The sequence below is a fragment of the Diceros bicornis genome, chromosome 3 (assembly GCF_020826845.1).
Source record: "Diceros bicornis minor isolate mBicDic1 chromosome 3, mDicBic1.mat.cur, whole genome shotgun sequence".
NCBI classification, from domain to species: Eukaryota; Metazoa; Chordata; class Mammalia; order Perissodactyla; family Rhinocerotidae; genus Diceros; species Diceros bicornis.
In genome coordinates, this window is record NC_080742.1 from 24,075,298 (window position 1) to 24,147,386 (window position 72,089).

The window sequence follows — 72,089 nt, forward strand, 5'->3', positions numbered from 1 at the left end:
TTGGAGCTTATTAAAAAGTATATGAATATTTATGAAAAATACTAAACGTATTCATAATTTTTGATGTGGAAAAAGAATAATGTTCTAATACATTTGGTATGTGAGTTGATTGGTTGGCATATATATTCACGAAAATTATCCTTGGTTAATTCATTATAAATACTGGGTGAAATAAAGCCAATGAAGACCTTCCTAGTTGGACTGATATCAATTGGTCTGTAATTTATTTAGATGAAATCATTTAGCGCTTGTAGAAGGGTCTATTGATTACGTTTAAGAAATTATTGTTCTAATATCATTGCAGTGGGGGCTAAGTTTTGTTAAGTACCCAGTGACAAATTGAAACCAATAAAATGTAGTAAAGAAATGAACACTACCTATTATATTAATATGGAAAATAACTGTTAAATTTGATTATAGGCAGAACATGTGAGTAAACTGATCAAGTTCACTATTGAAAATTATGTTTGGCTTATTTTTAAATTAACATAGGAAAGCTACCACATGTGGTCAATAAAAATAATTTTTCCATATATTTTAAATATATCTGTAATAACAGTCTTGTAATTAAAATTTCAAAAAGACAGATGTACACAGTACATTGATTTATTTTATTTTTTAATATTTAATATATAGCAATGTGTATATGCATGGTATAAAAAAATAGTAATGAAGGAATCATAATTGAAAGCCAGAGTCCCATCCTAGTCCAGTACCACTTCCCACAGATCTTCTGATTGTTACCTCCATATCACTAAATAACATGTTCTGTCTTTCTTTATGTGTCATCATTAGAAATTATCTCCTGACTAATTGTTATGATGGCTAAGACATTAGATCAAATTCACCATCCCTTCATTACTACTAATTTTAATTTTCTTTATTATTCAAACACACTAAAACCTCTATTTCTTGTCCTATCTCGTTTACATAGTACCTCTTAACTTGCCTCTCATAGATGAAGATAATTTCTCCCTCCACCATTCCTTCTTCCCACCAATCATTTTCTGGCAGTTATACCATTGCATTTATGTTGTCTAGGTCAGTAAAATTTATATTGTTGAATATTGAAGTCTTCAACCAAGGTGAAAACCAGTAAATGCTACAATTTTGTGACTTTTAACCATGCTACTTGCATAGCTAGTAGTATACTGATGACCAACTTCCTTCCCTGAGGCATGTGTCAGCTCTGAGCTACTCAAGAATGCAACTCACATCTTGTTGAAATGGATTGTATTTTCTTACACTTCACCAAGGGCTCAAGAGTATGGTTTGTTATGGTTATTTTATATTTGAACGAGGTTTGTCTTGTCTTATGTTTTTTTCCAGAAGTTCTAATCATCTTTATGTTATCCTCATTGAGTGAAGTAATGTGAGCTTTCTTCAGCATAGACTGTGTATTCCATATATTCCTCTGTATCTAATCAGTTCCTTCAATATTTATTTTTAGATGTCACTCAACTTGTGTTCTAATTTGAATGTTTTTTTTTCAAGGTCTGCTTTGCTCACATACCAAGTTGCCATCCATTCATTTCCAGATGAATTTCACTATTACTGGTATAGCCTTTCTTTGTTTTTACTTTTAACCCGTATTTTCCTTTTTTATGTGTTCAAACAACATCCTCAAAAAGAAATGAAGATAAGGAGGGTGGGAGGGAGAAAGGAAGATACAGGGAGTGTGGAAGAGAGAAGCGGAGAGAAAACATTTGGGAAGTAAAATTTCTGAGTCTGGTGGTCCTGGTAGATATAGAATTTTAGGTTCCAAATCTTATTTTGTAGTTGAAATGTTGAAGATATTGGACAATTTTATTTGTAGATTCCACTATGATTGATGAAAATCTGATGTAATTGACCTGTACTTTCTCTCTAGAAATTTACTGCTCTTCAATTTCAAAGTCATGTATCAAGGCAAAGATTTATTTATTTATATTTTCCCACCTATTCTCAAGGGCACTTAGCAGGCCTTTTCTTTTGTGAGATTTGTGATTTTTTCCCCAACTTTTATAAATCACTTCTCTTTCTATGGTGGTTATTCATTTTCTCTGCTTTTTTTCCTAGTCACTCCTTTTCACATTCATGTCATTCATATATTGACACTAGTGGAATGCTGCATTATGCCTCTTTTCTCTCAAAATCGATTTCTCCTAGTCTTTAAACTCTAAATAAGGAGATTTCCTTACTTTATTTTCTAATCTTTTAAATTTATTCTTTGCCTAATAAATGATTAGTTTTAAATCTCTCTTATCCACTCCAGCCCACTTTTCTTGTTGTTCATTTTACATAACATTATGTTCTGGCTTTATGTAACCAACACATTCTTGAGTCATTCTAAAGATATAAATTTAAGATGTTTAAATTTTCTGTTGAAGCCTGCAGTTCTAATTGTCTTCATTCTTTTTATTGTGGTTGTTCCTCTTTGTCTTTCGTTGCTCTGCTGCTGATTTTCATCATATATATAGCAATAAGAATAGAAATTCACAGAGCCGGTCTTCCTCAACAAAAAGAGGAAGATTAGCATGGATGTTAGCTCAGGGCTGATCTTCCTCACAAAAAAAAAAAAAAAGAATAGAAATTCATATTTAAACATGTGGACAGGGAAATTTCTAGGTAACTATTAATATGAACAGATGAAAATTCTGAATTTAGCCTAAGGGTCCCTCAAAGTTCAGATGGGAGGATATTTTAAACTCTGGAACCAGCGTCCACCCCAGGATCTCTAATTCTTTCAGGAATTTTGGTGAATTTCTGATGAGTCCTATAAATTCTCCACTGCTTCATCTCTGCCTTCAGTGTGATCTAAAATGTCCAGATATAGGACAAGGAGTGTGAGTAGAGGGGAGTCAATAGTTCCAGTTGTTCTGTATATGGACATTCTATTAACCTCCCCCACTCCTACAGTTTTCTGCCCTGTCTTACTCTCCTGCAAGCCTGGATTCAGGAGCCTTTCTGGTCTTGTGCTGGTCAGACAGCCCCATTACCTGCCTGGATCTCCTGAATATTTTCTTTCACACTTCCTCCTCTGCTCCATCAGTAAAAAAGGGTCAACCATCTCTTATTCTTCCATTAATGGGTTTAAATGTGTTAGCCAACCTGTGTCCCCCATCCCCCACCCATTCGTACATCCCCAGATTTCTTGGCTATGACAAGTACACTTGTTTACTCTCATTTTTAAATGAGTCTCAAGAAGGATATGAGACAGCCTATGTGCTCAGACCTCTCTTCACCTGTTATCTTTGTTCCTATTTTATCCACTCCTCTTTGGAAGTTACATTTTCTATTTATTTCCTTTTAAGTCATTCTTAAAATCAGCAAAAATGCAGGTTCCTACCTTCTACCAAAAAAGTATTTAATTCCATTTGGTTTTGATAACCATTATTTTAAAGTCATTGTTTATTTAGAAACAGCACGGTAATTTTCACTCTTTTTCGAAATTTAGCATTTGTTCTGTCATCATTTCTTCTTAAATCTCTTTCCCTTCATTCTGAGTTTAGTTTTTGTCTTAATATAAACTGTGTATAATTCTTTCTACCAGTAGTAAACTTTTCTCTTTCATTCTTTTGTCTGGAAATGTTCTTTTTATCCTTAGTCTTCAATGGTACCTTAGTGCCATATGAATGTCTAAGTGTTAGTTATTTTCACTGAGCAAATGGAAAATGTTGGCCTCTGTTGTAAATAGGAATCCTGCCATTGGTCTAAATTTTTATGTCATTTTTATAATGCCTGCCTTTTCTCTCTGTTTTAAGATTCCTCTTTGTGTTGATTTCTGCAGTTTTAATATAATGTGTACCTATGTGGAGATATATATATGTGTGTATATACATATACACACAGATAGAGAGAGATACATACAGATATGTCTATCTATAGCTAGCTAGCTAGCTATATATAGAGAGACAGAATAACTTATACTTATTATGCTTCCTTAATGTAAGGATTCATATCATTCAATAATTCTGGAAAATTATTAGTTATCATCTCTTTTAATATTGCCTCTCTCAGGCTTCTTATTGTTTAATTTCTATTATATTTGTATTATACCTTTTCATTCTATTTTTGGTATCTCTTAACCTGTTTTTTTCTTATTTTCTATTTCTCTTAGAAATGGTAATTATGTGACATGATGGAGGTGTTAGGTAACGCTTCAGTGGTAATTATATTGCAATATATAAGTGCATCAAATCAACATGTGTATACCTTAAACTTACACATTATATGTCATTTATATTTCGATAAAGCTGGGGGAAAAATCTCTACAGGCTGTGTTCAGGTCAATTTATTCAGAGCTATTAATTTAGTTACTTTTCAGAGTTCGTGAAGATTCTCTTCAGTTTTGCCTTTTGTTTTAACTTTCTGCTGAATTTTTAACTTACAGTAGCTGTAATTTTACTTATGGAAATTCTAATGGTTACATTACAAAGCTACTTGCCAATTTCCTTGGTGGCTACCTTTTTACATTTTATTTTTTTCTTTTATAGCTTTATAAACTTACTTATTTTATAGTTTTTTTCAGATTTTTCTATTTCTTAAGTCCCTTAGATGCTCTTCCTCCTTTATGCGTGTATGTTCTGACTCTGTCTCATTGTGAATTTTTTAAAATTTATTTTGTGATGTGAACTAATCTTCAGTGGAGACTGCTTAATTTGTGGAAATCAGTTGAGGTCTGGATTTTGGAAACACCTCTCTGTGTAGCAGGTTGATTTAATCACATTAATATGTTGGCTTGGCAGTACAAGTTCAGACTCTGAATTTTTGGTAGCATAGGTTAGAGGTCTGATGTCTTTCTAGGTGACAATTTGTTTTGTTTTTGTCTTCTACGTCCGCTCCTAGAGAACCTTGGCCCTGAGTGGAGATTAGCATCCCCGGGGCTCCTTGTCCAGTGGGTGGAAAAGTTCTAGTCTCCTGTCACTTAGGGGCAGCCTCATGGGAATCTGTGAAAGAGTCTCACTTGCAGATCCATGACATGTGCAGAGGCAAAGCCTTATTTTATAATTTCCTTATATTTTATCCAACACTTTAGGATCTTGTAGCAGAAAATGGTCTAATTAATTCAGCTCACCATGTTGTCAGATCATTCTCTAGGGTGGCTTACAAATTATTAAATTCTCTAAATCTGTTTTCCAAAACTTAAAGAATCCTTTTGTCCTAGAGTTGTCTAACATTTTCCTTAAATGGCTAGATAGCAAATATTTTAGGCTTTGTGGGTCATACAATCTCTGTTGTAACTACTCAACTCTGCCGTTATAGCGTGAAAGAAACCATAAATAATACATAACTAACTGACTAAGGCTATGTTTCAATAAAACTTCGTTTATAAAAACAGCCTGTAAGCTGTATTTTGCCCATGGGCCGTATTTTACTGACCTCTTATAGAATCACAGATTCTTATTCTGATTCCACAGACAGAATTCAGGAATGCCTATGGATCTCTCTGAAAATGTCTATAAAAATATGTAAATATGCAAGAGTTTTTGTAAATAGGTGAAGTCTGAATATATGCAAATATGTGTGAGTGTGTGTGTGTGTTTCACGTGTGAGTATACGGATGTTTGATGTGTTTGATGTGGAAGTATGTGCATGCACCTATAATCTATAATTTTTTTCTGTGTGGAAAATCTACATCTTTCTTCAAATGTTTGAAAGATCGAAGGCTCTAAAAACATTAATGAAATCATGGAAATATTCCTGAATTCTAAAATGCTAGAATTCACTGATAAGCTTTTCTCTTAACACATTCCCTTTCCAGCATAAAAATAATTCACTGCATTTTAAATAACTTTAACATAATATTCTGGGCCCGTTTTCACCTTATGGTGAGCATGGGCATGGAAGGGAAAGCAGGTAGGAGATAGATAAGAGGGAAGTTGATAACGCATGATGCTAACATTCTTTTTGGATAATTCTAAAACCATGCCATGACATTTAAAGAATTTAAGGTCAACGTATTGAACAAAATACTTCCTCTCTCACAAATTTCAGCTGCTAATTTTACCCTCCTGTCAGCAAAAGTACATACTTAATGTTTAACTCCTGATGCAGAACCAAACCACCCATCTGGACTCCATTATTTCTATCATTAATTGTTGGCTCCAAAAGTATAAAAATAGTGCAACCATAGCTTTACCTTCTGAATGGAATGTAAGCTTTTCTTTTTTCTGTCTTTATTTTTTGATCACCTGGGCTAAGATAGATCTACTAGTGAATGCAGGTGTTTATTTCTGGCTTTCAGCCAAAGTTTCTATTTAAGGTGGTTGAACAGGAGTAGGTCATCAGTGGCAGACGTGCTTTGCATACACCATCTTACAGAATGCAGGAATATTAATAGTGTTCTAATAATTGCTTTCCAAGCCTCTGGAATGATTTAATTCTCTTTTCTATGTATTCTTAATCATTAAAAATCATAAGCAGTACCTTATGATTGTGTCTATCTGTGAAACTAGTTGGAGATATTAAACTAAAATTTGAGAGCAATATAACAATAAGTATTGATGAGGTTTAAAAGTCCACCTTGGTGAACAGTCTGACAGTCAAAAGTGAGTTACATATCATAATTTGAATATTATCTTTTTGAAAAAATAATGAATTAAGGTATTTTTAGAATAATAGATTTTCAGGATAATATTTTAGAGTTTTCTAACAACCAAAGCATATTGTTTATACATAAAAGGCCATAAAAATATTCCTTCTCACAAATTAAAAAAAAATAGAATAGATCTGGAATTCTGGCTCATCTGGTTTTACCCAATGGTACTTCTAGAGTAATTTCAGCTGTGTTATTAGTATACTATTTTATTTTGTTTTATTCTTTTTCTTCATTAAAATACCTATACAAATTACTAAATTCAACCAAAGAGTGTGGAGAGATTATAAACAATTCTCACCTGGAGATGATGATGTAGTCTTATTTTCAGGGGAAAAAAATCCCCATGCAACTTGGCTCTGATTGAATCTGCGTTCCGTAAGTTAGTAAAATGTGTGCATTAGTCTAAGGTTTGAATGTACAGATTTTCACACAGTACTATTAAGTTTGCGACACAGAGTACAGTAGGAAATAAAATATGACAACTTTAAAGTCCCGACTGCATTGACAACTGTTATTTATAACATTTTATGGAAAGACAAGTCCCACTCAGTTGTTGAGCTGAGGGCATTATTAGACACAGGGCAGACCATAACTAAAAAGGAAAGACTCTTATAAAAACTGTATAATAACTATTTTAGATCATTTTATTGTAAAAAATGAAGAGGATCATGAATTGTAACTATGTTTTCTATAGAGAAAAAAAATGTAAGTCTTTAAATTAAGCATCTGCTGAGACTTCTATTCTGAAGATAGAACATTTTCCAAAACTGTTAAGCCCTGTAAATGTCTTGCATTTCAGCCAGGTATCAAATATATTTCTTCTTTCTATGTGTTGATATCACACAGCAAAGACGATCTGATCACTAGCTTTACATTTATAGGTCCAAGGCGAAGCATACTACATTTATATTTTCCCCTTTTGGCTGCGTGTATTTTTGTAGGTTTTGGAAAGTGAGGAAGGTGGTAGCCAAGTGGGGTTACACAGGGAGATGGAAGTGCCTGTTGCTATTTAGATACCTTTGAAAACATGTCTTATTAGTTAACCCTTCAGGAATTCAGATTAAAGATATCCATTTAGAGGAAGTAGGTCTTGCACAGAAGGCAGAAAGGAATTGAAGGCGTTGAAATAAAGTGTTTAACTTAGCCACAACCCTCCATTCTTGTTCATTCATTCATCTACTAATTAATGCATTTTGACTAATGTTTGTTTATTACTTATGCAATGATATACTCTATTCCAGATGTGAAAATTAATAAGTGAATAGAACAAAAATCTCTACTATTTTGGAGCTTACATTCTAGTGGAAAAAGTCAAACAAATAAAGAGGTAATACACGCATAGTATTCCAGATGGTCATGAGTGTTCTGGGGAAAAATATAAAGCAGAGAAGGAGGAAAAATAGTACGTGCAGGGAGGGCCAGGGAAAGACAAGAGAGGAGCTATAGGGGTATTAGAGCAAAGACTGAGGAGAATGGTATGGGAATTCAGGTTTCTTTGTAATGACCTACAGAACTAGGGATAAGGAGCATAATAGTAGACCTAGTGCTATCAAGGCTAAGAATAATTTTCAAGACACAAGGAATACCTTTGGTGAACATTTGTTTCTCTTTTTAGTTTCTCAACTTTTTCCAGTGACTTGTGAGAGCTATTTTTTTTTTCTTCCGTTCAACTCTGCTTTGGTGGAGTTTTCATGTCAATTCTTGGACAACACAGGCCCCATTGCACTACTTATTGGGTGTGATACTTTCAGTTTCTGACCTTTGGTATATGATATACTACTGTAAAAACTGTAGAAAGGTTTGAGATTTCACCCTACTTTCAAGCTAACAATTTAGCCTGCCACAATTTTACAGATAACTAGCAAAATACACAAGACTCCCGGGCCAGAGACAAAGGACTTGATTACTCATGGCACAGCCGGCAACAGTATGTGGTTAGCATGGGTTAGGAAACTACCAATTTTATAAGGAGGCTGCTGACAAACCTGCCTTACCTTTTCCCCAGAAAGAGGCATTATCTTTAATAACCTGGCAAGGAAACTTATCTGCCTTCTGCCCTGGAAGGAGACACTCTCTCTCTCCCAAGGCTGTTTGCTATACAAAAATCCTTGAAAAGATAGTCCAGAACAAAAATTGTCAATGGCTCTTTACAAGATGTGTAGAATCACAGAAGACCCATGGAGAATTGTCTTGCAACAGCTTCATAATTGCTCATTCTCCAACATTAGAGGTGCCAAGACTTTCATGTTATCATTGAGATTTGCAATCCTGACTCACTTCTCTCTTGGCCAGAGTGTCTTTTTTTTTTCTTTTTTTAAATTTTATTGAGGTCACAGTGTGACCTCAATAGGTTATAACATTGTGTGATTTCAGGTGTACATTATTATATATCAGTTTCTGTATAGACTGCATCGTGCTCACCACCAATAGCCTAGTTTTTATCCATCACCATACATATTTGCTCCTTTATTCCTTTTGCCTACCCCCCAATCCCTTCCCTTCTGGTAACCACTAAGGTGTTCTCTTTATCCATGTGTTTATCTTCTGTGTATGAGTGAAATCATATGGTGTTTGTTTTTCTCTGTCTGGCTTATTTCACTTAACATAATACCTTCAAGGTCCATTCATGTTGTTTCAAATAGGATCATTTTGTCTTTTTTATAGCTGAGTAGTATTCCACTGTGTGTGTGTGTGTGTGTGTGTGTGTGTGTGTGTGTGTGTGTATACCATATCTTTTTTATCTGTCCATCAATTGATGGGCACTTGGGTTGCTTCCATGCCTTGGCTATTGTGAATAATGCTGCAAAGAACTTAGGGGTTCATAAATCTCTCTGTATTGTTGATTTCATGTTCTTCGGATAAATATCCAGCAGTGGGATAGCTGGATCATATGCTATTTCTATTTTTAATTTTTTGAGAAATCTCCATACTGTTTTCCATACTGGCTGTACCAGCTTACATTCACACCACTAGTGCCTAAATATTCTTTTCTCCACATCCTCTCCAATACTTGGTATTTCTTGTCTTGTTAATTATAGCCCTTCTGACGGGTGTGAGGTGATATCTCATTGTAGGTTTGATTTCCATTTCACTAATAATTAGTTATGTTGAATATCTTTTCATGTGCCTGTTGGCCATCTGTATATCTTCTTCGGAAAAATGTCGAGTTGTTTGTTTTCTTGTTGTTGAGTTGTATGAGTTCTTTATGTATTTTGGAAATTAACCCCTTGTTGGATATATGATTTGCAAATATTTTCTCCCAGTTGGTGGGTTGTCTTTTTGTTTTCTTCCTTTGCCTTGCAGAAGCTTTTTAGTCTGATGTAGTCCCATTTGTTTATTTTTTCTTTTGTTTCCGTTGCCTAAGTAGACATGGTGTTCAAAAAGATGCTGCTAAGACCAATGTCAAAGACAGTACTGCCTATATTTTCTTCTAGGAGTTTTATGGTTTAAGATCTTACATTCAAGTCTTTAATTCATTTTGAGTTAATTTTTGTGTATGGTGTAACGTAAGGGTCTGCTTTCATTCTTTTGCATGTGGCTATCCAGCTTTCCCAACACCATTTATTGAAGAGACTTGCCTTTCTTCATCATGTGTTCTTAGCTCCTTTGTTGAAGATTAGCTGTCCATAGATGTGTGGCTTTATTTCTGGGCTTTCAATTTGTTCCATTGATCTGTGTGTCTGTTTTTCTGCCGGTACAATGCTGTTTTGATTCCTATAGCTTTGTAGTATATTTTGAAGTCAGGGTTTGTGATGTGATGCCTCAGGCTTTGTTCTTTTTTCCTCAGGATTCCTTTGGCTATTCAGGGTATTTGTTGTTTCATATACATTTTAGGATTCTTTGTTCTATTTCTGTGAAGAATGTCATAGGGATTCTGATTGGGATTGCATGGAATATGCTTTAGGTAACATGGACATTTTAACTATGTTTATTCTTCCAATTCATGAGCATGGAATATCTTTCCATTTCTTTATGTCATCACTGATTTCTTTCAATAATATCACATAGTTGTCAGCATATAGGTCTTTCACCTCCTTGGTTAAATTTTTTCCTAGATATTTTATTCTTTTTCTTGCAATTGTAAATGGGATTGTATTCTTGACTTCTCTTATTGCTAGTGTGGGAGATGAAGATTTGGCCACCCTGAAATATATCTCTTTACCTTGATTGTTTTCTCTGAAGGACATTTGACCTCCCCCACTAACTGCCTAAAGAATTTGACATGGTGGCTCCTTCCTGGAACAGATCTTCTATCATGATGGCTGTAAAGATAATGTAGGATAGAGGTTACAATAGGAAAGGCACCAAGCCCCTTTTATCAAAAACTCTGTCTCTCCCTGGCCACATTATCTATAGATGACCCTGAAAAGAATTGTCTTCCTGCCCTCTGAAGTCCCAGGCCACTACCCACCCCCAACACGCTCCTCGCCTTTAGCTGCAATACTTAAGCAAGCAGCTTAGACAGTGGGACGAGTTGCTCATTTCTGAGTTTCTCCCATGTATACATGTTATTAAACTTGGTATTATTTTCTCCTGCTAACCTGTCTTGTTAATTATTTTGCCAGCCATAAGAACCTTAAGGAAAAGGGCAGAGGGAGATTCTTCCTCTTCCCCCGACACTAGTTTGTTATTAGTGTATAGAAATGCAACTGATTTTTATGGTTGATTTTGTACCCTGCATCTTTGCTGTAGTTGCTAATTATTTCTAATAGTTTTCTGGTGGATTCTTCAGGTTTTCTATATATAGAATCATGTCATCCACAAACAATGAGAGTTTTACTTCTTCCTCTCCAATATGGCTACCTTTTATTTCGTTTTCTTACATAATTGCTCTGACCAACCCTCTAGTACTATATTGAATAAGAATGGCGAGAATGGGGATCCTTGTCTTGTTCCTGTTCTCATAGGGATGGCTCTCAGTTTTTCACCATTAAGTATGATGTTAGCTATGGGTTTGTCATACATGGGCTTTATTATGTTGAGGTACTTTCTTTCTATACCTATTTTGTTCAGAGTTTTTATCATAAATGGATGTTGGATCTTGCCAAATGCTTTCTCTGCATCTAATGAGATGATTATGTGATTTTTCTTCCTCATTTTGTTAATGTGGTGTATCACGTTGATTGATTTACGGATGTTGAACCACCCCTGTGTCCCTGGTATAAATCCTACTTGGTCATGGTGTATGATCCTTTTAATGTATTACTATATTCGGTTTGCCAATATTTTGTTGAGGATTTTTGCATCTATGTTCATCAGTGATATTGGCCTGTAATGCTCCTCCTTTGTGTTGTCCTTGTCTATTTTTGGTTTCAGGGTGATGTTGGCCTCATAGAATGTGTTAGAAAGTGTTCCATCTTCTTCAATTTTTCGGAATAGTTTGAGATGGATATGTATTATCTCTTCTTTGAAGGTTTGGTAGAATTTTCCAGAGAAGCCATCTAGTCCTAGACTTCTGTTTTTTGGGAGGTTTTTGATTACTGCTTCAATCTCTTTACTTGTGATTCATCTATTCAGATCTCTATTTCTTCTTGGTTCAGTTTTGGGAGGTTGTATGAGTCTAAAAATTTATCCATTTCTTCTAGATTGTCCAATTTGTTGGCATATAGTTTTTCATAGTATTCTCTTATGATCCTTTGTATTTCTGTGTTATCTGTTGTAATTTCTCTTCTTTCAATTTTAATTTTATTTATTTGTGCCTTCTCTCTTTTTTTCTTAGTGAATCTGGCTAAGAGTTTGTCAATTTTGTTTATCTTAAAGAACCAGCTCTTAGTTTCATTGATCCTTTCTATTGTTTTTTAGTCTCTATTTCATTTATTTCTGCTCTACTTTTTATTATTTCCTTCCTTTTGCTGACTTTAGGCTTTGTCTGTTCTTTTTCTAGTTCTTTTAGGTGTAGTTTAAGATTACTTATTTGAGATTTTTCTTGTTTGTTGAGGTAAGCCTGTATTGCTATAAATTTCCCTCTGAGTACCACTTTTGCTGCATCTCATAAGAGTTGGTATGTTGTATTTTCATTTTCATTCGTCTCCAGGTATTTTTTTTATTTCTTCTTTGATTTCTTCATTGATCCAATGGTTGTTCAGTTGCATGTTGTTTAATCTCCACATATTTGTGCCTTTCCCAGCTTTTTTCATGTAGTTGATTTCTAGTTTCATAGCATTGTGGTCAGAAAAGATGCTTGATATGACTTCAATTTTCTTAAATTTATTGAAGCTTGCTTTGTTTCCCAACATATGGTCTGTTTGAGAATACTTCATGTGCATTTGAGAAGAATGTATATTCTGTTGTTTTCGGATGGAATGTTCTATATATATCTATTAAGTACCTCTGGTCAAGTATTTTATTTAAGGCCACTGTTTTCTTGTAGACTTTCTCTCTGGATGATCTATCCATTGATGTAAGTGGGGTGTTGAGGTCCCCGACTATTATTATGTTGCTGTCAATTTCTCCCTTTAGGTCTGTTAGTAGTTTCTTTATATTTGTTGGTGCTCCTGTGTTAGGTGCATATATGTTAATAAGTGTTATATCTTCTTGGTGGAATGTCCCTTTCATCAATATACGCTACCCCTCTTTGTCTCTCATTGTCTTTTATCTTGAAGTCTGCTTTGTCTGATATAAGTATGGCAACACCTGCTTTCTTTTGTTTGCCATTTGCTTGGAGTATCATCTTCCACCTCTTCACTCTGAGCCTATGTTTGTCTTTAGAACTGAGATGTGTTTCCTGGAGGCAGCATATTGTTGGGTCTTGTTTTTTAATCCATCCAGCCACTCTGTGTCTTTTGATTGGAGAATTCAATCTATTTACATTTAGAGTGATTATTGATATATGAGGGCTTAATACTGCCATTTTATCTCTTGTTTTCCAGTTGTTCTATATTTCTATTGTCTCTCTTCCCTTGTATTTCTGACTGCCATTTCAGTTTGGTGGTTTTCTATGATGGTTTTCTCATTATTTATCTTTTGTGGCTCTGCTCTGATTTTTTATTCAGTGGTCAACATGAGGTTTGTATAAAAGATCTCATAGATGAGATAGGCCATTTTCTGATAGACTCTTATCTGGATTAGCCCAAGCAGGTTCCACTCCCTTTCTCTTCCCCATCTGAGTTATTGTTCTCATAACTTATTCTTTTTTGAGTTTTGAGTTTGTGACTAAATTGAAGTGTTTATAGTTATCTTTGATGCTTTCCTTCACTTTATCTTTTATGTTATAATTAAGTGTTTGCTAACCTGTTTTGATAGAGAGCTGCAATTTTCTGATTTTGTCTGTCTATTTATCTCCTTGTTCAAAGCTTTGTAAACCTTTGCCTTTTGTTTCAGGCAGGAGGCCTGCCTTTGTCATTTCTTGTAAGACAGGTCTAGTGGCAATAAAATCCCTCAGTTTTTGTTACCTGGGAAGGCTTTTATTTGTCCATCATATCTGAAGGATAGTTTCACCAGATAGAGTATTCTTGGCTGAAAGTTTTTTTCTTTCAGTATTTTGAATATATCATTCCATTCTCTCCTGCCCTGTGAGGTTTCTGCTGAGAAATCCACTGAAAGCGTGATGGAGGTTCCTTTGAAATATGTTTTCTTCTGCCTTGCTACCCTTAATATTTTTTCTTTGTCATTGACTTTTCCAATTTTAATATTATATACCTTGGAGAAGGTGTTTTTGCATTGATGTAATTAGGACTTCTATTGGCTTCATGTACTTGTAAGTCCAGCTCTTTCCCCAGGTTTGGGGAGTTCTCAGCTATTATTTCTTTGAACAAGCTGTCTGCTCCTTTCTTACTTTCTTCTTCCTCTGGAATACCTATAATTCTTATATTGCTTTTCCTAATTGAGTCGGATATTTCTCAAAGAATTTCTTCATTCTATTAAATCTTCGTTGTCTCTCTTCCTCCACTTGAAGCATTTCTATATTTCTGTCCTCTAAATCGCTAATTCTGTCCTCTGTAATGTCAGCTCTATTTTTTATGGTTTTCAGATCATTTTTTATCTCATTAATTGTGTTCTTCATACCCAGAATTTCTGTTTGTTTGTTTTTTTATACCTTCAATCTCTTTGGTGAAGTATTCCTTCTGCTCATTAATTTTATTCCTGAGCTCATTGAACTGTCTTTCTGGGTTTTCTTATAGCTCATTGAGTTTCTTTATGGCAACTATTTTGAATTCGCTGTCATTCAGTTTGTAAACTTCTGTGACTTCAGGATTGTTTTCTGGAGAGTTGTCATTTTCCTTCTCTGAAGTGCTATTGTAGTTCTTCATGGTTTTTGATGAATTGATCCTTCACTGGCACATTTCTGGTAGAATCAGGTTGCAGATTCCACCTGCCACTACTGGGTCCTGGGCAGGAGCTGTGTTTTCTGATCCTGCCCCATCTGCTGGTAGTTGTGCCAGTATGGCCACTCTGTGTTTGTGCAGGCTGCCGGCAGCTGCTTGGTAGGTTGCGCTCATGTGGGTGGGGCTGCTGTGCTTGGCAGGGAACTGGCCAAGCTGCTGTGCTCAACAGGAGTGATGCCTGCCATTGCTTGGGTTGGCACTGTGCTCATAAATGGCTTAGCTGAGCTGCAGCGCTAGGCAGGAGGGGTGCCTATGCTGGGAGTATCCACCACCACTCAGCTGGGCCACCACTCCGAAAGCATTCATGCACAAGCAGGGCTGCCTCCACTCTACTCACACTCACGCCAGGTGGCTGATGTGTGAAGATCCTCAACCTGGCTCACTGCTGCTGGGGAGGGGGAGGAGTGCACTGACACAGTTCCACAGCTTCCTGGGAATCCAGTCCACCCACCTTCAGCTGCACAGCTGCGTGGATCTCTCAGGTGTTCTGTTGTGCTGTGTAGGGAATCCTCCACTGGTTAATTAATGTCTATTTAGTTGTAACTTAAAGGAGAGAAACAAAGGGAAGAACTCACTCTGCCATGATGCTGACGTCACTCCCAGAGTATCTTAATTCCTGACACCACCTCTCTGATTCCATGGATCTTCCAAATATAATATTCCATATATGTTATTCTTATAATAAAATTTAATTAAAATTGTGTTAAAATATAACAGATGACCAGCATCTTAAAGAAATATGAAGTAGCTAAATTTGATTTCAATTTCCTAAACTTCTCCTGTAATACTTCTTGATATCTGTTTTATTATCTTTTTTCTTGCCTTAAGGAAGGGATGTGAAAAATCATTTATTCTAGGGTGTTAATAATTGATATTGGACTAAATTAATTATCCATTCAAGGACATTGGTGTTTTAACAAGGGTATAGTCATAACCAAAGGAATTGTCATTATTTGTAAAAGCAATAAAGGTTAATGGAAAAGTCATTTTGAGTCAGAACCTTTTGTGACATATTTATGGGGTTCTGCCTAATTCAGAAAAGGGCTTCATCTTGTGAGTATAGTGTGTGGCCTTAGCTGCATGAAGCTGTCCCTAGTGACCCAGACCTGTTTTATCCAGAGCAGCTCTGCTTTTTTCTATTGTATATTGGATCCCATCAAAGATTTCATTGAATTAAGAGCTTTGCAGCTAAAGAAAGAAAACATCATCAAGAACAACAAAAAACATCTGAAGGTCACTAGTCTAATTTATTTATGACTTGGAGCTGTTCATACCTTGAGTTCTTTCCTCTTCTTTCCTGTTGTCTGTTAAACATCATTAATTGAAGAGGCAATGTTTGGAAGAGATAATTTCTACCTATGTGTCTGTTAACCACAGAACTAAGCTTTCTAATTCAAACCTACCTCAGTAATATCTGGGAAAAGTACATTAGTTCATGGTGATTTAGTGACTCCATATTCTAGAGAACAAATATTTGATAAATAGAGTATGTAAATACATTTTAAAATATTCAGATTACCTGAGGAGAATATTTCTTTGAATTCAATTAAGGGGCATTTATTTCTAATTTCTACATAATTAGAGAAGACACATTTCCTCTTTATTATTTTGGTGTGACAGAATGCAGTGTCCATGAGTACTGGAAACTTGTGACAATCTAAAAATGTAACTTTTGAGTTGTAGAATAGAGTCAAGTATCATGGGCATAATTGGAGGGAATTTGCATTATGACTTGACAGAAAAATTGGTTCTTCTTTCTATGACTATGTTCCCAGAATACCCAATTACTTCAACTCAACAGGAAATACCAAAGACTTCTTTCTGTCTTAGTGACTCAGTCATTAAAACTGCATGACAGAAAGAAACTTGATTATAATATCCAGTAGGGAATTAATATTCCTCAAGATTAAAAAAAAAAAAAAAAGTCTTGTCTTTTCCTTAGGAGGATTATTTTTTCTTTTTAAAAATGTGCATTACAAAAAACAGGCTTTTCTTTTTCCTCAAGTAATTATGTTGTTAAAGTTCAAAGCTAATCTTAAATTAATTACTATTCTTAAGGAGAAAGAAACTTTTAACAATTATTTAAATAGTGTCAATGTTTTTGATGTTCCTAGAAATTCAAGCTAAAGTATTCATAGTCTACAATAAATTCTTCCCAGTCAGGCTCACACTACTGTCCTTCACCTTCAGGACGTGTTTGTCTTTAGTCTGCGTGATCATTTGCTAAATACATTGTGATAATGTGCCTGCTTTGGTTGATAGCATTGAGTTCTGTCTGGGGCTAGGCTGCATCCCTCCAGGAGTTTCATAAATAAATCACTGTCACTTCTTCTACTGACTACTAAACCTGGGAAATCAATATGCTTCTCTCTATGTGTGGACTTCCAGAAAGATTTCTCATAAAAACTGTCAAATAATTACTGCTTGATATCTAACTAGCTCCAATTTCAAGCACGTAAAGTTGCCATTTTGGAACACACCACAAAAACAAAATGTTAATACAAATTTAATTTGGATATTTAAAAACACAACATGTATTCATAGGAATTCTCTTACAGTAAGGCCTATATGCCCTAAACAGTAAATAGTATTCCATCTTTTGTCTCATTGAATTTTCTGACAACTTATTCTATGTATCTCAAAGATTACTCTTAAACAATTGTAGTGAATGTTTTTTATTTACTTATTATTTGCTTATCTTTTTATTTTTGTCTTTATTTCATCTTTACTATACAGTATTGAAATAATCAACTTTGTAAATCTTGAATCAATTTTGGACATTTATATCTTTATCTAAAATTGTCTATTTTATACGTCTAGACTTTTAAATTTACTAGTATAAAATGTATATATGAAAATATGTTAATTTTAAAAATGACTTCTCAATTTATAATGGTGTTTATTTGGGTTCATTATTTTTATCATCAATTTGCTAAGTATTTGACCATTTAACTATTTTTTTAATAGATATTACATTTGATTGCATTTTTTTCTGGTTTGTATGTTTTTGTTTTTTAAATTTTGAACTGAAAAACAATGAATTTCAAAACTGTGAAATACTGTCAGACTTAGAAGGAAATTTATAATTTTAATATATTAGAAAAAAAGAAATATTGGAAATAAGTTAAATATCCACCTCTTAGAAAAAAAAGCAAACTAAACCCAAAAAGTAAGATAAAAAAAAATTAAGATATGCGTGGCAATTAATGAGACTGAAAACAAAAATATAAAGAATGAAAAAAATCAATTAATAAGCTGATTTTTTCACAATTACTAATAAAATTGATGTGAGAAATAAAACTACTAAAACAGACAAAAATATCAAGAATTTTAAAAGCTATAATTACTACCTATCCTCTGCAAGTATTTAAAAATTATTTAAAAAATTATGAATAATTTTATGCCAATAACTGTAAAAATGTACACCACATACAAATGCCTACAAAAATACATCTTACCAAAACTGAACAAAGAAAATTTGAGATCTAATGTTCCTATAACTATTAAAGAAATGTAATCCATATTTTCAAATCCTCTCTGAAAGGAAACTCTGAACTAAGCCAGCAATACTGAGTAAATAATGAATAAGTAATACCAATCTTACATAGACTATTACAAAGAATAAAGTTTTTATGAAGCCAGTATAAACTTGATACCTAAATATCATTCAAGACTATAAAGATGTAAATAATCCCGAAATTACTCTGTATGTTCAATGTAATCATAATCAGTCTTCCAAACTTTTTTGTATCTTTCATGTAGAACTTGACAAATGATTTTAAGTCTATATGAAATTACAAAGGCCCAGATTAGACATTTGGGAAATAGAAGATAATGAAGGAGGATTTGCTTTACTGGATATCAAAAGTTTTGATAAAAATCCAGTCATTAATGGTGTGGGGTTTTGATCTAAAGAAAGAGAAACAGGGCTGGCCCCGTGGCTTAGCAGTTAAGTGCGCGCAGTCTGCTGCTGGCGGCCCGGGTTGGGATCCAGGCGCGCACTGTCGCACCGCTTCTCTGGCCATGCTGAGGCTGTGTCCCACATACAGCAACTAGAAGGATGTGCAGCTGTGACATACAGCTGCCTACTGGGGCTTTGGGGGGAAAATAAATAAATAAATAAATAAAATTTAAAAAAAAAAAAAAGAGAGAAATAGACTAGTGAAACTGAAAAGAGAGTTCAGAGACAGGCCCAGGACCTGATTTAGGAAAAAGTGGCATTACAAAGCATTGGAAAAGTATGGTCCTTTTCAGTAAATGGTGCTAAATCAATTGGATAACCTTACAGAAGAAAATGAAACTTGATGTCTGCCTTACATCATACACAAAATTAAATTACAGATCTATTGTTGATCAATATGTAAAATGCAAAATAATTAAATTTCGGAAGTTAATATGGGAGACTATCTTTATGGTCTTATAGTAGGCAAAGATGTATTAAATAGAGCGTTAAAAATAAGCACCAAACTTAAAAGATAAACACTAATAAATTGATCTACATGCAAGAGAGATGTTCCAAACTATATATAACTGCCTTCTGTTTATTAATCAAAAATTAGAAACAACCCAAATTCCCCTTAACAGTAGGATGGATAAATAAACTGTGTTTTGTTTATAGAGTGAAATACGATGTATCATTAAAAATCACAAAACTTCAACTACACGCAACAACACAAATGAATCTCACAAACATAAGTTTGAATGAAAAAAGCCAGATCCAAAATATACATCTTGTATAATTTCATTTATATAAAATAAAATGCAGAAGCAAACAATGGTGTGTAGGGGTTTTAAAGCTATAAATAAATGTAAAGAAATATTGTTATAAATGTCAAATGAGAAGTAACATTAAATGGGAAGATTGTATTGAAAGAATTTGAGACAGACTGTAATGTGCTAGACATATTCTATTTCTTGACTTAAATGCCTTGGTTAACCACATGTTTACTTTGTGCTACATCATTAAGCTGTAAAATTCTGTGTTCTCCTTTTGTTATATAATACATAAAGGGTTAAAAGAGAAAGAGGGAACAGTGAGAAGAGAAAGAGAACAGAGAAGGAAGTGGGGACAGGCTCTATGTTCTACTGGAGTAATTAGATGGTATTTCTGCATAACTTTTCCAAAGTATATGTGGTATATTAACCATGGTATATTTAAATTTAGGTTTCCAGGTCCTAACTTAACCCTAGCTCATCCTTAGCAATATTAAGAAAATTCTAAAAGCTGGCTTATTAATGTTATCTGTTAATAAGTTGTATATTACTTACTAAAGAGAGAACTAGAAAACTGATCATCAGCACCAAACTATTTATAGTTTTGGTTGGCTAATATTATTTTTCACTTTATAGATGTCCACATTCCCTTGTTGGTTTCCCAAGAGAGTCCTGAAGGTATGAGTTAAAATATAACCAAGAAGCACTGTGTAATCTTTATTAAGTGTAATTTTAAAAAGAGAAAAATTCTTATCTGTCTAATCTGTCCCTGTGTCTGGACACAAATGAATCAGTGATTCTGATGAGTAATGGGTACTATTTTAAGTCCTAATGTTTTATTTCATGATACTATGTTATTGAATCCAAAATAATTATATGACATTTGACAGCTAAATGACTGTTCCCACCGATTTTTAAACCTATTTTAGATTGAAAGTTTTTCCTTGAGGAAAAATAACATTTAAATGGAAGCCCATTATGTAAAATGGATAAAAAATAATGCTGGTCTGGTTTGCATTTTGGAGGGCATAGGCAGTAGTCAGAACCTCAACCTTGCCTTCCATGATGTAGAACACAGTTTGAAAATAATTTCATTGGTGCATTCTATATGTTAGTAGAAGTTCCAAAATTTAAGTAAAAATTCTGTAATCTTAGTAGAATCAGTAAAGGTAATCATTCACTTGGAAATAAAGTTACAGTTTTGGGTGACACAATCAGTTTTCTGATAATGACAAATGGTTTATTCTGCGTTTGTATACTTTGGATTTGTCAGATGACCTTCAGGGCTTTTCAACTGTTTTTAGGAACTGATGCCAAATTAGCACCTTCATTCAAAAACAAAAAGTGACTTTTAAAACTGAAAAAACTGAACAAATTAAAATTTAATGACAAGAGGAAAGATCTTCACTAGAAGGTGAAGTTTAACAGTCACGTATTTAAGTACATCCAAAAGCTAGCAAAACATGCTCATTTGTATTCAATTCTCGTAAATACTGGCTGTACGAAGCAAACAAATTCTGGCAGAGTGTTTCTAAGATCATAAAAATCTTGCATTTCATTGAAAACTATTTTTGTTTAGATTTCTAAAAGCTGGCTCTGCTTTTATTATTTATGTTTTCTTTATGCATTTGAGTGGCACAAGCTGTTCTGTACTAGAGAAAGTTTGGTCAGCATTCTTGGCAGGCTGAGTATCTAGATTTAAAGAATCTTTAGTATGTTAATATTTCTACTCTCCCAATCCTGCTTTCTCACCTAGTTTAAAGCAACACTTTATCCAGCACCAGTGGAAAGGTGATGAAAGGTCAAATAATGTGAAACCTAACTATAATTTTATTTTAAATTAACCATAATTTTATTTTAAATTAACATTTTACAACACATTTAGAGATGCTAAAAATATTTCTCATATTTTTTCTACATGCTGATCATGGTATTATATCTTTTGGCATAATGTATTGAAAATAATTTGATAAAAACAAGGGAGCTGGTTGATATTTTGTATATTCATAGTGATTGAAAGGTAATCAGAGAGGCTTAATTTCTCTCAGGTTTTGGTCATTTTCCAGTTGTCTTATTTTCTTCTTCCCCTACAAGTCACTCCCTATATTTTCAAATTTGCGATATCTGACTATTTGACTAGTCACAAACACTCAGATAGTTATTATCATGAATACGATGTTTCAGACTTTGAAGGCACATGATCATTGTTTTATAACCAATTTCTTAATAGAATGATGGCGTCATTTGTACAACAGACACGTTCCTGTGATGAGTACAAGGACCTATACCCCACATATTCCATTTTCATATACTTCCTTCACAATATCATAAGAATCAGAAAATTTCCAAGCTTCAAAAATGACTATATCGGGTCATTTACTTTTTTTCGCTGTATAATTTTCACTGAAAATAGGTTTGTTCATATCAGAGTGAGCACTTAATATCATTATCTTTCTAAATTTTAATTTTTCTGCCCTGAAAGATCAAATATTGTAAAAACCATTCCCCAACATATCAAAACTATTATAAAAAGAAAGATACATTTATTCCAAAGTAATAGTTTTCTTTTTTTCCCTTATATTTCCAGGATTAGTTATTTTAAAACACTTATCACAGAGTTCATATTCTGCAACTCCAAGATGTATCAGGTTCTACATCTAAAGGTGGGAATTCCTATTGGGAGTAACCTTTAAAATAAATTACTAGAAAGATCAACAAACAAAAGTCTGCAATTAAATTGTATGATAACACCTGGGACTGAGGCATCAAGTGAAGATAAGCCACTAAACAAAACATCTCGCCCTTAGAGTTACATTCCCCCAGCAGATGATTATACGACAGACGTACATATTAATACCTGTGGGTGCTAATTTATGGCCTTTAAAAAATGTAGGTAAATGTATGTATCACACATTTTTTTTATAGTGAGAATTATGTGGAGCAACATAAAAAGGAAACAACCTCTGTTCATTTATTGTTTTCTTCTTCGGAATACTCGTAGAAAATAAGACACCTTTTTTTTTTTTTTTTTAATTCTTCTGTAGATTGAGGCAGTTCCCATCTGTGGAATGAGATTTAAGCTTCATATCACCTACATAAATTCTTTTTTCTTTTATCTGTTTCAATATGCTTCTCTGACATTTATGGGCCAGCAAATAGGCTCCCTGTTGGCTAATTTAACACCTGCAGATTGGGCTCATTATAAGCATAAAATCTGAATAACTTAGATGGCTAAAATTTCTCATGCTAGTTCAGAAGATTCTGCCTAGCTCTAAAATATCTGTCAAAACCAGGAAGTCACAGAGTGAATTTTGAACTGAACAAATGAAACAGAGTGATTCTCCTCATATGATGATTCCAAGGGATTATGCTCCCTGATAATTGACTGCTCTAGTTCTAGAATTGAGGACATTAAAGGACAATAAAGGATTCCTCTATTACTCCACTTAACTTCCCTAACTCAATGCATACTCATTAACACTGTTAGTGAGCACTTAAGACAGTCTTCTGTGTGGACGGGAGCTTGCAAGGTTTTATGACAAATAAGATGAATAGAATATCCCAGAAAGTTGGTAATATAATAGATGTCATAAAATTTATATCCTAAACCATCATTAAAAAGTTATATGTAAGCAAGCACATCCTAATATTGTACAGGTGCCTCTGCGTACCCAAGTTAAAGGGATATTTAAAGTGAAACAGAATTAAATAAGATTTCTTCACGAAATCATTTCTTAAGCCCAGAGTTTGAAGTAAGTGATGAGCACAGACTGGTGAAGGCAAGTTCGCTACCTTCTAGTCAGCATTGATTTAACCAGGTAAAAATGGTCTCATGGCATCATTTACTTTGCCTTTTTTAAATCACTTATCACATTTGATTTCTTTTGTTGTTGTTGTTTATTAAATTATTAAGCTGCCATCTCCATTAAGGTAAAGACCATAATATTTTTGCACATAATTGTATTCCCAGAAATTTACATTGGCTCTATCAGAGTAGCCAACCAAAAGACATTTGTTGAATTATTTAATTAACAGATAGAAATGGAAACAAGTCATAAACAAGGTCCAATACATTAGTAGTAAACAGACCTCCACATTGCAGATATGTTATTGTTTTTCCCAAATTTAGACCCAGGAATGAAACACATTTCTCCAATTTAGATGTATTGATGCTTCCTTCTCCCTGAGGAGTCTGAGGTAGACCTGCTAAAGGCTCTGTACATTGGCACAATTGTTACTGTCACATAAGTGATCTCAAAGAAACATCAATGAGCACATAGCTCATATTTAAAATAAATCAATTAGAAATCACTTTGCTTGCACATATTATTCCCATTGAACCACCAAGAACATAGAAACATTCCAGTTATGATAGATAGACCCTGCAAACAAATTAGGTTTAAAGAAAGTAGGTGACCAGCAAAAACAAGCAAGACTACAGAATATTGAATCATTCTCTCTGGTAGAAAAATAGAGAAAACAATATTCACACTATTGCTAAATATTTAAACTATTGGTATCAGATTCAAACACAGATCTTCAGTAAATGAGAAGTATTAATAAAACATATTTTTGCCTTTTTAAGATATGTGTATTACTACACGGGTTAATAGAGAGTCAATTCTTCTTCTACCTGGGACCTGGAATTTTTGCCTTCAGTGTGATAGAGCAGAGGTGAGCACAGGATCGTCTCTGGACATGGATGGTCACTTGGGTCTTCATGGAAGTGCTTGCGCTTGAACTGAGTGTTAAGAAGGAATACGAGTTAGAATTAGGTGTGGGTGAGGTCATCCAGACAAAAGAAACGTTATGAGCAAACACATATGTTTTCAGCAGGGCATTGACATAATTAGGTTTGGATTATAGATGATTTTCTGTGACAGAAATGGAGAGGATTAAGAGGGAAGGTAGAAAGATTAGGATGAATTTTTACAAACTAAATATACCTGTGTAAATAGCACCAAAATCAAGAAATAGAATATTGTCCACACCTCAAAATTACCTCTCATGCTCCCTTCCAACCACTGCCCCGTGAAAGGATAACCACAATCCTGACTTCTAAAACATTTGTCTGTTTTTGCACTATATATGAATGGAATAACACATAACGTACTTTTTGTGTTCATCATTTTTCATTCAATGTTAAATTTATGGGATTCAGCCATACTGTTGCATGATTTAGATATTTCATCTCATTGCTGTATAGTTTGTGTGACTATAACACCATTTATTTAACCATTCTGTTGTTCACAGGTATTTGATTAGTTTCCAGGGTTTTAACTATTTCAAATAGTGCTATTGCTATGAACACGCCAGTACATATTTTTGGGTGAACTTTTGTGTACATTTCTTTTAGGTGTAAACCTACAAGTTGAATTCCTGGAGCATAGGAAATGCGTGTATGTCTAGTTTTAGTAGAGATTGCAAAACAGATTTTTCAAAGGAGTTGTACCAATTTTCACTTCCTCTAGCAATGTAAGACAGTTATCATTCTCTATATCCTCTCCAAAACCCGGTATTTTCATTTTTCATTATTATTATTTATCTTCGCCATTCTGGTGGATTTGTGGTGGTATATCATGGTGGTTTTAACTTGCATTTACCAAACAATCAGAAAAATGTGTCATATTTTCCACTGTGTGTTTCTATATAGTCCCTGTACATCCTGTTTATGAGTATTTTCTCAGAAATGTTGGGAATATATTTCTCCACTCTATCCTTTGACATTTCACTCTCTTAATAGTTTACTTAATAAATAAAAGTTCTTGTTTTTACTATAATCCTTTAATGGTTAACACTTTTTGCATCCGGTACATAAATCTTGATCTTCTCTAGTGTCACGAAGATGTTCACCTAAAATTTCCTCTGAAAGTTGTATTTCATGTATATATGAAATATATTTAAAATATTTTGTGATAACTCTCTGAGTTCACTGTGTCGTCTTAATGTGCTTTGGCACACAGTTTAAGAACTACAGAGATACTGAAATTTTATATTTCTTCTTCTGTTAGCTTAATAAGTGTTATTTTGAAGGAATTTGCTCACTTCATCCTAATTGTCAAATTTATTAGCAAATATAGATATTGATAATTGGTTCATATTATCTCCTCTTTAAATCTGTCATGGTATTCCCTATTCGGTCCTGATAGAATTTGTGTTCTTTTTCCTCTCTCTCTTTTATTTTTCTTGAACAATTTTTCAAGGGGCTAATCAAATATATTATGCTATTTAAAAAACAAGCTTTTGGCTTCGATGAAATATCCTATTATACATTTGTTTTTTATTTAAATTTTTAATTAAAAAATATACAGTCTTTTAAATTAGAACCCAAAGTTTTTAAACCTATATTTGCCTTAAGGAATTATAAGTGTGTTTATTCACTCTTGTATTTCTTCCAATTTATTTTTCATTTTCTAAATGTGTTTGTCTTTTATTAACTCTTTTCTAATTACTCTCATCTCATACCTGAGATTTTCATTTTAAAATGGTAAATTTTAAATTTTATCTGCTTTATGAGTATGCATCTAAGTCATACTTTCAGTGTGTGTCAAGATGTTATTTTTCTTTTTATTCCTTTTTTCTTTATAACTTTACATGGGATTTGACTTTAGTATTTTCAGTTGTTCATTTTTATATGAGATTAGTCATCCTAAAACATTAAAAATTAGTTTTCAGGATAATTTAAAACTTAACAAAGTATTGGAATAAAGATGTTCATAATATTTTCTTATTTTTGATATCTTTGGATATATAATAGTGGACCTTCTTAAATTCTCGTAATGGTAATTTGTCTTCCTCTCTGTTTTTCCTTCTGTCTCTTTGTGTCTGTGTTTGTGTCTATCTGTCTCTCTTTCTGTATCAGTCTTGTTATAGGTTGTTGTTACAATTTTGTTGATTGTTTAAAAGAACAAACTTTTGGCTTTGTTAATTTATTGTTTCTTTTCTATGTCATTGATTTTTTAATTATTTCCCTTCTTCTACATCCTTTGCATTTAATTTGCTTGTTCTTTTCTAGCTTTGTAAGATGAACATTCAGATAATTGACTTTAGGTTTTTCTTTCTCTTTATTATAAGAATTTAAAGCTATATGTTTCTCTCTAAGCATAATTTTAGTTGCTTTCCACAAATATTGACATATAATATGTTCATTCTGATTTATTTAAGATCACTTGTGATATCTTTTTTTGACCCATGTGTTATTAAAAAGTGAGTTGTTTTTATTTCCAAATACTTAGGGCTTTGTTAAGTATCTAACTGTATTGATTCCTAACTTGTTTCTGTTGTGATTAAAGAATATAGTCTGTACAAGTTCTCTCTTTTGAAATTGAATGACACTTGTTTTATGGCCTAGCGTAATGTCTATATTGGTAAATGTTCCCTGTACATTTGAGAAGAATTTGTATTCTCTAGGTATTGGATGCATTGTTCTATAAATATCATTTGGATAAAATAATTTATAGTGATATTCAGATCTTTCATATCTCTATTGATGTGTTCTCTAGTCAGGCTGTCAATTACTGAGAGTGGTGTTAAAGATTACAATTATGATTATGGATTTGCCCTGTAGTTTTGCCAGATAGTACTTTATGTATTTTGCAGTTCCATTATCTCCATTATTTAGGGAATTAATATTTATAAATGTTATGTTTTCTTGATATACTGAGCCTGTAATCATTACGAAATGTCACTTTTGCCCTCTGGCAATACTCCTTGTCTTGATATCTATTTGTTCCTATATGTAGACAATTACTCTGGTCACTCCATCTTTATTATGATTCAATATGTATAGTATATAATTTTCCTTCCTTTCAGCTGCAATGTCTTTTTTGTCTTTATATTTAATATACATCTTTAGTTTAAAAGCATATACTTGAGTTTAGATTTTCCATCTGCCTGAAAATCTCACTCTTATAATTGAGTGTTTAGTCTACTTACTTACTCTGTAATTATTTAAATGGTTGAATTTTTATTTTGTGATTTTTATTAATAAATTTTATTTTTAGAATGATTTTAAGTTTATTGAAAAATGAGCAAAAAGTACAGAGAGTTCCTATATACCTCACCCCTCCAAACATGCAGTATCCCCTATTATTAGTATCTTGCATACTGTGGTACATTTGTTACAATTGATGAGCCAATACTGTTACATTAACTCAAGTTCTTAATTTATATTAGGGTTCGCTCTTTGTGTTGTATTTTCTATGGGTTTTGACAAATGTATAATGACACGTATCCACTATTATAGTATCATACAGAATAGTTTCACTGCCCTAAAAATGCCCTGTTCTCTGCTTATTCATACCTCCATCCCTCCCCTCCCAGTGGTTGTCCTGGCAACCACTGATCTTTTTACTGCCTTCATTGTTTTGTCTTTTCCAGAATGTCATATAGTTGGAATCATATAGTATGTATCCTTTTCAAATTGGCTTCTTTCACTTAGCAATATGTATTTAACGTTTTTCCATGTCTTTTCATGGCTTGATAGCTCATTTCTTTTTAGCACTGAACGATATTTCATTATCTGAAATGTACCACACAGATAAATCTATTCACCTACTGAAGGGCATCCTGGTTGCTTCCAAATTTTTGCAATTATGAATAAACCTGCTATAAATATTCATGTGCAAGTTTTTGTGTAAGCATAAGTTTTCAACTTATTTGGGTAAATATCAAGAAGTGCAACTATTGGACTGTATGCTTAGTTTTGTAAGAAACTGTCAAACTGTCTTCCAAAGTGGCTGTACCGTTTTGCATTTCCATCAACAATGAATGTGAGTTCCTGTGGCTCCACATCCTCACCAGCATTTGTTGGTGTCAGTGTTTTAGATTTTAGCCCTTCTAAAAGGTATGTAGCGGTATCTTATTATTTTAATTTGTAATTCCCTGGTAACATCTGATGTTGAGCATCTTTTCATGTGCTCACTTGCCATCTGTATATCTTTTTTTGTGAAGTATCTATTTAGTTCTTTTACTCGTATTTTAATTAGGTTATTTGTTTTCTTAATTGGTGGATTTTAAGAATTCTTTATATATGTTGGATATCAGTCCTTTATCATATATGTGTTTTGCAAATATCTTCTCCCAGTCTGTGGCTTGCCTTTTTACTCATATGACAGTGTCTTTCACAGAGTGGGTATTTTTAATTTTAACGAGTCCAACTTATCAATTTTTTTCATAGATCATGCATATTATGTTGTAAAAAAAATTCATCACCAAACCCAAGATCACCTAGATTTTCTTCTATGTTATCTTCCAGGAGTTTCATAGTTTAGTGTTATATATTTAGGTCTATGATTTATTTTGAGTGGATTTTTATGAAAGGTGTAAGATGTGTCTAGATTCCTTTTTTTTGCATTTGGATGTCTGGTTGTTCCAGCACCATTTGTTGAAGAGACTATCTTTGCTCCATTTTATTGCCTTTGTTCCTTTGTCAAAGATCAGTTGACTATATTTATATGAATCAATTTCTGGGCTCTCTATTCTGTTCCATTGATCTATTTGCCTGTTCTTTCACCAATGCCACACTGTCTTGATTACTGTAGCTTTATAGTAAGTCTTAAAGTTGGGTAACATCAGTCTTCCAACTTTGTTCTTCTCCTTCAATATTGTGTTGTCTATTCTGGTCTTGTCTCTTCATATAAACTTTAGAATTAGTTTGTCCATATCCATAAAACAGCCTGCTTTTTAGATTGGGATTGCATTGAATCTGTAGATCAAGTTGTGCAGAACTGACATCTTGACAGTATAGAGCCTTTCTATACATGAACATGGAATATCTCTACATTTCCTTAGTTCTTCTTTGATTTCATTCACTAGAGTTTTGTGGTTTTCCTTACATGGATTGTGTGGATATTTTGTTAGATTTATACCTAACTGTTTCATTTTTGGAGTGGTAATGTAAATGATATTGTGGTTTTAGTTTCAAATTCCATTTGTTCATTGTTGGTAATCTTTTTTTTAATTGCTATCTTTAGAATGGATATTTTCTACCAATCTGTCTTTGACTTCAACAATACTTTTTTTCTAATCTGTTGTTAAGCCTATCTATTGAATTTTTGGAAACATATTAAAATTTTCAATTTTAGAATTTACATTTGGCTCTTTTTTAAGTTTTATTTTTCATGAGATTATGTGTTTAATTTCTTTACATATTTTAATATATTTATGATAGTTTATTTAAATTTCTTTTATAATAGGTATAATATCTCAATGACCTCAAGTTCTATTTCCATTTATTTTTTCTGTGAGTATGGGTCAAATTTTTTCTGTTTCTTCCCATATACATTTTGATTATTTTTAATTTGAAGTTTTTAACAGTATATTGTGCAATGTATATTGTACATTTTGAATAATATATTTAGAAACTCTGGGTCTATTATGTCTCTGAAGAGTGATTTTCTTCTAGAGGACTGTTAATTTGAAAGGACTCAACCTCCAGACTGGATTTCCCTGCAGACTGAAATCTCTGCTGAGGTTTTTCAGTTTCCAGAAGCTGCTTTTTCCTTGTCAGAGCCGCTCTGGCCTGCCCCTGTAGTTATATAGTTTAGTGGTCAGCAAATGATTTGGATAGATTTTACATGGAGATTTTTGCACTTCCTCTTTTGATTCCTTCCTTCCCATGTTTTTCATCTGACTCTAGATTTTCGCCCAGCACCAAACTCTGTGCTCTGACATATCAAGCCAGTAAGGCTATAGCTTTCTGCCTTCCCAAGCAGCACATGGATTGGAGATTGTCACTGAATAGAGACCCACAAATTTGTTATTTTTACAAGTGTAGTTTCTGTCTTTCAGTTATAGACTCCTCTTTAGTATCAGTCTCCTTTTGCTTACTTTCCATTGCCTGTAAGTGGGTTTTTCCCAGATTTTCTGTAGGAAACATTAATTTAAATTGAACTACTTTATGTTGACAGTGAAGGAGTTTAGGATATTCCATCCTAAAATATGCCATTTTGGTATATTGATCATTTTGATCTGAAGGCTCCCTCTGAACTCCCTTCATCTACCTAAAGAAAGATCTTTCAAAAGGAACTCAATCATCATAAATCTCCTCCCTAAGAGTTTTGTCAACCAGGGAAAACTGACTCTTATCACAGAAAGAAAATTCAAGTCGACACCACACCCAGACAAACTGTCATGAAGTATCATATCTCCCATATATTCTTCTAAGGGTCCATTCGTCTCTCCTAAAAAATCATTTACTATCCCCTAAGTGACCTATATCTCCTCCCTTTCCTCTATTAAGATGGTATATGAGGTCTCAAATCTCACCACCTTTTTGGGTATTCACTTTTTTTTCCTGTGGATTTAAAGTTCTGGGATGATAATGTTTTACTCATATCACTGTGTTGCTTTTATTTCATTGCCTTGTGGATTTCATGACTGCTGCATTCTTTTATTTGCACAACAAGGAGCTGTTGTTTTGGCAAGAGTTTTCTGGTTAAAAACAAATGAGCTCCTACAATTCAACAATAAAATGGCAGTCAATCTAATTAAAGTGGACAAAAGGTAGAAAATGTTTGGAAAACTCTTTGCCAGTTGCTTTAAAAGTTAAGCATACATCTACTCTCTGATATTGCAACTCCACTCCTAATTATGTAGATCAGAGACTGAAAAAGCAAGTCCATTAAAAGTCTTGTGCAAAAATGTTTATAGCGTGTTTATGCATAGTAGCCCAAAAGTGGAAGTAACACAGATGTCCATCAGTGGGAAAACAGATAAACAAACTGCAGTATAATCATAAAATTAAATACCATTTAGTCATTAAAAAAACGAGCTACTGATGCATGCAACAACATGGATAAATCTCAAAAACGCTTATACTCAGTTGAAGAAGTTTTACACACACAAAAGTATATGTATAAGAAGTTTCAGAATGGGTAAAACTAAACTCTGGTGATAGAAATAACATCAGCGGGTCCTTCTGGGTGTTTGGTGGTGGGCGAGTGTTGATTGAGAAGAGATACAAGAAAATATTCTGGAGTTATAGATATGACCTATACCTTTATAGTGGTGTGGCTATATAAGCCAATGGATTTTCAAAGTCCATCTTTAAAGTAATTTTAAGATCTTTCGCTATAGGTAAATAATACTTTAATAAAAAGATAAAAATGAATGGGCAAAATACTTGAGCAGAAACTTTATAAAAAAGGCTCATCATTACTAGTTATCAGGGAAAGAAAAATTAAAATCACAGTGAGATATGACCTCACACCAGAATAGGTAAAATTTAAAAAACTGACAGCATCAAATATTGGTGACAATATGGAGAAGAGAATGGTAAAATGTTATTGAAAAGTAATTGGTATTTTTTTTATAAGGTTAAACATATACCTACTCTACTACTCGGTAATTTTATTCCTAGTTATTGACTCAATCTGACACATCTATGTTCCAGGAAGTAGGTGGTAAGAGGGAGGGAGGGCTTCCTGGACGTCTAGGTGGAGGCAGGAAGCTCAGGCACCCAAGGAGGCTGAACACTGAAGGGGAGTGTTCATGCTCCAGTGAGAGGAAGGCAGTGATAGGGAGCAGGGGCTGAAAGGAGGCAGCCACAGCACATCCTGGCAGTCTGGGGAGTGGGGAGGTCAAAGGTCAGGCAGAGAAGGTAGTCAGAGGGATTGGGAGTTTGATTACACTGAGCAAACAAGTTTGCTGATTAGGCAAATAAATCAATACATTGGGAATAATTGGATTTACAATGATCTACCAAGAAATGATTTACAAACATGGAAAGAGCAAAAGTTAGTTATTACATGGGGATCTGGGATTGGAGTTGGAAGTATGGTATAAACTCTTATTATTGTTTTTAAATATACAATCTATTCCTAATTATTCATGGATTCCATGTTTGAGAATTCACTTACTTGCTAAAATTTATTTGTAACCCCAAAATCAATACGGCACTTTTACGGTCATTTGCAGATGTGGACAGAGTGGTGAAAAATTTGCATTGCCCAGTATGCATGTTCCTAGCTGAGGTCTGCTTTCTGTTTCAACTTTCATACTATAACAAAAAGTAGTATAATTTCCTTTTCCTGGTCTATTTAGTGCCACGATTTTCACATTTTTGTAATTTTTGTTGGTGATTTTGTTGTTTAAAATGGCCCCCAAGTGTAATGCTAAGAATCTATCTAGTGTCCCTAAGCACAAGGTGGCTATGCTGTACCATATGGAGAAAATATGTGTTTTAGAAAAGCTTTGTTCAGGTATGAGTTATAGTGTTGTTGGCCATGATTTCAATGTTAATGAATCAATAATAAATATGAAGTAATGTGTCTTTAAACAGAAATACACATAAAACAAGGTTATGTATTGATCAACTGGTGAAAATGTGACCAGAGGCTCCCAGGAACCTAACCCTATATCTCTAGGGGCGATTGTTCAGTATTTCCTATTTTGTAATTTGCAGTGAATTTCTAGATCATAACTACTGTAAATAATGAGAATCAACTCTGTGTGTGTGTGTGTGTGTGTGTGTGTGTGTGTGTGTGTATGTGTATGTATTCACAGATGGGCGTAGACTCACTGATATTCACTTAGCAATGTTCTCGTTTTATAAATAACACCTGCACTAAAGGATAACAAGACTTTTTGTCCAGGAATACCTCATATTAGAAAATAAGGACATGTTCCTGGAATGATAAAGACATGTCAAATGTGTACCAGAGCCTAATTGATGATTCTGTCACTGAGCCAATCTATGAAAATTTGAGCATCAAAATAAAGGACAGTATCAGATCACACCCCATTTAATAAAACAGAAACCCATGAGTCCATACTGATATAAATATTTAAGGGAAAAAGAAAACTTTTCTTTAATAACTTAAAATAAGGAGGGAATGATAGACAATCATAACCTGGAGAATCATGATGGTGGCTGATGTTTTGCTAAGGAACAGTATGCTAGTGTAATGGAATATCTCTCTGCACTACAATGACTTTACCAAAGAGAAACCTGAGTCGTGTTATGAGGAAACATCCTCCATACTCAGGTAGGGGATCATCTTACAGCACGAAAAGCCTGCAAATTTTTAAGACTATTAAGGACATAAGAGACAGGGACAGATAAGCAACTGTTCCAGATTGTAGATTTGTGAGACACGAAAATTAGGAGCAACACTTCTTCCTGGACACATATCTGGACTGGAAATGAAAAAGATACATTGATTTGATGGTTGGTAAAATTAAAACAGAGTCTGTGGATTGAAAGATAGCATTGAATGAATGTTGATTTCCTAAATGGAAAGGTTGTATGGTGGTAATGTAGGAAGAATGCCCTTGTTTTTAGAAGGTACCCATGGGAATATTTTAAGAGTGATGGGGCATCATAATGAAAAAGACTCTATCTATCTATCTATCTAATCTATCTATCTGTGTAAACTATAAGAGAAAATAATATTTCTCAATCTTTTTACCCTGGGAAAATCTTTGAAATAATTTTTAGATTTCCCACACAAAAAATATTATATCCAAGGCTTTTAGTAACTTAATGAGGTCATTCAGTTGTAGATAGAATATAACTACAATAATAATTTTCAGTGCTACTTTAGGTAGAGAAAGATATTTTCCTGTTGATGTGCTTATTTTGGCCAATTCATTAGCCTACTCGCTGTGTGGTTTCTCATCCCCATAAATTCTACTACTTTAATGTAAGTCAGTAAGGCAGGTAAAGGATATTTTAATTTTTCCATCTAATGAAATTTTTTTTCCTATCCAGGTAGATCTTTATTATTATCACAAATTTCTGCTATACAAGGTGTTAATAAGGTAGACACATGGTACATGATTTTTTTAAGGGCAATTTCAAGCTTCCCCCTTCTTAAAACTAAAGGCAACCTTTCTTGAAAAAGAAAAGGCAGTTAAGTATAGCTGAACTTTCTTTTTTTATTTTTTTTTTATTGAGGTCATAATAGTTTATAACATTGTGAAATTTCAGTTGTACATTACCATTTGTCGGTCACCATATAAACGTGCCTTTTTACCCCTTATGCCCACCCCCCAACTCCCTTCCCGTCTGGTAACCACTAATCTGTTCTCTTTGTGCATGTGGTAGTTTATCTTCCACATGCGAGTGAAATCATATGGTGTTTGTCTTTTTCTGTCTGGCTTATTTCACTTAACATAATACCCTCAAGGTCCATCCATGTTGTTGTAAATGGGACAATTTTGTGTATTTTTTATGGCTGAGCAGTATTCCATTGTGTATATATACTGCATCTTCTTTATCCATTCATCAGTCAGTGGGCACTTCAGTTGCTTCCACATCTTGGCTATTGTGAATAATGCTGTAATGAACATAGGGGTGCATAAGTCTCTTTGAATTGTTGATTTCAAGTTCTCTGGATGAATACCCAGGAGTAGGATAGCTAGGTCATGTGGTATTTCTATTTTTAATTTTTTGATGAATCTCCATACTGTTTTCCATAGAGGGTGCACCAGTTTGCATTCCCACCAGCAGTGAATGAGGGTTCCGTTTTTTCCACATCCTCTCCAACAGTTGTTATTTTTTGTCTTGGTGATTCTAGCCATTCTAACAGTTGTAAGGTGATATCGCATTGTAGTTTTGATTTGCATTTCCTTGATGATTAGTGATGTTGAACATCTTTCATGCGCCTATTGGCCATCTGTATATCTTTGCAAAAATGTCTGTTCATATCCTCTGCCCATTTTTGATTGGGTTGTTTGTTTTTTTGTTGTTGAGTTGTGTGAGTTCTTTATGTATTTTGGAGATTAACCCCTTGTCACGTATATGATTTACAAATATTTTCTCCCAGTTGGTGGGTTGTCTTCATTTTGTTCCTGGTTTCCTTTGTCTTGAAGAAACTCTTTAGTCTGATGAAGTCCCACTTGTTTATTTTTCCTTTTGTTTCCCTTGCCTGGGTAGACATGGTATTCGAAAGATCCTTCTACGACCAATGTCAAAGAGTGTACTGACTATATTTTCTTCTAGAACTTTTATGGTTTCAGGTCTTATCTTCAAGTCTTTGATCCATTTTGAGTTAATTTTTGTGTATGGCCAAAGATAGTGGTCTACTTCATTCTTTTGCCTGTGGCTGTCCAGTTTTCGCAACACCATTTATTGAAGAGATTTTCCTTTCTCCATTGTATGTCTTAGCTCCTCTGTTGAAGATTAGCTGTCCATAGATGTGTTTTATTGCTGGGTTTTCAATTCTGTTACATTTATCTGTGTGTCAGTTTTTGTGCTAGTACCATCCTGTTTTGATTAATATAACTTTGTAGTATATTTTGAAGAAAGGGATTGTCATGCCTCCAGCTTTGTTCTTTTTTCTCAGGGTTGCTTTAGCTATTTGGGGTCTTTTGTTCCCCCATGTGAATTTTAGGATTCTTTGTTCTATTTCCATGAAGAATGTCATTGGAATTCTGACTGGGGTTTCATTGTATCTGTAGATTGCTTTAGGTAGTATGGATATTTTAACCTTGTTTATTCTTCTAATCCATGTGTATGGAATATCTTTCCATTTCCTTATGTTATCAACAGTTACTTTCAATAATGTCTTATAGTTTTCACTGTATAGTCCTTTCACCTCCTTGGTTAAATTTATTTCTAGATTTTATTCTTTTTGTTGCCATTGTAAATAGGATTGTATTCTTGAGATCTCTTTCTGTTAATTCATTATTAGATTATAGAAATATAACCGATTTTTGTAAGTTGATTTTGTACCCTGTAACTTTGTTGTAGTTGTTGATTATTTCTAATAGTTTTCTGATGGATTCTTTAGGGTGTTCTAAATATAAAATCATGTTGTCTGCAAACAGCGAGAGTTTCACTTCTTCACTGCCTATTTGGATTCCTTTTATTTATTTTTCTTGCCTAATTGCTCTGGCCAAAGCCTCCAGTACTATGTTGAATAAGAGTGGTGAGAGTAGGCACCCTTGTCTTTTTCCTGTTCTCAGAGGGATGGCTTTCAGTTTTTCCCTAATTAGTATGTTGGCAGCTGTGGGTTTGCCATATATGGCCTTTATTATGTTGAGGTACTCTCCTTCTATACTCATTTTATTGAGAGTTATTATCATAATTGGATGTTGGATCTTGTCAAATGCTTTCTCTGTGTGTATTGAGATGATCATGTGGTTTTTATTCCTCATTTTGTTAATGTGGCATATCACATTGATTGATTTTTGGATGCTGAACCATCTCTGCATCCCTGGTATAAATCCAACTTGATCATGGTGTATGATCCTTCTAATGTATTGCTGTATTTTGTTTGCCAATATTTTGTTGTGGATTTTTGCATCTATGTTCATCAGCGATATTGGCCTGTAATTTTCCTTCTTTGTGTTGTCCTTGTCTGGCTTTGGGATCAAGGTGATGTTGGCCTTGTAAAATGTGTTAGGAATTGTTCCATCTTCTTCAATTTTTTGGAATAGTTTGAGAAGGATAGGTATTAAATCTTCTGTGAGTGTTTGGTAAAATTCTCCAGGAAAGCCATCTGGTCCTGGACTTTTATTTTTGGGGAGGTTTTTGATTACTGTTTCAATCTCTTTACTTGTGATTGGTCTATTCAGAATCTCTAGTTCTTCTTGATTCAGTTTTGATAGGTTGTGTGAGTCTAAGAATTTATCCATTTCTTCTAGATTGTCCAATTTGTTGGCATATAGTTTTTCATAGTTTTCTCTTATAATCCTTTGTATTTTTGTGGTATCTGTTGTAATTTCTCCTCTTTCATTTCTAATTTTATTTACTTGAGCCTTTTATCTTTTTTCTTTGTGCGTCTGGCTAAAGGTTTGTCAATTTTGTTTATCTTCTCAAAGAACCAGATCTTAGTTTCATTGATCCTTTCTACTGTTTTTTTGTTTGTTTGTTTCAATTTCATTTAGTTCTCCTCCTATTTTTATGATTTCCCTCCTTCCTCTGACTTTGGGCTTTGTTTGTCCTTCTTTTTCTAGTTCTTTTAGGTGTAGTTTATGATTGGTTACTTGAAATTTTTCTTGTTTGTTAAGGTGGGTCTGTATTACTATGAATTTCCCTCTTAGAACTGCTTTTGTTGCATTCCATATGAGTTGGTATGGTGTATTTTCATTTTCATTTCTCTCCAGAAATTTTTTTATTTCTCCTTTAATTTCTTCAGAGATCCATTGGTTGTTCAGTAGCATGTTGTTTAGTCTCCAAATATTTGTCACTTCCGTAGCTTTTTCTTATAGTTGACTACTAGTTTCAAAGCATTATGGTTGCAAAAGATGCTTTATATGATTTCCATCATCTTAAATTTATTGAGGCTTCCATTGTTTCCCAGCATATGGTCTATCTTTAGAAGGTTCCATGAGCACTTGAGAAGAACATTTATTTTGCTGTTTTTGGATGCAGTGTTCTATATATATCTATTAAGTCCATCTGGTCTAGTTTTTCATTTAATTCCACTATTTCCTTGTTGATTTTCTGTCTGGATGATCTATCCATTGATGTAAGTGGGATATTAAGGTATGCTACTATTATTGTGTTGTTCTTAATATATGCTTTTAGGTTTGTTAATAGTTACTTTATGTATTTTGGTGCTCCTGTGTTTGGTGCATATATATTTATGTGTTATGTCTTCTTAGTGGAGTGTCACTTTTATCATTATATACTGCCCCTCTTTGTCTCTCATTGCCTGTTTTATCTTGCAGTCTACTTTGGCTGATATGAGTATGGGAACACCTGCTTTCTTTTGTTTGCCATAAGATTGGAGTATCGTCTTCCATCCCTTCACTCTGAGCCTGCGTTTGTCTTTACAGCTGAGATGTATTTCCTGGAGGCAGCATATTGTTGGGTCTTGTTTTTTAATCCATCCAGCAACTCTGTGTCTTTTGATTGAAGAATTTAGTCCATTTACATTTAGAGTGATTATTGATATATGAGGGCTTAATGCTGCCATTTTATCACTCATTCTCCAGTTGTTCTGTATTTCCCTTGTTTCTCGTCCTGTGTATTTCGGAGTACCAATTAAATTTGGTAGCTCTCTGTGAGGATAATTTTCTCTTTATTTATCATCTGTGTCTCTCTTCTGATTATTTGTTTAGTGGTTACCATGAGGTTTGTATAAAAAATATCATAGATGAGATAGTTCATTTTCTGATAGCCTTTTATTTCCTTAGTCTAAGCTGATTCCATCCCTTCCCTCTTCCCCTTGTAAGTTATTGTTGTCACAACTTATTCCATCTTGTGTTGTGAGTTTGTGGTTCAAATGACAAGGCTACAGTTATTTTTGATGTTTTCCTTCCCTTTATTTTTAATGTTATAATTAAGTGTTTGCTAACCTGTTCTAATAGATAGCCACAATTTCCTGACCTTGTCTGCCTATTGATCTGCTTGCTCAAGGCTTTGTAAACCTTTGCCATTTTTTTTTCAGGTACAACGGCCTTCTTGATCATTTGTTGTAGGGGTGGGGGGTCTTGTTGTGATGAACTCCCTTAGTTTTTGTTTATCTGGGAAAGTTTTTATTTAGTCATCATATCTGAAGGATATTTTCACTGGATAGAGTATTCTTGGCTGAAAGTTTTTGTTTGTCTGAATTTTAAATATATCATTCCTCTCTCTCCTGGTCTGTAAAGTTTCTGCTGAGAAATCAGCTGAAAGCCTGATAGAGGTTCCTTTGTATGTTATTTTCTTTCGCCTTGCTGCCCTTGATATTTTTTCTTTAATATTGATTTTTGCCAACTTTACTACTATATGGTTAGAGAAGGTGTTTTTACATCGATATATTTAGGAGTTCTTTTAGCTTCTTCTACTTGTAACTCCAGGTCCTTCCCCAGGTTTGGGAAGTTCTCAGCTATTATTTCTTTGAAGAAGTTTCTGCTCCATTCTCCCTCTCTTCTCTCTCTGGAATACCTATAATCTTTATGTTGCATTTCCTAAATGAGTCAGGTATTTCTCAGAGAATTTCTTCATTTCTTGTTAGTCTTAGTTCTCTCTCCTCCTCCACCAAAAGCATTTCCATTTTACTGTCCTCCAAGCTGCTAATTCTGTCCTCCATAATATCAGCTCTGTTATCAGAGATTCCATATTTTTCCAACATTTCTGATTGGTTTTTCTTTATAGTTTCAATCTCTTTTGTGAAGAATTCCCTTTGTTCATCAATTTTGTTCCTGATATCATTGAACTGTCTATGTGTATTTTCTTGTGACTCATTGAGTTTTTTTATGATAGTTATTTTGAATTCTCTGTCTTTAGATTGTAAATTTCTGTGCCTTCAGAATTGATTTCTGAGTGCTTGCCATTTTCCTCCTGGTCTGGAGTATTAATGTATGTCTTCATAGTATTTGATGGAGTGGATTTGTACATTCACATAGTGATAGTATTTGGTCGCAGATACCACCTGCCACCACTGGGAAGTTCAGGAGCTGTGTATTCTGAGCCCGCTGAGATCCTTGGCATCTGTAGCTGCTGCTTTTCTAAAGTATGCACAGGTCCTGTGGCTGACAGGCTAAGCTGGAGTGACAGGCAGGGGGAGGGGTGCTTTCTTTCGCATGTGCGATCCTGGGGGTGTTCTCACTCTGCCCTTGCTATCTGCTTTTCTGGGGTGCTGGCTTGATGAAGACACCCCCGCAATAGCTTAGCCTCCTCTGTGTGGGGATTTTCCACTGGTTGTGAGGGAACTTGGAGAACAAATGTTTTCCCGTGGAGGCCTGCCCCTCCCCCCTCTTTTCTCAGAGCCGCATACCATGGTCCTGTGCCCTAGGTCACTGTTGGGGAGGGAGAGGAGATCGCTTTACTTCATTCCACTTCTTCCCAGGGGGTCCAGCACCTCCACTTTCAGACATATGGCTGCTTGGGTCTCTCAGACATCTTTCGTGGTGTGAGAATGTCCTCTGTTGGCTTATGAATGTCCTTTTTGTTGTGTCTTAAGGGGGAGAATCTAAGGGAAGGGCGTACTCCACCATCATGCAGGCTAAATATATTTAAATAAAAGTTGTAAGATGACTTTCACTAATGTTATTGACAGTGTTCAGTAGCAAATTTACTCAACCATAATTCATATTCAATATGAATACAAATTAGTCCAAGACACAAATTTATGTAAGACTTTGAAAATACATTTTTTTACTGAGAGGTATCATAAGGGCTAATATGTAGGCATAGTAATTACAAAATTATCATATAAAGGCATTAGTTCCTTGAACTCTTTTTGTAGGCCTGTATATGTAAGAAAAGTACTATTTTTATGCTAAAAATAAAGAATAAAACTTCTTTAATGTGAGGCCTGTGCTTAGTTTTTGCTGCACAAAATACTCAATTCTCGGTCTAAAGTGAAATAAATACAAAGGGATTTATTTTCAATTGAAATTAAATGAATTCTGCTCTTGCTCAAGATGCTTGTCAAACAAAAAAGCAAAGCAGCTTGCTCATACAGGTAAGGAGTTGAAAACAGTAGCAAAATATTCACTGCTTTCTTATGAATGGCAGGATAAGCTTCTTTCACAGAAATTGTGAAAGAAATTTACCTCTTGCTTGGGACAGAGCAGTAAATCTCAACTTGGGTATAGTCACTCTACAGCTCACCAACTTCATCTTCTCTTAAAGTCCAGTTCTCTGGCTGAGCAGAAGGTTCAGAAAAAGGATCACACTCTGTCTAGGAAGGGAAGGTAAATGCTGTCAGTTTTTTTCTGTAGCTCTTCCAGTCTTTCAATAAGACATGAGAGTTGTTGATTTCCTTCCTCACTCTCAAGCCTAAGCGGCAGTGGAAAATTTTCAAGTTGGGTTTTTTTTTTTTTTTTTGCAACATGATTTTCTCAAAGATTTCGTTTTCTTTTAAATCCAAGGATCTTGTCACCAAAAGCCAAAACATTTTCTCTAAGGCCTTGCACAGACTTGTTCAACTGGTTTATATGTTGAAAACTGTCTCTTAAGGAGACTGTTTTTGAACTCCATCTTCAAAGCACTAAGCAAAATCTGGCCTCGTATTTTCTTAAAAGTATTCCTGCAATTCACCTTTCAGCTAAAGCATCCTGTCACCAAGTCTTCGCCTGCTAAACCATCAGATTTCTTTATTAGCAGAGGATTTATGTTCTCTTTTTCAACATTTTCACACTATTTTTAAATATGCTCAAGTAAACCTGTTCTTGAAGAACAAACTTAGCTATTTTGTAGCATTAATCAGATTTTTTTTTTCATTTGTCATCAAGAATTGTTGAACCAACGCACCGCTTCTCCGGCCATGCTGAGGCCGTGTCCCACATACAGCAACTAGAAGGATGTGCAGCTATGACATACAACTATCTACTGGGGCTTTGGGGGGAAAATAAATAAATAAATAAAATCTTTAAGAATTGTTGAGACCAGTATCTCTCTGTGAAGAAAAAAGTTCTATATTGTAATGTCAGGATTTTTCTTCCTTTTTTTTTTTTTAACAGTTGAAACATCTTCTGAAACAAATTATGGTTGTGGCACCATAAAAACAGATACCAAATTAATCCCTCCACATAGGCCTTTTGTTTCTAGATATAAAGACAAAAATACTAAAGACGTCTCTACCTTTGCTTATCTCAAGCAATATTTCGCAACAGAAAAAATTTTCTTTAATTTCACCATCATTTACAAATCCTGAAGATACTAGAGCATGATACATTGCTGAAATCTGTTTACTCATCACCTGAATAGAGAAACTGCTGTTTTTTGGTTATTATGCGAAACCTTTTCAGGATCATATTGACTTTTGTGCTGTTTGAGAATGTAATATTTTAAATTTTGCACACTGCAACTTGTCCTAGAATTTAACTCACTATAATTTTACAGGCTGATATTATTAGATTCTCTTCAATGGCATGATTTTCCTTTCCTGGGCATTAATTACTCCTAAATAATTTGCTTCCTGATACTTTTTATTAAATGTGACTTTTTTAGATAAAAGCTTTATTCTGTATATTTTGAGATTCCCATGTCACTTAAAAATAATCGGCACCTTTTCTTGTCAAATAAATGCCTTTTTTAGTTAGATTTTCTTTCAATTTTGGTGAAGCCATTGCTTTATTTGTAAATTATTTGTTGCAGACCATAAAAAAAGTGGAATAGGACAACTTGGATTTCCTACCCACTTTTTTAAAAAAAAGTTGAAAGTAGCTTTCATTACACAGGCAAACTGCTTTTGTGTCTTTGGTTGCAATAGTCTATAAACATGATTCAGAAGTTTGTAATTTTTCACTCTAACCATATCAGAATTTACCATAGGCTTAGGCTTAGAATTCTGTTCTTCTATATCAAAACTCATATTTAAAATTTGCTATTTTGGATTGTCCAAGCAATGTAAATACATACACTCATAAAATATAAAACAAAGGACATAATAAATTACAAATGAAAAAAATAAAAAATAAAAAAATTCACAATACAATCCATATTTGACACACACAATCCATGTTTGCAATGATTTAAGAAAACAGAAAAAGATGCTGGTATGGGGAATGGCAAGTGAGTTGTGGCACATGAAATGCCTCACGTAGAATATAAATTTCTTCCTATTTTTTTATTACCTTGTAGAGATTATTCCCACCCACAAGTCAATCTGCATGGATTAAGGGGAAACTGAGAGAGGTAATTAGAGAGGAAGAGGTTGACATCAGGTAATACAGAGTTTATCAATCGTCTCTATGAGATTCTCACCTCATATCAAACACTGAGAATGGACTCAACTACATGAACACAGTCTTACTGTGCATTCCTATGTGCAGCTGAAAGACCATCAGTGAACTTGCTATCAGAGCCGCTTGCTCTATATCCATCACTGCAAATTTTAATATCACATGGTGCTCCAAGTTAAAAAGAGATTCTTTCCCACTACCACTGTCTCTCACAGAACTTATAGTGACATTTCATGACACCCTAGAATTCTACAGAACACTTAATGTATATATGTATCTGTGTGTGTGTGTATAAATAACTATATATGACTAAATAGTACTATATATTATGTATAGTAGATACATAGATTACTATATATATAAATATACATTACTGTATATGTGTGCATATACACAGAGAGAAAACTATGGATTAGAAAATAGTATTGCATCATTGCTAAAGTTTGTGATTTATATAATTGTACAGTGGTTAGATAATTATGTAAGAGAATGTCTAGAATGTAGGAGGTAATGGAGCAGGATATTTCCCACTTAATCTCCAACGGTTCAAGAGAGAGAGAAAGAATGCTCAATCCAATGGGCAAAATGTAAACAGCTGATGAATCTAGAGAAAAGTATGTGGACATTCCTTATGTTACTTCTGCAGCTTTTCTGTAAGTTTTTATTTATATAAAAATTAAAGTCACATAGAATGTACAACACCAAAAGTTAACCTTAACCCAGACTGTGGTGTTGGATGGTAATGATGTGTCAATGTAGGTTCACCAGTTGTAACAAATGTACTGCTCTGGTGAGGGACGTTGATAATGGGGGAGGCTATGCATGTGTTGGGGCAGAGGGTACATGGGAAATCTGTACCTTCTGTTCCACATTGCTGCAAACCTAACACGGCTCAAAAAAATAAAGCCTGTTTTAAAAATATAAAGCCAATACATCAAAAACCAAAAAAATAAAAAGAATTAAAGTCACAAGAAAAGTAAAGTTTACATTTACAACACATGAAAGTAACTAATCATTCTCTTATTTTGTAGTATTCCTAGTTGTAACCAAATTACTTCCTAAATTAAGTATATAATTAAATTAAGAAGTAATTAAGGATGTAAAAATTTACTTTAAATTTTTATACTGGTCTTTAAAAATAGGTATTTTTGAGTTAATCAATTAAGGGTCACTTCCAGTATGAAAAATGTTGTAGAATTGATTGGTCCTTCTATTATTCCCTTTGGTACCCAGCATACGCATTTATCACAGCCTCATAACATTTTATAACACTTACTTTTATGGTCTGAATTTAGACCTGGCCATTGTATGTCTTTGTTAAGCACTGAGTCTGATTCACAGTAGATGAATAATATTTATTTAATTAATCATGTATGCATTAAGGCGTTTGTGCTTTAAAAAATCATTTCATAACTAAAGAGGAGGTAATTAAAAATTGATTCATTTGTCATCTATTAAAATTCTGACCAGAGATAATTTACACTTTCATTAGTGAATTAAACTGTGACAAAACTGGGCAATTTTCATATTCATATGATGTGAACTTTTATAGAAAAGAAGAAAGTATAATTACAAGTGAGAAGACGTAAATTTGGGAACTATCACTGATGTCTTGTGAATTGGAGTAGTCATCTTCTCTGATACCTGCTATTCCTTTATCACCAATATGAGGAGATAGAGCTAAATAATCATTAAGTCTCCTCCCAGTTCTAAAATAATTTATTCTAAAGATTCTCAGAAGAATCTAAAGCACTAGACATCTCAAGCATGCAAATATACACACACACACACACATATGTTCACACAATCATACCTTAATTTGGGGGGTAAAGAACCCATTGCATTTCAGGACCAGTCATATTCAGGTAATAATTGTGTTTCTTGGCATTTCTCTAAGAACTCCAATTATATTTAGATAAGGAAAAATAATTTAGACCATTATAATATCAGATGTGAAAAATCATAAGTTATCCATTCTTTCTGTCTCAAGTTTTTAATTAATTTTCCAAATGATAGGGTTGAAAATTCTGATTCAAGAAGATAAATTTATCACATATATTTCCTTTCCTTTCTTGGAGACACAATTAAAATGAAAGTAAATGAAGTAAAAGGATATAATTCCACAACAAAAGAAAGAACAAGTGGAATGCCACTAAGAAACAAAACATCTCAACACGATTGTAAATCTCAGAGAGCAGATCAATGAGGGTTAACCAAAGATTGAGGGCAGAGGAAGATGTAGCCTAAATTCTCATAGACAAGGATAGAGCCAGAAGTAAGACATTCTCCCATGGATAACCTTAGAGATCAGTGTTCAGAAATGCCAGGAATAAGTCAGGACAGACGTGAGATAGGGAAGAAAATATAAATATAAGTTAAATAGTAGACCTGTCTCCTCCAACATGATGTAAAACTTTCTACACAGAAAACTGAATTCTGCCACTCAGGAAAAGAGAAATAAAGTAAATGGCCCCAGGTGAAAAAAAAGTTCTTCGCATATTGGCATTTGACAACCCCTGTATAAAAGCCAGCCCATCCTCCTGTCCTACACTGAAACATTGAATCCCCATTGTTCCTGGATCATTGTTTCATTATCTCATTGTTAAATATAGGTAGAAAATCATGATACCTTACATTCCAAGAAAGCCTGAAACATGGCACAGAGAGAACAAAACACATAAACATGCAAAATCTTCCTCAAATGAATATCTTCAGAGAGATTTGAGAAGACCAGTTATACACAAATAAAGTGTTATGCTCCTAAAAAGAAAAGAAATGACAGACAGAGACAGAGAGACACAGAGACAAAGAATGAAAGAGAGAAGGGTATTGGAAAGTGAAAATAAATGAAAGTATGATTGTTGAAAATCAATTAGTGAAAAGGGCAAATAGACAATAATTCAAGAAAGTAGAAATGGATAACAGATGGAAAATATAAGGAGGAAGATGATAAGGAAATAGAAAATCAGTCTACAGTATCCAGCATATGTGTAATAAGGATTCTAGAAAGGACAAAATGAAGAAAGTTGTCTTCATATAGAAGTATCCCAAAGCCGGTGAAAATGTAAATCCTAATACTGTAATAAACAATTGTGAAACTGCAGGAAATTAAAAATAAAGAAATTCAGAAGATTTTTCTTCGTCAAGAGAAAGTGGAGTGAGGACGTGTAAGAGGCTGAGGAAATAGTTACCTATGAGGGAATGAGAATTGGATTAGCATTGATATTCTCGTCAGCAACACTAGATATGAAATGACAATGCATTAAATTCTGAGAGACTGTTTTAAACTAGGTGTTCAACACTCAATATTTTCAATTAAGTTTGACTCAGAATCAAAATATTTTCAAACATGCGAAGAATCAGAACCCTCTTCCACACATCTTATCTTAGGAGGTTACTTATATGCTTAGCAGTATAAGGAAATAAACCATGAAAGAGAAGGTCACAAAGGATATGGCGTCAGAGTTCTAGTCTCTTTGAGTACAGACCCAAAGATGGCAATCAGTCCAGACTGAAGAGGGAAGACTGCAATTTCCAGGAGAGAGGTAGGTTTTTGGTAAATAAAAAAGAGTACTCAAGAGATTCCATATCTCATTTGAGTTTTCAGAAGAATTTAAGACAGGCACTGCGAGTTGAGACAGAGAGAAATCACGGAGAGAAAAAGCTGTATGGGAAATAAACAATAGTTGTAGAACACTTTCTGAATTGGCAGAGAAAAAAAATTTACATTGTCATATCAAAGTAAACATTGTGTCTTGATTTAACTAAAGATAGTAACATAATTAAATTTGGAAGATGGATGACGAAGTTGAGGATATTTGAGAAATAAACCTTTATCATAGTAGAGAAAATCAATGAACCAAAATTAGGAATATAAGCATTCAGTTTTTAAATATAGGTTAAAAGGAACATTGAGCAGGGAATTGTGTTTTTTATTAAAAGTCCTGCTGCTTTTCTTAAGTATTTGTAAGATTACTTTGATAATTCTTCAATCCAATTTTTCTCATACAGCAGTCATTAACATAATCAATTTGCATTTTCTCATTTCATAATAAATTTGTTGACACTCTTACTTACAGTGGCAAAAACAGTGGCAAATATCATGGATAATTGTAACATCAATAAACAAAATACATGGAATGGCTCCCTGAGTCATATCTTCTTATATTCTTTTCAAAACCCAAATAACTTTGTCTGTCTGTAAAATCTCCTTTTCCTGCGTGGTTCTTTAGGATATAAATGCCAGCTGTTGTGATGTTTTGATTTGGTTTTTAAAAAACTCATTATAAAACATTTTATGTGATTTCAACTTCAAGCTAGAAGGCACTAACAGTCCTCAAGGTACAGAGCCATAGCATTTCCTTCTGGAACATTCAAAATTTCTTTGAAAAATGAAGGCACTTGCTTGTTTAAAATTTTTTCAGAAGAAAATCCAACATAAACAATGATAATTCATTTGCATCAGCCTCACAAACTTTCTAGCATCATCCTAGAGGGTATTAATCAAACTCAGGCATCTGCTGATATTCTAAGAATAAACGTGAAAACTAAACTCTCAAAATCTTAGACTGAAGTCAGCCTGAATTAGCTTTGAAGTCTAATTATAACCTATATACCTTGGGCAAGGGCTTATTCTGTCCATTTCTGGTTTCCTCCTGTGGGAAACAGTATCATTTCTATCTTCTGTATGTATTATGAAGTTATGTGTAAATGATTTTTCGCTGTTCCTGGCACAGATTAAGTCTGTAATTCATGGCAGGGCAGTTGTTGTGGTTGCTGCTGATGTTGATTCTGATAAACTTTATCATCATCATTGCAAACCCCAACCTTCTCAGAAGATCCTTTTGTTTTTCCTGAGTGTTAGTTGATAGCTGAGATATCACTAATTCTCCCTTTAAGCTAAAAATATGCCTGGCTGCAGATATGTCACCAGGAGATAGATAGTTATGCTGAAAGAGATGACATTATGAGAAATTCAAGGTATAGTCACAGAGGAATGTAACTACATTCCCTATGGCACTTATAAAATGCCTTTACAGCTAATTTCAAATGAGCTGCTATTCTGAAGAAACGTCAACCATTGAGAATAACTGTCAGGTAACTTATGACTTAGACAATACGCATTTGATTATATGAGTTCTGGTATGTCTTAGAAAATGTTTATTTTATACTCATATTTTACTGATAACATAGTACAGAGATATTATATATTGAAGATAAAATATATAGTAAGAGCAGAGTTACAAATTTACTCATAATACTCCTTATACATGCATAGGAATTTTAACATTTTTATTTTCTATGAAAGATCCAAATTTATCCATAATTTTCCACTTTGCTGGGTTTAAAAGGAGAAATAAAATATAGTTTAACCTGCCAATATATCATGTCGCAGCCTCCACAAATATAAAAATCTATTTTCAATGATTTAGTCACTTGCAGACAAATATTCTGCCTTTCAGACCAAGAGGTAAGTGAAAAGATGCTCAACTCACTAGTCATTAGGGAAATGCAAACTAAAACCACAGAAAGATATTACATCACGCCAGTTAGAATGGCTATCATCAAAAAGACAGGAGATAACAAATGCTGGTGTGGATGTGGAGAAAAGGGAAACCTGTACACTGTTGGTGGGATTATAAATTGGTATAGCCACTTTGGAAAACAGTATGGAGGATCCTCAAAAAATTAAAAGGAGAACTATCATATGATACAGCAATTCCTCTTCTATGAATATATTCAAAGGTAACAAAAACATTAACTCAAAAAGATATGTGCACCTCCATGTTCATAACAGTAGTATTTACAATAGCCAAGACATGGAAATAAGCTAAGTGTCTATCGAAGGATGAATGCATAAAGACTTGTGGTAAATATGTACAATGGAATATTAGCCATAAAAAATGAGGAAATCCTACCATTTGCAACAACATGAATGGACCTCAAAGGCAATATACTAAGTGACAGGGAAAGATAAATACTGTATGATCTCACTTATATGTGGAATCAAAAAAAGAAAAAAAAAAACCCCAAAGTTACAGAAAAAGAGATCACACTTGTGGTTATCAGTGTGTGTGAGGGGGGTGGGAGATGGGAGGGAGGAGGATTGGAGGAAGGCGACCAAAAGGTACAAACTTCCAGTTATAAGATAAATAAATACTAGGGATGTAATGTACAACATGATGACTATAGCTAACACTGCTCAATGATATGTAGGAAAGTTGTTAAAAGAGTAGATCCTAAGAATTCTCATCACAAGGAGAAAATTTTTTTTCTTTTCTTATTGTTTTCTTTTTATTATATCTATATGGATGTTAGCTGAACATATTGTGGTAATCGTTTCACAACATATGTAAATCACGTCATCATGCTGTGCACCTTAAATTTATACAGTGATGTATGTCAATTAAATCTCAATACAACTGGAAAAAAATATTCTGCCTTTCAGATGCCTTCATCCTGTTCTGGTTTTCATCAAGATGACCTCATGACATACCAAATCCTTAAATGTTCTCATAGTAACAGAGCATAAGAAGGCCTTGAATCTTCTTTTGTTTTTCAGCTCTCCTCTCGTCTGTGCTGTGGTATAGCTGGTGTAGTCCAGATCCTATGCTGGTGATGGCTGAGATATGACTTCCTGGCTGGTCTTTTGGGGGCAAAATTTGGGCACCTACTTCTGGATGCCATAGTGCAAACTATTTGCCCCCAGTCATGAAATCCTTCTTTCAATCTGTTTCAGCCTGTCCACAAACCTTATAACCTCTCATTGCCACACTGAAACTTCTGGATATCTTATTCTATATTATCTACAGATATGTTTTCTAGGATTCTACACAGAGGCTTTAAGCTCACCTATTAAGCCGGCCCCACTAGCACTGCTGTATTTTTGTTTTGCAACATGCTGGATATCCAGCTAATGAAACTGTATTTTCTAGAATTTATTGAATTAAATTCCCTAAGGGAAGGTAGCATGTTTATCAACCTTTGTTTTTGTCTTAAATTCCTCAAATCTTAACAATCTAGTACAGTATCTATCAGCAACAATCAATTAATAATAACTGAATTAATCAACCAAGCAGTCAATCAACTAATGTGGTGGCCAAGCTAATTAATTGAGGAATCTAAAGAGACATAGGATGGAAAATCACAATAAAGGTAAAAAATAGATGCAATAAATATGACTTTGGTGTGCACCAAATGTGAGCTCATTGAGATGGATCATTTCCAAACACGACGAAAAGCATTGCCCATCTCTAGTGGAGGGTGAATTAAGTGGTATAAAACTGGCCTTGAAATATGAAGTGATTGAGGAAGTCTGATCTCAGGTAGCAGAAGGATCATTGCTGCTGATATCGAAGTTCTAAAGAATGTTGGCAAGATAAGAGATGGCAATGGAAGTTGTGGGCTTGCTGATGAAGTCATCAAGGAGAGGGATTGAATTTAGTGTGTCTGTCACTGACATCGCTTGTGAAGAGACTAGTGTTAAGATTTGGTGAAGATTTTCATAAAGCACTAGTTGGTAGTGGCAGAAGCGTGGTTAGCAATTAGCATGAGAATCTACTAAGTCTTCTACTGAATTGGAAAAGTTAGAAAACAGAACACTCTCTGACAAAGAGAACTGGAAGGAAAGTAAAATTTCAGTTAAAGCAAAGTTGAATCATTGTTTATGGAAATATTTTACAATGCAAGAAAATATATCTTAATAGCATAGTGTTAACTTGAGGCTCAGTGGAAAACCCCAGTAGTGGCCATGAAGATGGAAGCAGGGAGGTAAGCAGCTCAATGGAATAGTGGTGCAAGTACTGAATGAGGTGTTAGGGAGGTGGAATTTTCCTATGGTAAATAAGATGAAGGAAGCAAAAGTATAGGAAGAAATTAATAGTGGCATCAAATTGATAGTGACATAGGAAGGAAAACAAATGATAAACAGAAATTCTTAGAATATTAGAGGGTGACAAAACTCAGACTATAAAGGTCTCAGTTTTTATGTGGCAGGATTGCTTGTAAGTTGTGAAAAGCTATCTCGAAAAAGTCATGAAAATTGTCATATATCATAGCCTTGTTTTAGGAATAATCACCAGCATCAATGTTATGACTAGTGCTGCCATATTCATTAATTTGTTTTTGTAAATGAAAGGGTAATGAATTACCTGGAGGCAGCTATCAATTTTTCTTAGATTACACATTTCATTTTTTCAGACCCAAATCATATACCAATACTCAATAAACCCTTTTAATTATTGTTCATTGATTAAACCATGAAAATATGTCTTTAACAAGGACAAATAAATTCAAAATTTATATATAAATAGAGTCACCAGTTGGCCATTACAATTTATAAGGACTTATTAAACACCGATGAAATGGCAATACACGATACCATCAAAGTCATGAAATACACTATATACATGAAAGATAATCAGGCAAAATCCATTATTCTAATGATTTTCTGGACTGAGACACTAAAATGCAATTTTGGTTTCCAAAAGTTCTAAACTATAACCCCAAATAATTTAGAAGTTAATTTCTAAGATTTTAGAGAAATATCTTACTTTTCATCTCATTCCTTTTACTTCAGGTGCGGCGAGTGTTCTCTGTCTTTCATTCAAGTTCTCCTAATCCCTTTCAAATTTATTATTTGTATAATACTTTCTGTTTAGAAATGCTCCAAGAAATTCCTTTGCGAGTTCCACGATTTCCCTGTGAATTAAGTAAGAATGTCATTTTCCTCCCATTTTACAGAAAAAAAAACAATTGTATGATGAGTTTATATGGTTTGTTCGTGTAGATTAATAGAGCCAAAATAAGAAACTAAACTTTCTATTCCAAGTTATGATATTATACATAAACTTTTTACTACTCTTCATTTCCTCCCTCCCATATCTAAAATCTGGCATCATCTTCAAACTGAAATCACTTTCTACTTCAGGAGTAAAATACTTTTTTTATGCCAACTTGTCACTGACTTTCTCAGCATGGCTTTCAATGACATATTTTCCTATCTGCACATTATTAGTATGTAAAATGAAGTTATTCTGCAGCCTTAATTGTACACAACATGCTATAATTACTTCACCCTAGAATTACAAGATCAAATGCAAATTATAGGTTATGCTCAGAAACCAAAGATTTTTCCCAGTTCAAGGACTGACCTTGAGTTTGCCTGGCATACTATCTTACAATGCAATAAAATATTGTCACTTAACACACTTAAACTCCAATATAGAAGAATATACGACAGTTTCTCAAGAGAGACTTCACTATATTTCCTCCATTTTTTCAGTTCAATTAAATTGTAATCAATTTTGTCAGTACTTCATTGGCAAAGAGAAAATTGAAGTATATCAGGATCAGTTGTTTATCTTTCTCTAGAAGACAAGTGGTAGAAAGGCAACATGGCATGATAACTTGACTAAGAGTCAAGAGATAAAGATTTTAATTCCCATTCTGGCACTAGCTTCCTTATGACCTTGAGAGATCATATCAGCCTCAGTTTCTACAACAGTGAGATCGTGTAATTTTGTGTACCACCTATCTCAGCAGTGTTAAAGGAGTTAAAGGGAAGACCTATTTGATAGAGCTTTGAAAAATATAGGGCACTTTAGAAATGCAATGTATTAATAAAAAAATGGCCACATCTCTGCTCTCTTTTTCTATTTCAGCCCTCACTGTTCCATGGCAACAAACTAAAGAACCCCCAAAACCCAAAACTTGACTTATTTCAAATCTTTAAATTCTCCACTAGCCTCTGGGCTATCTTACATGCCATGACCTTTATCCAAGAGTCTTTCCCATTCAGGGTCCTGCTTTATGTCACAGCAATAAAACATTACTTTCTGGAAGCCTCCCTGTCTATCCCTTCCCCTATCCCAACTCAGCTCAGTTCCTATTCATCTATTCTCTGCTGTCTCCTCTACATTTCTCCATCCAGAAAGCTTAAAACTGTGGTGTAATTATATATTCACTTTCCTATATTTCTCAATAGACTGCAAGATTTGAAAGCTGGAAAGTTATCTATCTTATTCCTCATTGTTTTCCTAGCACCCAGAACATAGTATAGCTTTTTAAAAATGCACAAATTAAATCTGTAACAACAACCAGAATATGAGTCTGTAGGCTTTTCTTTATCACTTTAAATTGGTAGCCAAATAAATTTAGAAGGTGAAGCTTACAGGATGAGGCTCTCTAAGCTTGTTCATAGCATAGATTCTGAAAACTAGAGATCCACTCTTCTTTTTTGGGGGGGAGGGGTGCAATTTCTTTCTATTTTAATTAACAGCTTATTGAGATATAATTGATATGCAAATAACTGCACCTGTTTAGCGATTCACTCTTAAATGCAAAACAGAAGAAAAGGACTGTCCAACAAAAGGCTCTTGAGTCTGTCACAAATATAATATTCTACATATCATGATTAGACAAAGTTATCAAAATTCTTTCCCGGACTAATAAGCCAGATTAAGGACTCCATTTTGCCATATCATCTATGCATAACAAGCTCAATACACACCCTGCAGGTAAGTCCACATATTCTTAGAGCACTTTCAAAATGCATTTCCTGAGAATTCATTCTATATTCTTTAAGAAATTGCTTTGTTGAGTAGAAAATAGTTATCACATCAATGATTAAAGTTTTGCCAAGAGAATTTATTTTTCTAGGTTCAGATATCATCACACATGACAATATTCAAGGATAAGACCATAAAATTTCTTTTCATCGATAAAACACTGGCATCCCTGTAGCGTAAGGAGGAGATGGTATTAGGGCAGTGTATGCAGCAACCGCTTTATTACCTTTTCCACTTTCTGAGCCACACTGGTGTTTCTTCCTGCTGGGTATATTCATTTTTAATCATGTTTTCATTGTGCTATTTTCTGCTGTGCTCTAAATTATCGTATGTATACAACCCGTCGCTGCTTTATTCCCTCTAGTCTGTTAGGGAGTACAAAGTCTCCTGGCCTAGGTCTTTTTTACCTTGTGCCAAGTACTTCACCATCTGGACATCCTACTCTATTATCCACCAATCACACTGAGGTCCCAAATTCAACAGTTCTGTTCTTAGACGTGGTATTTTTTATGAAAAAGGAGGAGGCAAGGCACAGCAATTATCATACATTTTCTTGTTTATGACCATTCAAATTCCAGGTCTGCTTCTTTTCATTGATATTGAATAGTTCTCTGTTTATTAATGGTTTTTTAAAGTATTGTGGAGTTAAATATTTTATGGTGTCAAGGCGGAAGTAAGATTGACCACATAATACAGGACTGGCTATCTGAGCACCAGCTGGCTCCCCTGCATAGTGGTTACATGTGTTATTTGTCAGTGCATGGAAGTGAAAAACATTCATTGTGAATTCCCTTTTTGTCAGATTCACCTCAATTACACAGTTTTCTTCCAATCAGTTAACTTTCATGACTTGACAGGAAATCAGGTATATTTTTTTTCAGTCTTTTAATAAAGCCGTTCTATAATAGTGGTATTTTAAAAAGTCAAATGAATTGGAGAATCTGAAAACATAAAATCTCTACATAGATAATCAGATCAACTTTCATATACTATACATTTTGGCTGAAAAATGATTGAGAAGTCAAATATGTTTTCATACTGCTTCTTCCTCGTTTCCTTCACTTGAACACACACACACACACAAGGTTTCTTGGCTGCTTTTATTCTTCAGCGCCCGTAGACTGTGCACTCCTGCTGTTTTAAATCCCTCTCTGTGCACAGCAGATAAAAATGGCATTGAGACTGCTAACATTATAAATCCCCAAAGCGTTTAGTGAAATGTGTGTGGGCCTCGCTTTTGACAGGGATAGACTGTCAACAGTGCTGCTGAGTCATATGAGGTATTCTCCTCACGAATACTACCTGCAAGGCCAAACCATCCCGTCATCAAACTTTCCATTTAATATGTGAAATTAATCAGTGTGGTTATCAGTTGGCTATCATGTTTTTGAAAAGGCACTCATGGGCCTACACAGCATGGGTCCTGCAGGATGATTATCACTTCGTTATTCAACCTTTAGGAAGACATACCTAATGCTTGTGTGTGCCAGGTTCCCTGCTGTCCATTGTACTCTGCGGTGGTGGGGCAGAGCTATTTTTCTGCATTATCAACTATATTTCCTGTGCTATCACCACCTGAAGGAGAAGAAAGAGAAAGTAAGCACATCTATAATTTCTTCCTCTTACCTCATATATGCACTATCTCCAGAAAATCATAAAACTTTAAGATGTAGTGTAAGGGTGTCTCCAGATTGGGAAGCCTGTATCCTCACTCCTGCTTTATGCTGGAATCTGCTCCCCCAGTTTTAGCTAATTGACTAGTTTATTCATTAATGATTTCAGCAAAACTGGACTCATGAAATTTATTCATTTATTCATTCATTCATTGAGCATTTATTCAATACTGTGCTCTGAAGATATAACAGAGAAATAAAAAGCAAAAATTACAGCTCTCATAAACTTTACATTCTAGTGGAAGGAGAAAGACAAAGAAGAAAAATGGTTAAATAAAAAGATATGATGTTAAATATCAGTAAGTTCCATAGGTGAAAACCAAGCAAGAACTAGGGAAAGGAATTGGTGAAGAGAATGATGGAGCTCAGTTAAATAAGATAGTCGGGAAAGGCCTCACTGAGGAACAAAGTCTAAGGAGGTGAGTGCAAATCATAGGTGGTGTTGGTGGAAGAGATTTCTTGGCAAAACAAAGAAAAACAAAAACCAAACGCCTGTGGATATAAAAGCCCTTAGGTGCATATTGCCCAGTGTGTTTGAAGAGCAAAGACACAGTGGGGCTAAAGCAGAGTGAATAAAAAAGATAATAATAGGACATGAGGTCAGAGAGGTAATGTGGTTGGAGGAGAAATATCTTTTAAGACATTGTAGGTTACTGTAATAAATTTTGCTTTCTTCCTGAGTGGTATGGGCAGCCATTAGTGGATTTTGAAGCATAGAAGTGGCATTATATGATTAACATTTTAAAAGATATATGTGACCATATATTGTTGTCAATATAGATCTATAGATATGAATAATTTTTCCCCAGATGCTGTGTGGAGAACCAACAATCGGGTCGAGATCAGAAGCAGGGAACATATCGGGAGGCCGTTGCGATTACCTAGACTAGAAATGATATTGGCTTGGATTATGTTACTGTGGTGGAGGTAGTAGACAGTTGAATTTTGAATATATTTTGAAAGTAGAGCTGATAGGATTTGCTGCCAGATTGAATATTGGTTATAAAAGAAGAATCAAGGATGACAATAAGATTTTTAGCCTTAGCAGCTAGAAGGATGGTGTGGCTATAGTCAAGATGGAGATGATTTCAAGAGAAGCAGGCTTTGGGGAATATGACAAATCTGTTTTGGTAATGTTAAGTTTGAGATGCATTTTGAATACTTAAGTAAAAATATTGAGTAGGTGGTCTTGAATGAGCCTGGAATTCAGAGATTTAGGAGAAAAGTCCAGGCTGGAGAAATACTTGTATAGGTCATTGACATTTAGATAATATTTAAAGCCACGATTATCAAAGACTGGATTTAAGTAAGGAAAAAAATATCCAAAGATTGTGTCCAGAGGTTCTACAATGTTGAGATGTTGGGAAGTCAAAAGGAATAACTATATAGAAGGGAAACCACCAGAAGAGGGAAGTGCCCTGGAATACAACTGAAGAAGTGCTTTTAGAAAGTGGGAGTGATTCATGTGTAAAATACTGCTGATAAGTAAAGGATGATGAAAACTGAGGATTGCTATTGGATTTAGCAATGTAGAGACTGTAGGTGATTTTGACAGAAGTAGTTGGGGGATGAAAGTCTCATTGGAATATCTTCAAGTGAGGATAGGAGAAAAACTGCAGATAGTAAGTATAAACCATTATTTTGAGAAGATTTTTTATTAAATGGAGCAGAGAAGGAGTGATACTTAGGGAGAAATGATGCCAAAAGTGTGTTTGTGTGTGTGTTTCAAGATAGAAAATATCACAAGTGAATTGCACTATATGGGAATGGGTATCATATGAAAATAATCTCATTCTATCTTTGACCTGTTTTGACTTTTACATTTTATTTTAATCATCCACTAAGCTTTCTTACCACCAACTCTTATAATTTTCTTGAACTAGGGACTTTGTTCAGTTATCTTTCTATGCCCATAGCCAGACCATCAGTAAAATTCTGGGTTCCAAACCCCACGTCCATTGGAATATGGTGGAATCATAATATAAATAAAAGAGTCTTTCAAAACAGGGCAAAACAAGTAGTTATTTTTCCTACATGCGGAGATACAAACTCCATTTTTCTATATCTCAAAAAAATACCAAAGTTAGCACAAGAGAGGATGCATGTATCTCTTTTAATACCATGGTTATCAGTAAATCTTACTATTTTAGGTTGTGGGGGAAGTGTTACAATTGGGATTGCTACTGACCAAAAATGTGGATTCATAATTATTTTAAATAAGAAATTCATAATTCTCTTTTTAATATACCACAAAAGAAATGTTTCTGAGGTAATGACGCCTCAGTAAATATATTTAAATGACCTTCTGGGGTACATTAGAGACTAAAAACTGAAAATTAAAATACACCAATAGGTTTTCAGAAATTTGGAAAGGACTTGGCAATGAATACTGTATTTGTCAACTATTGTCACAAACAATGCTATAACATAGCACTTATTGATGTATCTACACAGAATCCATGAGGTGGAGAGATGCAGTACGCTGTTAGTAGGAAGGACTACAGAGTCACTAGGCAGACAGGAAAGAGAGAGGGAGATGTGAAAAACTGTGAATAATGTAATCTACACTGTTTCTACACTGCTATTGCTGTTTGCTATGTTTTTCTGACTGATAACAAAGCACAGTTCAAGAAATATCCTAAGTAGTAGACATTAAAAATAAAATGATAGTATGGGAAGTAAACTAATATAATTTTAATTATTAAATATAGAATAATGTTGTGGTTGAGACCAGAGTTTTTGGAAACAGGCTGACATGAGTTTATATCTCAGCCCCTTCACTCAATTAACTGTGTGTCCTTGGACAAATGTATCTTCTCTCTCTTTTCATTAAATTTATGATAGTTTGGATTTTATATATTTATGTAAATTTCTTTTTGGTCGGCCACTCCTAGTAAACTGAAAGTTCTACAAAGACATAGACCATATCATTTTGATCACCAATGTATAACTCTCACTTAGCACACACATAAGAGGGACTCAATAACTACAAGTTGAAGGAAAGAAGGAAGAAAGGAAATGATGAGTAAAGAGTAGCCAGATGAAAGGAGAGAGAGAGAGAGAATTCTAGGCAGAGAAAACTGAAAAGTAGGCTCTGAGGTGAGAAGGAATGTGGTGTGGAGACCTGAAAGTGGTCTGCCCACTGTGATTGGCTGAGAGGGAAATGGCAGAAAAGATAGCTTAGAAATAATCAGCACTCTTACGGTGCAGGACTCAAAAGTCTTTTTTTTTTTTCCTTGAGTTTCAGGATCTCTCTCTGCCAATAGAAATTAAACTTTATTCCTTATGTAGGAATTAATTTATGTAGTGTCCTATTCTTTTTTTTTTTATTGCGGTAACATTGGTTTATAACATTATATAAATTTCAGGTGTACATCAGTGTACTTTGATTTCTGTGTAGATTACATCATGTTCACCACCTGAAGACTAATTACAATCCATCACCACACACATGTGCTTAATCATCCCTTTCACCCTCCTCTCTCCCCCTCCCCCTCTGGTAACCACCAATCCAATCTCTGTCTCTATGTGATTGTTTGTTGTTGTTTTTATCTTCTACTTATGAGTGAGATCATACGGTATTTGACTGTCTCCCTCTGACTTATTTTGCTTAGCATAATACCCTCAAGTTCTATCCATGTTGTCACAAATGGCTGGATTTCGTTTCTTATGGCTGAGTATTCCATTGTGTATATATACCACATCTTCTTTATCCATTCATCCCTTGGTCGGCACCTAGGTTGCTTCCAAGTCTTGGCTATTGTGAATAATGTTGCAATGAACACAGGGGTGCATGTATCTTTACGCATTGGTGTTTTCATGCTCTTTAGATAAATACTCAGCAGTGGAATAGCTGGGTCTTTTGTTAGTTTTATTCTTAGTTTTTTCAGGAATCTCCATACTGTTTTCCATAGCGGCTGCACAACTTTGCACTCTCACCAGCAGTATATGCGAGTTCCCTTTTCTCCACATCTTCTCTAACACTAGTTGTTTCCTGTCTCGTTAATTATAGCCATTCTGCTGGGCATGAGGTGATATCTCATTGTAGTTTTGATTTGCATTTCCCTGATCGTTAATGATGTTGAACATCTTTTCATGTGCCTGTTGGCCATCTGTGTATCTTCTTTGGAGAAATGTCTGTTCAGACCTTTTGCCCATTTTTTAATTGGGTTGTTAGTTTTTTGTTGTTGAGATGTATGAGTTCTTCATATATTTTGGAGATTAATTCCTTATCAGATACATGGTTTGCAAATATCTTCTCCCAATTGTTAGACTGTCTTTTCGTTTTGTTGATGGTTTCCTATGCTGTGCAGAAGCTTTTTAGTTTGATGTAGTCACATTTGTTTATTTTTTCTATTGTTTCTCTTTCCCAGTCAGACATGGTACTTGAAAGTATGTTGCTAAGACCAATGTCAAAGAGCTTACTGCCTATGTTTTCTTCTAGAAGTTTTATGGTTTCAGGTCTTACCTTTAAGTCTTTAATCCATTTTGAGTTAATTTTTGTGTATGGTCTAAGATAATGGTCTTCCATCCAAGAGCATGGAATATGCTCTTGATTCTTCCAATCCAAGAGCATGGAATATCTTTTGATTTCTTTGTGTCTTCTTCAATTTCTTTCAACAATGTTTTATAGTTTTCAGTGTACAGATCTTTCACCTCTCTGGTTAAGTTTATTCCTAGGTATTTTTTTCTTTTTATTGCGATTGCAAATGGGATTTTATTCTTAATTTCTCTTTCTGCTACTTTGTTGTTAGTGTATAGAAGCGCAACTGATTTTTGTATCTTGATTTTGTATCCTGCAACTTTACTGTATTCATTTATTACTTCTAAAAGTTTTTTGGTGGATTCTTTAGGGTTTTCTATATATAAAATCATGTTATCTGCAAATAGTGACAGTTTCACTACTTCCTTTCCAATTTGGATCCTTTTTCCTTCTTTTTCTTGCCTGATGACTTTGGCTAGGACTTCCAATACTATGTTAAATAGGAGTGGTGAGAGTGGGCATCCTTGTCTGGTTCCTGTTCTTAGAAGGATAGCTTTCAGTTTTTCACCATTGAGGATGATATTAGCTGTGGGTTTGTCATATATGGCCTTTATTATGTTGAGGTAGTTTCCCTCATTACCCATTTTCTTCAGAGTTTTTATCATAAATGGATGCTGTATCTTGTCAAATGCTTTCTCTGCATCTATTGAGATGATCATGTGATTTTTATTCTTGATTTTGTTAATATGGTGTATCACGTTGATTGATTTGCATACGTTGAACCATCCCTGTATCCCTGGAATAAATCCCACTCGATCATGGTGTATGATCTTTTTAATGTATTGTTGTATTTAATTTGCTAGTATTTTGTTGAGAATTTTTACATCGATATTCATCAGTGATATTTGCCTATAATCTTCTTATTTTGTGGTGTCCTTGTCTGGTTTCGGTATCATGGTAATGTTGGCTCCATAGGATGAGTTAGGAAGCTTCCCTCCTCTTCAATTTTTTGGAAGAGTTTGAGAAGTCAAAAGTCATTTTTGGTAGTTTTAAGAGTAATAAGATTCTATTGTAATGTTTTAAATGGGGAAGTTATGTGATTAGATTTCCTTTTTAAAAAATAGTACTCTGGGGGCCGGCCTGATGGTGTAGTGTTTAAGTTCCCGCACTCTGCTTTGGCGGCCTGGAGTTTGCAGGTTCGGATCCCAGGTGCAGACCTACACACCGCTCATTAAGCTATGCTGTATTTGCATCTCTTATACAAAATAGAGGAAGATTGGCACAGATTTAGCTCAGGGACAATCTTCCTCAAGCAAAAAGAGGAAGATTGGAAACAGATGTTAGCTCAGGGCCCATCTTCCTCACCATAAATAAATAAATAAATAAAATAGTACTCTGGTTTCCACCAGAGAAGTTCTGGGAAGATGTGGCTTTGAACATATACTCATCCAGCTGCACACACTTTCCTGCACACACATTCCTCAGAGAGCAGGGCAGACCTTGGGTTCTGTGCATGTCCCAGTAGAGGGATGGTGCTAGACTTTCTCCCAGGGCCCCACTGAGAGCCTGGAGAGTGCTGTTACAGAGAGATTGACTGGGCTAGGTGTGAGCATCTCTGTTCTTCTTGGCCCTCTGACAGCTAAAGAATAATTGATTACCTGGGCTGGCTCGTACTTCTGCTGCTGGGTCTGGGAAGCTCTAGGAACCGGTTGAACAGAAAGCTTCCTCCTGATGCCCCCACTGTCCAGCCATCCCTCAGGGGCAAAGTCTGTCTTCCCTGTGGAAAATGATGCACATCATATCACACCAACACATATTCTTGGATTGAAAATGTTATTTTTCCCAGCTAACAAATACATAACTGGTAAGACAAAACCTCTTGTCCCAGAAAATCAAGTAGAAATAATATTTCAAAGTATTAAGAAAAAATAAAATGATGTAGAAAACATGAAGGAAAATATAAGACTTGGAAAAAATTTTCAGAATACCTAATATGATAAATGAAGATTTTCAGAAAGATAAAGAACTGTATAAAAGACAGGCAAATAAGAGAAGACAATTTCCCTGGGCTACAGAAAACTGAACATGCACATTGAAAAGGCAAGAATGTAAGTTCCAAGAGCACTTTGCCTGTCCCGCTCACCACTAAATCCCCAGGGCAAGAAAGTGCCTGCACATAGCAGCTACTAAATGGATTTTTGTTATGTGAATTAATAAACCCAAAATTTGCTTCTGGCTGAATTTTACAAAATGCTTTTGAGGTATGGTAATAAAATGATATATAGTTTACTTAGGAGAAAGGGGATCAAGATGGAGAACACATTATAACTGTAGTCAGATAGGAAACAGATGATATAATGGGGTTTTCTTCCATATGCCTCAACATTTTACTCTTAATACAAAAGGTTATCAATAATATTTGATCAAAATTATTGATCACTTACACAGGCCATAGTATCAGTCAGTCATGGTGATGCCATAACAAACTACCAGTGGCCAAAGTGATTCAAAAGTATACTTAGCCTAAATATGAAAAAAGCTTAAACAAAAACTTTGTAACACTGAAATACTTGGCATATAATTGGATGAATAAAAGTGTATTGTTTTTTAGGAAAGAAAGGTGGATATTTAATAGAATACCTTCTTAATTTCTTTTTATAACCCCCAAATACTTGTTAAATTATAAGTAATGGGCTTTGTATTGGCATATAGCCACTGGACACTGTGGGAACAGGAAGGTTACCATGGAAGAAAGACGCATAGTGTGTGTCTTAGTTGGAGTATCACATGTCCCCTGCTGAGTGAGGAAGGCAGCATGGTGTCAGGAGAAAATTGAATGTAATGATCTCTGGATTACTTTCTGTTTCTAAAATTTCACGATTTTTTTATTGGTGACTGCTATATATAAGGATGGTTGCTGTTTCTTTAATTCTTGGAAAATTTTACAGTGCAGTTTCTTCCTGAAGCTACTAATTTCATTGGTTAAGATTTTAATAATGTTTAGACTTGTTAAAAAAGCTGTAGATCACTTTTTAAGTCGCTCAAAAATGAACTATTTTTAGAAAATAAGTTCTCCAAGTATATATTGCAAACTGTATAAAAAAGTATTACAGTCTCCTTCTCTGAATTTGTTTGCCAATAATTCCAAATAATTTCATGTGACTCCCATTCTCCTTTGGTATATAGGAAAGTATAAAAAAAGAAATCACAGCAACTTTTCAAAGGTCTCTCAGGACTGTAAACATCTCCTTTATGGCTTATATGGGATAGAATCTCTCATGTCATATTTTTAACATGGTTCTAATAGTAAATGTTTATTGACTTGTTTCACTCCAGCCAATTTTCGCTATATCACCCATCATGCTCTATGATGTTAATTCATTACAAATGATGAAATATCCCATTGGAGGTATGAGTGTGCAGTACTGCCAAACTCATGGAAGGCAAAAAGAACATTTTTATTGGTACCGTGTACACATCTGATGAAAGGTTGCTAAATTGGTCTATAAAAATCTCTAAGACACTGAATTTATCAGATTTCTTGAAACATAGACTTTATCTTTGAGGTTTGCTTTATAAAAACAGAATGCCGTGTCATTAAACAGAACCAGAAAATGATTGTATGGAGAGCAAAATGAAGTTTTTCGTGTTTCTGACTCTTAGAAATCATATTCCTCTATGACTAAATAGAAAGGCAAAAATAATACCTTTGGCAAAAATGGGGGAATTTTTAACACTAAGTACAGAAACATGCAAATAGAGAAAGACCCACATGTAACTTTTGCAAAATGCTAAAGCAGCTTATTCTATTGATTAAATATTAGTTTTTTGGTAGGAAATCTTTGCTTTGTTGAGGAGCACGTACTTTTAATAAGCAACATGACATTGAGTGCTTTTCTCCCACTAAGAAGTCTATTTTTAACATTTCCATCTAGTTGAATTTTCTGGTCAAATGATAAGGAGCTCTCTAGATTTCCCCATTTCAGCACTAATGCCCTTGCAATCTGACCTCCCACTGAGCTTATTTCCTCAAAGCAAGGTGAATCTTGAAACTATTTTAGTCTCGTGTGGGAAGGGCTTGTAATTTGATATTTTATTTACTTTTATTTCTCTCCCTTTCATAGAAACACTGTACCAATAAACCAAGAATACTGAGTTTTTAACTCAAATCAACGCATCCTTTCAAAAATCAACCTTTGGACTGCTTTTCTTCAAATGTTTCTAGGGAATTCCAGTTATTGCCGTTCCTCTCTTGCATTTTTTTTTTTTTTTAATTTTCCACTTCAGGTCCCCGGGCAGATGCTAGAGCCCTGGGGAAACTTGAAATTAAGCATTACTTGTGTTTTTGTCCCTCTCTTTTCTTTTCTTGTCAAACGATCTTTTTTTTTTATGGTAGACATACGTACTCTGTACTCCCCTGCCCCACCGCCAGCAGCCTTGATTGAATGGCCTCCTCAGTCTTCTTTTTGGGCAGTAGAAAAACTACTGATCACTCCCTTTTTAAATATCCCAGATGAAATTAGACTGCACTCTGCCTAAGCTACCCAAGAAACAAATATTTGCACTTGGGATAATGTGAAGTGACTAAGGTAGCTCTCTGAGCCTTCCTAAAATGGATGTTCACTTTATGTTGTCCTTCTCTTAAAATATCAACTTGGACTAGTTGGAGCCAGATATTTAGAAGCAGTCAGGACTTTCTACCATAGTTTAAATCACAGCATGGATGCAGCCGCCATCTCTGCCTCATCATGATAAGGGAATTTTTTATTTTTTTGTCTGCTATTCAAAAGGCTAATGAAAAGACAAGTCAACGAGAGTGGAATAGAGTTTAGGAAAAGGTAGAGAGTGGTGTTCTGAACCTTATTAAAACAAACTCTCATCTGAAACTCAAAAGCATAGTTTCCTGGGGCCATAGTAAGGATCCACAGTGACATCTTGTACTACTTTTCTCAAATCATGATGTGTCCTCATGAATTTTGGCCCAACAAGTTGTTCTCTAACCAAGAAGAGTTCAGGAATATTGGGATTCATTAAGGTAAAAAATCCACAAAGCTGTCAGGAAATGAGATTTATTCATTCATTCCACAAATCTTTTGACTGCCTACTATATTTATTTATGAATAAGACAGTAAGTTTTGTATATATGCATACATACATTTGCTTATGATTTGAGAGAAATTTTCAACAATGTGCAGTTTTCTATTATCATGAAAACATTTTTATTAATAAATATTACTTGTAATAAAGTGGTTTTTATTTCTGAAATTTATTTTATTTAATTCATATAAAAGTAATGTGGGGCCGGCCGGTGGCACAAGTGGTTAAGTGCGCGCGCTCCATTGCGGCGGCCCTGGGTTCAGGTTTGCCGGTTCAGATCCCAGGTGCACACAGACGCACTGCTTGGCAAGCCATGCTGTGGTGGTGTCCCATATAAAGTGGAGGAAGATGGGCATGGATGTTAGCCCAGGGCCAATCTTCCTCAGCAAAAAAAAAGAGGAGGATTGGCAGATGTTAGCACAGGGCTGACCTCCTCAAAAAAAAAAAAAAAAAAAAGTAATGTATACACCAGTAAACAAGAATTAAATAGTGCTGGGAGATTAATATAAAAGGAGCCATCTCTCACTCCACCCTCACTGGTCCCCAGACACTATCTACGAAGTCAACCTATAACTCTTAGATCACTTTGTTTGATTTTTTTTCCCTTTGCTGTCACCACCGTACTGCTCATACTGCTAATTCTTGACTTATCAATTGGAATATCTCCTCTTTCATTTCTTAAGTTGGATCTACTGTTACCTAAAAACCATGTCTCTTAGATGCCATGTCTTATTACTTCTTGGTTTACCTTTCGAATTTGCTGGAGCACAACTTTAAGCAACTTCCTAAGAAAAGGGTATAAAAAAGGTAAATTTTCTGAGTCATTTTCTGTTTGAAAATGTCTTTATTCTACTATCTATATGGCTAACTATTTGACAGCTTATGAAAATATATGTTGAATCATTTTTAAGAGATTTCTCAAGTAATTAGCATTGCTTATTTTGAGTATTGTTTATGTATAAATGACTCTCTCTCTCTTCCTCTCTCCACTTTAACATTCTTTGGTTTCTTTTAATCCTTCTGAAATTTCATGGTGATGTGTCTTCTGTGAGTCTTTTTATATATACTGGTTATATTCTCTATCGAGCGCTTTCATTTTTGTTGTCATTTTCTCTTTTTGTGTCTTCATTCTGCAGTATTTAGTTAACTTTTTAAGCCTTCTATTTGATTTTGGTTTTAAAAATAATTTTGTCAATCGTGTTTTTACATCCAATGTGTTCAGGAGAAAAAAAATCTACTATCAGTCTTTGAATTGTTGAAATTTAGCAGCAAAAGCTTTTTTTCAGGGAGTCTGGAGCCTTACTCATGACCAAGATTAAGAACTAGTAACAGTAGTGGTTGTAGTCATCATCATCATCATCATCATCCCAGTGTTGGTGATTATGGAATGCTGTTGCGTATATAGATTAATACAACCTTCCTGGAGGGCATTTGTTTAGTAAATACCAAAACTTTAACAATATGAATATCACTTCACCATTAATACACATACAGTCTAGCTCTAGAAATTTATAATTAGGAAATTATAAGAATATCACCAAAAATATATTCAGGAATATGATACCTAATGGCCAATACGGGGAAAATATATCACTTAAGTTATACTTAGGTGTAACAGATGATTCAGTGCAAAGTTCCTGAATTAATTGAGTGACTTGTTATTTCAAATTGAATATATTAAAATGGGGAGATCCAGCATCAGATAATTCAATGGCTCAATAATATCATTAAGAATTCAGATTTAATTCTCATATTGGCCTATTGGCTCTTGTCTACAAATAAACACTGGCAAGAATTATGGTGTAACAGTGATTGGTTAGACTAATCAAGATTTAGACTAATCTTTGAAAAAGTATTCAATATTATGTTGGCATTTAGCATGGTGGTCAGGCCTGCCGCTGGAATTGATCAGTTAAAGTTTTGACATTCCATATGACAGTACAGGAATGGACCTCAGGAAAGTCTAAAGCTGGGACCCACTGAGCAATGCTTTTGGGTGATTGACATTCACTTCATTCATTCTCAAAAAGAAGACTCAATAATTGGTTTGATTGTCTTGTGCCCAGCACCTGGTGAAATAGACAGACACATACTCAAGTCTCCATGTTAGTTAAGACAGAAAGTCAGGCTGGGCTTGTTGGACATGGGTGGCAGAGCTCTGGAATAGAAAATGGTAAAGGCAAGCTTCTAAAATCTGGCCAAACCCTTACCAGGTACAAGTGGAATCACTAACACCTCACATACCACATACTTTTGTGTAGCCATCTCCATAAGAGTACATGACTTTTGTCACAAAGGAAAAGTGCCATCCCCTGTGTCCTTTAGCTTCTTTCTATCAACAATATAATCATCCTTGCTAATAATCACACAGGCGGTATACTATGCAGCCCTAGCGATTACTGTAAGAGAATCGGAAAATACTTAGGACAAACTTTCAAGGATAGAAATTTCTTTTTTCTTTTCTTTTTTCTGTGAGGAAGCTAAGCCCTGAGCTAACATCTGCCAATCCTCCTCTTTTTTTTGCTGAGGAAGACTGGCCCTGAGCTAACATCTGTGCCGATCTTCCTCCACTTTATATGGGACGCTGCCGCAGCATGGCTTGCCAAGCAGTGCCTCCGTGCACCCCCAGGATCCCAACCGTTAAACCCCGGGCCACCACAGCAGAGCACATGCACCTAACTGCTTGCGCCACCGGGCTGGCCCCCTAGAAATTTCTGTCTTAATAGCACATTTTGTTTATAAAATAAACGTGTTATCTTCTAAATTAATTGGGAATGGATGAGAAAGTAAGAGTGAGATTCAATCTGACAGAACTTCAGTTCAAATAAGCAGTAATCAAAGATGGTATCAGAGACATGAATGTTTAGGTCTGTATAACTTCAGTGGGAGTTTCTGAAATTTATGTGATTTGGTGAAACTCTGAAAAATTCTACAAAATAAAAAAGAAACATAAAAGCAATATCAATATTTGTAGAAGATAATTTAAAATTTATTTTTTGGTATAAGGATATGATAAAAATAACAATAATAAACCATTGACATATATCTACTCAACCTCATTCGTTGAGTAACTGATTCTCTTGCTGTTAAAATAATAAACTCATGAGAGATTTATATATTCATTGTTTTATATGCAAATGACAGAAGTGGTGCTGAGATAGCAAACTGAATCCAGAGGGGAGTAAATCCCATAGGAAATGTATTTAATTCAAGATTAACAGGTGAAGCACAATCAGCATCAAGGACTGACCACGAGTAACTTCAAACAGCCTGATTTTACCACATAAAATTAAATTAAAGAATTTTCATGAAAGGAAGCTCTCCATTAGCCATCCCTGAAATTCCTCAGAATTTAAAATATAATTTTTAAGCGAAAGAAAATACATAAGCTTGATCCACCTGCCAATATCTCATATTATAACACCATTCTTCCTTCTTTTCCTTTACAGCAAACCCTTTCTCTCCAATCCAAAAAACTTGACCAGGTTTCACAAGATAATTAAATTGCTAAGAATATGCAATATACTCAGATTCAGCTGTCAAGTGTAGGTCAAATAATTGAGGTCCTTTCTCCCTTTAGAAGAAGAAAATATTTATAGGATGTCCAAATGCCTTGTCTCTTAAAGCTATTAGTTTACAAATTAATGGCTAAGTGCAAAGCCAAGAGAGGCCATTGACCTGGATTTGAATCATAGCTAAAACATTTACTAATTATGTGATTGTGGCCAAGTCATTTAAAATGCCTAAGCCTCAGTATTTTTCTCTATCAATCTACATTTCTTGTATCGTTATGAGGAATAAATTAAATAACGTATGTGAAAAGTTACATAAAGTTTTCTGACAATCTTAGCATATGGATCTAGTATGGATTACTATCCAGGCAAAAATTCATAAAAATCATTGATAAACTATGACCAAAAATTTATTATATATCTAATTTCAAAAAAACAGGAGAAGGGGGGCCAGCCCAGTGGAGTAGTGATTAAGTTCACATGCTCTGTTTCTGGCAGCCTGGGGTTCGCAGGTTCGGATCCCAGGCGTGGACATACACACCGCTCATCAAGCCACACTGTGACAGGCATCCCACACAAAGTAGAGGAAGATGGACACAGATGTTAGCCCAGGGCCAATGTTCCTCATAAAAAAAAGGAGGATTGGCAACAGGTGTTAGCTCAGGGTTAATCTTCCTCACTAAAAAAAAAAAAAAACAGCAGAAGGAAAGCTCTGTCTCAAATTAAAAAAAAAAAAGAATGTCAAAATAGAGAACACAAGTTGACACTGGTGACCCTTACCAGGCATCAGACCAAGACAGTAAACACACTGAGGGCTTGGTTTTTGTCTGGAATATGGAGAAAAGTAGCCTTAAGTACAGGCAAACTAGAAGCTATAAATAAGGCCACTCATAAAGCCAGGGCACTTGAAACAATATATAACCTTTGAAAAAGAAGGAAAAAAAGTACAGAATGAAGTTTTTCCTTTCTTTTTGCTATAGATGTGGAAAATAAAAAGACCTGTGAAAACTTGAAACCCCAATCCTGGACCCAACATAAGGGATCAGAATTCCATAAAAAACAAAACTTTAAAACTTTATGTAAATGAAAAAAATAAATATCTGGAAATGAAAAATAGAGACAGTGATTTTTTAAAAAAAAATAGCATAAGAAGATTTAAAACAACTGACGAAAATTACAAAACTGTTAGACGTGAGGAAATACACATTCCTGAGGCGCAGAAAGATAAACAGATGGGAAATGGGAAGGACAGAGAGAGAGACATAGACAGTTCTAACACATTTCTAATGGTAGTTTTCAGATGGAAAAATAGACGGAGTATGGGACGGGGTATAGCAGAAAAGAATGGACTAGAGCTTTACAGATGTGAAGAAACAAAACAAAGAAAAGATCCAAATGCATAAATTGAAGAATCACAAGACCTAACCAGATAAAATACCTAGAAATATTATAGTGAAAACCAAAAGGAATGACAATTAGATGCACTAGAGCAATAAATAAAAGGGCAAGAATCAGTGTAACTATATCTTTGATTTTCTAAGAGTAAAAGAAAATTTCTCAATCTAGTTTTCTATATTTAGCTCAGGAACACATTAACCATGAGAGCAAAATGAAAATATTTTTCAGTAATAAGAGACAATAGTACTTACAATCTGACATTAATGGAATGAATAATGGCTCTAATAAAAAATAAGTGAAAAAAAATTAAATAAGGAATTTCTGCTTCTGGCCAAGATGGAATAACAAGAATCAGTTATATGTTCCCAAATGAAACAATAAAAAAATTAATAAAATTACATAAAGATACTTTTTAAGATGCTGGACATCACAAAATAAAGGAAAAAGATTCCATAGAAATGAGGAAAAAAAGATGAGCCTGTCAACAAAAATATCTGGAATACAAGAATTTAGTTAGGAAAGCTTTATTGCTCATGCAGTTTGCAAACCGGGGAGACAAAGCCTTTGGAACAAATCTAAAGTACATTCTGAAGAGGGGAAGGCACAGTGAGGGTCTTAAAGGATAAAGCCACAGAAGCCACAGGAATGTTTTAGCAGTTCCTCTGTTAGCCTATCCTCACGTAGAAACCAGTGTCTTTTGCTGATTGGTTGCTGGGTCAGGGTGAGGTTAGATTGGGCTTGGCGACCTAGATGGGGAAGGGAACACCTGGTTTTGGGTACAAGTTGAGGTTTTTCTGAGAAGAGAGTATGTGAATGTACCTCAGTCCTGGCATGGCCGCTTGACTCCGTTTTGTTTTAGGTCCTGGTTAGCCACACAGAGTCCACAAAATCTTCTCTTTTAGGAGTCCTCTATCTTTTGTTTTAATTCCACAGGCCTAGGAAGACCCAAGCTTACTGCATTAAGAGCATTTACAGTCTGGACAAGAACAAACCCAGGTGTAGACCTGCAGATCCCTACATTAGTAACATGAAGCTAAGAATCCTGGGAGATCAAAGCAGCAATAGTTCACAGCACAGAGTACAGCTGAGGAAAGAGTTCCACAGAGAGAGAATTCTGGAAATCAGTGAATGGTTCCCCTGCATGTTCAGCTGAGTACTTACTGATGAGTGCATGTGAGGAAACTAACGAGACCAGGGAAACAACACCTGAAAGAATTAGAAGTAACAGTGATTGATGCTTACACTGAGCTGGGAGTAGTACCTGTTCCCATCAATGATACTGGAGAACCTCATGATTCACAGAACATTAATTCAAGTACACAGAAGGACCTGACTTCAGTAGTGGGATATAATTAGCCCACAGTCTATGCAGTGCTCCATCCTGTCTAACAAATATTAAAAGCAAGACCCAAAATTATCAGTGTTTCTGCATAACTTAATGGTGTTCTGGAAAAGAAATTCAAAAATATTTATAGAAATTCAAAAATATTCAGCATCTAACCAAGCATGAAAGGAGGCAGGAAAAAATATCCTTTGATGAGAGGAAATCTCACTCAATCAAAAATGACCTATAATTGACATAGATATTGGGAATTAGCAGAGAGAACATTAAATAAATTATTATAATTTCAATACCTATGCTCAAAAAGTTAAGCAGCATCATGGAACATATAAAAAAAGACCCAAATCTGCATTTTAGAAATCAAAACAGTGTGAGATGAAAATACACTGGATAGGTTTAATGGCAGATTTGATGTTGCTGAAGAAAAGATCAACAAACTTAAAGATATAGCAATAGAAACTAACCAAAATGAAACACAGAAGAAAAAAGAGAAAAAGAGTAAAAATATGACCACAGAATCAGTGAACTGTGGGACAACTTCAAGCAGCCTAATGTACGTGTAATAGGAGTCCCCAAAGAAGAAAAGACGCGAGAGGGCAGAAAAACTTTTGCAGTAAAAAATAACTCAAAAAATTCAAAATTTGATGAAAATAAACAGTAAACTCTCCAAAAATACAACTGATACCCCAAAATAGGAGACCTGAAGAAAACTACAGCAAGGTACATCATGAACAAATTGTTTAAAACTAATGATAAAGAAATATGTTAAGGGGCCGGCCCAGTGGCATAGTGGTTAAGTTTGCACGCTCCACTTCTGTGGCCTGGGGTTGT